The sequence below is a fragment of the Simochromis diagramma genome, unplaced genomic scaffold (genome assembly GCF_900408965.1).
Source record: "Simochromis diagramma unplaced genomic scaffold, fSimDia1.1 OVJJ01000367.1, whole genome shotgun sequence".
Lineage (NCBI taxonomy): Eukaryota > Metazoa > Chordata > Actinopteri > Cichliformes > Cichlidae > Simochromis > Simochromis diagramma.
Window position 1 is genome coordinate 1,286,766 of NW_024387288.1, and position 70,870 is coordinate 1,357,635.

At 44.8% G+C, this 70,870-nt stretch overlaps 5 protein-coding genes across 8 annotated transcripts in view; 3 read left to right on the forward strand and 2 right to left on the reverse strand.

The window, feature by feature from the left end:
* Nucleotides 1–7,624: 7,624 nt before the first annotated feature.
* eci2 (enoyl-CoA delta isomerase 2) lies at nt 7,625–15,798 on the reverse strand. Its single transcript, XM_040003881.1, has 12 exons — nt 15,614–15,798; nt 13,024–13,082; nt 12,630–12,733; nt 11,537–11,635; nt 11,138–11,329; nt 10,988–11,057; nt 10,519–10,621; nt 10,132–10,252; nt 9,147–9,236; nt 8,641–8,784; nt 7,947–8,194; nt 7,625–7,895 (listed from the first exon to the last, which is right to left on the reverse strand). The coding sequence occupies exons 1-11, from the start codon at nt 15,667–15,669 to the stop codon at nt 8,039–8,041; spliced, it is 1,194 nt and encodes a 397-aa protein (XP_039859815.1). The 5' UTR covers nt 15,670–15,798; the 3' UTR covers nt 7,625–7,895; nt 7,947–8,038.
* A 7,009-nt stretch (nt 15,799–22,807) lies between these two features.
* LOC120716336 (gamma-crystallin N-B) lies at nt 22,808–26,062 on the forward strand. Its single transcript, XM_040003836.1, has 5 exons — nt 22,808–22,828; nt 23,449–23,540; nt 24,492–24,648; nt 24,959–25,104; nt 25,761–26,062. The coding sequence occupies exons 1-5, from the start codon at nt 22,808–22,810 to the stop codon at nt 25,894–25,896; spliced, it is 552 nt and encodes a 183-aa protein (XP_039859770.1). The 3' UTR covers nt 25,897–26,062.
* A 2,936-nt stretch (nt 26,063–28,998) lies between these two features.
* Nucleotides 28,999–41,342, reverse strand: LOC120716346 (NEDD8 ultimate buster 1-like). Of its 2 annotated transcripts, none has more exons than XM_040003862.1 (15): nt 41,042–41,342; nt 40,557–40,677; nt 36,397–36,564; nt 36,196–36,260; nt 33,232–33,296; nt 32,991–33,158; nt 32,752–32,840; nt 32,567–32,673; nt 32,049–32,235; nt 31,431–31,538; nt 31,196–31,348; nt 30,968–31,114; nt 30,807–30,887; nt 29,967–30,162; nt 28,999–29,437 (listed from the first exon to the last, which is right to left on the reverse strand). In XM_040003862.1, exons 2-15 carry the CDS (start codon nt 40,671–40,673, stop codon nt 29,298–29,300), a joined length of 1,791 nt encoding a protein of 596 aa, XP_039859796.1. In that variant the 5' UTR covers nt 40,674–40,677; nt 41,042–41,342; the 3' UTR covers nt 28,999–29,297. The 2 variants fall into 2 exon arrangements, with proteins under 2 accessions (XP_039859796.1, XP_039859797.1); XM_040003863.1 differs by lacking the exon at nt 41,042–41,342 and adding an exon at nt 40,776–41,033.
* Nucleotides 41,343–56,944: 15,602 nt separating this feature from the next.
* LOC120716363 lies at nt 56,945–60,476 on the forward strand. Its single transcript, XM_040003897.1, has 3 exons — nt 56,945–57,405; nt 58,309–58,581; nt 59,238–60,476. Exons 1-3 carry the CDS (start codon nt 57,298–57,300, stop codon nt 59,550–59,552), a joined length of 696 nt encoding a protein of 231 aa, XP_039859831.1. The 5' UTR covers nt 56,945–57,297; the 3' UTR covers nt 59,553–60,476.
* A 433-nt stretch (nt 60,477–60,909) lies between these two features.
* Nucleotides 60,910–70,870, forward strand: part of LOC120716365 — an 11,121-nt gene continuing 1,160 nt past the window's right edge. The window contains exons 1-6 of one of the 3 annotated variants that reach the window (XM_040003899.1): nt 60,910–61,024; nt 65,637–65,772; nt 66,535–66,666; nt 67,045–67,176; nt 67,555–67,686; nt 70,626–70,870. The exon at nt 70,626–70,870 is cut by the window's right edge and continues 1,160 nt beyond it. In XM_040003899.1, the coding sequence (XP_039859833.1) occupies nt 65,663–65,772; nt 66,535–66,666; nt 67,045–67,176; nt 67,555–67,686; nt 70,626–70,761 (642 nt within the window). In that variant the 5' untranslated portion in view covers nt 60,910–61,024; nt 65,637–65,662 and the 3' untranslated portion in view covers nt 70,762–70,870. Of the gene's footprint in view, nt 61,025–63,814; nt 63,830–64,623; nt 65,773–66,534; nt 66,667–67,044; nt 67,177–67,554; nt 67,687–70,625 lie in introns of those variants that run through there. The other 2 variants (XM_040003900.1, XM_040003901.1) reach the window with 2 other exon arrangements.

The window sequence follows — 70,870 nt, forward strand, 5'->3', positions numbered from 1 at the left end:
CAGCCTGATGCTATCCTGGAGAAAGGTCAGCAGGTCAGGAGATGACATCTATTTCCATCAGCTCACGCTGCAGAGCTGCATGAATATTTAGATTTCCACACGGAGCAGATGTGATTAAATCCTGCTGATTAGACTTTCAGGCCAACTTGGAAATGTCATGTGAGGACAGGTGTGAGGCGGCGCTGTCACGTCCTCCCCCTCCCATCCGCACGAGTCCCCAGCTGATCTCTGAGGAAATTTTCATTCCAGCGGCTCGGCGCAGTCATCTGAATGTAAATGCTGAGCTGATTGCAGAGCGCGGCGAGGATCTCCAGCGGGAGGAGGCTCTCTGATGCGAGAACGCAGCCGGCGTGTCCTCGGCGAGGTCGCCAAAAACCTGTCTGACACCGAGACCCCAATCAGGTCTGCGAGGGAGGACGACGTGACGGGAATAATCAGGTGCTCCCGTCACAGACTCACAGAGAGCTGGATCACTGGAACACTCACAGACATGATGGGGACAGATTCATGAACCAATCACACGCCTCCAAACACGCCCGTGTTAGAAACTGCACGAACAGTTCGTTTGTTATCAATGTTTGTTTTTCTTTCTCTATCGACGTGTTTGAGGCTCTCCTGGTAAAACCATGAGCGGAGACGCTCAGCTGGGAGCAGATACAGGAGACCCCGACTCCTCCTGAGGTTTCAGGTCCCCGAGCTGCTGAGTCCACGTTAACCGGGACACACTGCTTCCTGTCCTTTGGTGGACGGGTTCCTGAACTCCTCGTGGACGTGTTTATTATTATTTTTTATTATTTGATTGTAGTTTACTGTCGTTATTGTTTATCAGTGAAGCTCATGTCTGTTTAAACCTTTGAGAAGAAAACCTTTGATTTATTAGTTTTATGCCTCGTGACAACCTCGCCTCTCATTTTGTTTTCTTCCCTCCACCAAAACCATCTCTGCTTTCCCAGCTCGTTACCCCTCCCCCACCCTTTCTCTCGCTCTTCATCAATGGCTCTGTGTTATCTCCTCCTCTTCCTCCTCTCTGCCCTGACTTGATGCTCGGAGGTCACATCAGGTAAATCCAGCTCTGTCTTCGTTCTTCAGCTGTGAAGTTTAATCCTCTGCTCCATTAAACTCAACCTAGAAATGCATCGATCTGATTGGTTCAGTGAGCGAGCTCATGCTATAGACTCTGTGTGAGTCTCCGTGGATCAAACTCCCACCATCCTGTGGATGTGGACAGATTCATAGTTAGGTCAGCACAGCAGAGGAGAAGTCGCCTCAAAGCATCACAAAGTCTCACAGAGAGCAGCCGAGCACCTTCACTCTGCTGATGCTGAGGTCAAAGGTCAGGGAGATCAGCTGCCTTCTGCAACTGTTTAACTTCATCTTCACATTTCTCTTACAGACTGGCCGTGTTGTAGTGTAACAGTTGGTAACAGACGGCGCTCAGGAGACCACGGCGCTTTTTATTTGTCTGTTACTGCACAGCTACAGCACACGCCTGCCCTCTGCTGGTGGAGGAGTCAACAGCACCCCAGCACTACAATATATTACACCATCCATCATCCATCCATCATCCATCCATCATCTATCCATCCATCCATCATCCATCCATCCAGCCATCATCCATCCATCCATCCATCATCTATCCATCATCTATCCATCATCCATCCATCCATCATCCATCCATCATCTATCCATCCATCCATCATCCATCCATCACATCTCCATCATCCATCATCCATCCCATCTCCATCCATCACTCATCCAGCCATCATCTACCATCCATCCCATCCAGCCATCCAGCCATCTCCATCCATCCACCCATCATCTTCCAGCATCATCATCATCATCCTCCAGCCATCCATCCATCATCTATCCATCATATCATCCATCCATCCATCATCCAGCCATCCAGCCATCATCTATCCATCCATCCATCCATCCATCATCCATCCATCCATCCAGCCATCATCCATCCATCCATCCATCATCCATCCATCCATCCATCCACCCATCATCCATCCATCCATCCATCATCATCCATCCAGCCATCATCCATCCATCCATCATCCATCCATCATCGATCCATCCATCCATCATCCATCCATCCATCCATCCATCATCCATCCATCCATCCATCCATCCATCCATCATCCATCAATCAATCCATCGATCCATCCATCATCCATCCATCCATCCATCATCCATCCATCCATCTATCCATCCATCCATCATCCATCCATCCAGCCATCATCCATCCATCCATCATCTATCCATCTATCCATCCATCATCCATCCATCAAGCCATCATCTATCCATCATCTATCCATCATCTATCCATCCATCCCATCATCCATCATCCATCCATCCATCATCCATCCATCATCTATCCATCCAGCCATCATCCATCCATCCATCATCCATCCATCCATCCATCATCTATCCATCATCTATCCATCATCTATCCATCCATCATCCATCCATCCATCATCCATCCATCCATCCATCATCCATCCATCATCCATCCATCCAGCCATCATCCATCCATCCATCCATCATCTATCCATCATCCATCCATCCATCCATCCATCCATCATCTATCCATCATCTATCCATCCATCCATCATCCATCCATCCAGCCATCATCCATCCATCCATCATCCATCCATCATCCATCATCCATCATCATCATCATCCATCCATCATCATCCATCATCCATCCATCCATCCATCCATCCATCCATCCATCCATCCATCATCCATCCATCATCCATCATCCACTCACAAACAACATTTTGGTATTTTGTCTAACTAAGGCTTGTTACATCAGACTGAAAAGTCTGCTTTCATGCTCTTTAACTATCAGTGCTGACTGAGCTCAGCTGGTTTCATCACTTCTGTCATTGTCATTGAAGAACGTGGGTTCAGTCGACCTTCAGAGGTCGTCGTTTGTTTCAGAGCTGGTTTTGGAGAAAGTGTGAACAGTTTATGACGTTTGTCAGAATGATTCTTTTATTTATTCCATGACTATGAAACCAGAAACGCCACACTGGTGTTACCTGGTTAGAGTTGGTGTCACAGATAACTGACTGAAGGCAGGCGGAGAATCACAACAAGCTCATCCTGAAGCTGGAGCTCCTGACCTCCACCGAGTCCTAGGATCTAGGAGCACATCTGGATCATGAGAACATCTCCCAGTTTTCTCAGTGGACTGTGCCAGATGTTCAGTTTGTTCCTCTCACAGCAGTGAAGAGTTCTCCCAAAATAATTCCTGGATGCAGATCAACTCCAATCACATTGGGTGAAGCCTCAGCTCTGCGAGTGTTTTCACCGATCACACGACCTCCTTCATGGAGGCAATGAACGTAACAGCGACGCAGCACGGTGCCTTTTAGTTTCATTTATGAACAAGGTAAAAGCACATCTTCTTCACCTCCTCTCTCTCTGACAGATGGCAGGTCAGTGGGACACGTCACAGCGACTAATTGATGATTGGTCCCTTCTGGGAGCGCCAGCTTATGTGATTGGCTCCTCACAGCTCACCAGAGTCTCTGTGTTTCCCTGAACACTGAATACACATCCATCCATCTCTACCTTTTATCCAGGTAAAGGTCACAGGGGGCAGCAGTCTAAGCTCCGCCTCCCTGATCCTCCCTCTCGACTCCAATGTGTCATCCAGCAGATGTGGGCTGATCACATGATCTAACAGGACACACTCTGCCCTGTGATTGGCCCAGAAAGCCCGTGACCTTACAGCCTCTGTGACATCATCACTGTGCTTCTTGGTGTCTGTTTTCAGCCCTCTGTGCTCGTGTATGAGCAGTTTTAGTCTTTGTGGCTGTTTTGTGTGTTTTTAGCCATGTTGCCTCTGTGTGTACTCCTCCACCTGTCCTCCACCTGTTGTTGAGCTTTTAGATTTTTTCTCTGATGTTTCAGAGATTTCTGCAGGACACGATTCTCTCTGAGATTTAGTGTCTGTGTTTGCTGCTCCAGAAATGTGACTTCACTGATCCACCGAGTGAAACGTGGAGGAGGACGACTGTGGGTGAATGTGAGCTGAGTGGGAGACAAGCCGAGGGAAACCTGACCGGGTGGAGCTGCAGCCGGAGAACAAGAAGGGAAACACAAGGCGAGGAATGGAGGAGACGAGGAAGGGAGGAGATGAGCGGATGCTGAGAGTGCAGACTGGCAGCTGGTTTTCCACCCGTCTTGTATTTCATGTGGAGGAAGTGTCCAAACCCTCAGCAGGCCACACACCGGCCGCTCCACGAGCACCAACCTGTCTGCAGGAAGATTTAAAGGATCTGAGGTGCACATGATCAGATCCTGGTGGAGTAAATGTTCCCAAACTGTGATCTCACTCCAGCGTCCTCCCAGAATGAAAATGCTGTTGTGCAGGATTACATTACTTCCTGGATTCAATCAGCAGTTTGAGAAGCTCATTAAATCGAGTTTGACCAACTTTAGTTTAATAAATCTGACAAAAGATTAAAAGTTAACATCTTTCCTGTGTTTTTACTCTCACTGACTTTAACCTGCAGGCTCCAGCACTTCATTGATGAAGACCTCAGTGACCGCTCTGCTTCTTTAGCTAAGGGTTAGCCACCTCCCTCAGCACGAGGCCTTTAACACACCGTGGACGCTCTGTTACCACAGTGACCTCACAGCAGCCGTGTTATTGGTCACATGACGTCATTAAAAGGCTCCACCAGCACAAACACGTGCAGAGGTCCAGTTCAGGTGAAGCTAGCAGACAGCTAGCAGCTACAGCACACCTGTGTCACCATCCACCTGTCACTCACAGAGGCCACGCCCCTAATAAAGCTAACTTTAAGCCTGGATATGATTTAATGTTGGACACAGGTTTATCTTCATGCTTTATCGGACAGATATCTGCTGAGTGTGACGTCTGTAACATTTCAGAACAAATAACGGACCAAAAACAATCAAAGTAAAACCATGTGAGGGATTTTTATTGCTTCTGTTAGAAACGAACAGCTCTGCGAGATTTCTGCACATTTTCATCCTCTGAGGCTCCGACAGTCCGATGATGATGTCTTCTTCTCCTGCATGCGTCACTGAGGGAAATCAATCACACCTGTGCAGCACCTGTGCAGCACTCTCATCGTCCCTCACATTATTATGTAAATGGACTCGACACAGTGAAAGTGATTCTGCAGAGAAGCTGCACATGTGGACGTGGTTTCCTCCTCCTGTCCCGGTGCCATTGTTAAACTGCGACAACAACAGAATTTAAGCCACAGCTCAGAGAGATGGACCCCGCTTCCTGCTCAGGCTTCAGAGCAGAGCGGGGTTAAACGTGCGCCCAGATGTTCCAGATGCTCCACTTTTACTTTCACACAATCTGAAAGCCGAGCTCACCGACGACGTCACAGCTGCTGCTGCCCACACAAGCACACTGCACTGTGGGCGCTGAGGTCACAGCTCGTGACCACAGTCTGCTAGGGACCGTCATCCAACCACCATCCATTTACCTGACTGCTCCATCAAACATCCGCCCGTCTGTCCATCCAGCCTCTGCTCACAGACCTGCTCCAGACTCACCTCCGTGTGCCGCTCAAACCCGTGTCCACACTCTACACTCTGTAACTCTCATGTACACAATCACACACTTTAGTTTGCAGCAGGTTTATTGATTTGTAGGCGCACACATTTAGTTTACTTATGTATTTGTGACTGATCCTTGTTTCTTTTATGAGCCTGACATTTGTTATTTTTTAAATATAACTTCTTGGGTTAAGGAAAACCCTTTTCTTCTAATAATTCCTGTGACTCGTCCTGCTGTTCAGCTCCATCGAGGTGTCCCAGAGCCAGTGAGGGATCTAATCTTCACAGCAGAACATTCATGAAACACTCAGATCCTGAACATTGACTCTTTTTGATGTGGAGGAGCAGCAGCTCTGCTCTGAGCTTCTCCTGAATGACCGTCGCCCTCTGTAGTGGAGAGCCCAGAGTCGGGCAGCCTACAAGAACAAAGAACCACAGCATGTTGTCCAGGCTGAGGATACTGGGGCTCTGCTCTGGAGATAGGTGATGTGGTTTGGTTGGAGGTCTGACCTCAGTCACAGTGACTCATGTGGGTCTGGGATCCTGGCGACCACAGAAGGGGCCGTAGGGGTCCAGAGGTTTGTGGGGGGGCGGGTCAAGGGGAACGATTCGGTCCAATCTCAAAGACTTGATGCTTTCACCGAGCAGCTCCATGAAGGAGACGGATCACTCCTGTGCTATCTGCTGAAGCGTGACAGAGTGGGAGGACTTCCTGTCAGGTCACCGAGTGTACGACCTGTCCTCTGCTGTGGGATGAAGTCGCACCATTATCCAGTGAAGCGGCCCGTAAACATCACAGCTGAGGAACAATCAGACTTCCTGTTTGCTCCTCAGCATGAATCGGTGAAGCTGCAGGATCACCTGCTGCCCTCACAGCTGCTTCATGTGCAGGTGAGTGCTGCCACCTGCTGGACCGTCTCACCACCAAACAGCACAGAACCTTTCAAATCTCTCATTTCTAACAGCGTCTCATCTAAAACCAGCCCGATTCTGTCTGATGTTTAACTCCTGCTGCTTCTCATCAGCTGATGCAGTGTCCAGTGTATTACGTACAGCTGCTAAACTCTTCATTAAACTCACAGTCCAGCTGTTCTGACATTTACAGTAAATTATGTAGAATAGAATCAGAGTCAATGGGCGGGGCTTAACCCACATTTTAGCCGTCACTGACAGGATGGCGGTGCAGACAGGAAATGACCGTTCGTCTTCAGCATCCTGCCTCCATTTGGTCCGAACCACAGGAGCGTGTCATGGGTCAAAGTCTGGGCTCATGTTTCTCATTTATGAATATCTGTACGAGTCTGGCTTCAGACAGCGCCCTCTGTTGGCAGTTAGAAGCACAGGGTCAGTGGGGGCTGGACTTCATCTAAAATGATGAAGACTCGTCCTGAACGAGTGAAAGCTGGAGGATCCTGTTAGTCTGGTCTGTTGGAGTTCAGGTTTCCAGGCCTGGAGTCCTGCGTTAATATAAAACCTCTGGCAGAACAGCTGGATGAACTCCGGTGTACACAGGTGTTCATAGACAGCTACACCTTTCTTACCTCAAAGCACACCGTGTGCTGCACAACATTCAATATTTACTGTTATTTACATTTATTTAGGTTATTGCAGTGGTGGTGTGTTATTGTGGTGCTCTTGTTTTTCTCTCAACAAGTAACCAAGGAAATTTCTTTTCTTTTTTTTAGTGTCCTCTCTCACCGTCCGTCTTCCTGTCTTTCTTCCCCTCCCTCTTTTTTCTCCCTGTCCTATCCCCCACTCACGTCTGTCCCATCTGTGATAACTTGAAATGAAATTAAATAAATAAATGAATAATAAAGGTCAATCAAATGGACCAATACGACAAGGCCGTGATGAAGTAAATCCGTTGGGCGTCTTTGTTGACCTTCACAGATCAACTCTGACGGCTAAAGAACCAAACAGGCAAAAACAAAGACGTTTGATTTAAAGAATAAAGGGTAGAGAAAATTATAACTGTCAGACAGATTTGATATTTTCGTAGATTATAAAGTGTCCTTTCTAAACACCCACAAACACAGACTGAATATTTACAGAGAAGACGACCTCATCGAGTGATTATGAATTTATTGGACAAACAGACGTCGGAGAACGCTGAGCAGCAGTTAGAGTGTTTAAGGCACTTTACCAGCAGTGAGCACACTGAAAGCATCACGGTGTGAAAACTGAAGCTCAGACTCACACTGACTCCTAAAGCATCAGCTGAGGACAGAAGCTCTGTGAGCTTTAAGCCTGCGTTTCATTCACTGAGACCTGCTGCCACAGCCTCAGAGCCTCTGCACCTCCCTACCCCGCCCACCAGGTGGCGCTCACACTACAGAGAACCACCTGTGAACTGTTTTCTGTCTGTGGCGCCTCAACCTGAGCTGTGATTGGTCACGAAACATCCTACAGTCTGCTCTAAGTCACTCTACAACATTTACAATTAATAACCATCATCTTCATCATGCACGCCTCCTCTTCCTCAGAGCTTGGCCTTGGCCTGGAAGAAGCTCATGACGGCGTTGAAACACTCGTCTGACGTCCAGCGCTCCATCAGGCGCTCCACCTCGGCGTCGTTCACGGCGTGCAGGCGCTCCTTCTCCACCGAGCGGATCAGCTGTTTGGACAGAGCCAGAGACTGAAAGAGGGGCGGAGACAGAGAGGTCAGAGGTCAGATTAAGCTGATTCGGGGCCTGGACTCGTTTCCCTGCAGACACAGCCGTCAGCATCACTCTGAAGTCCTTCATACACAGAGACCAGTTTCACCTCAGAGCTAACAGGACAGTAAGTATTCAGTTCAGTTTTATTTATATAGCGCCAAATCACAACAAAAGTCGCCTCAAGGCGCTTCATAGGTACAGAGAAAAGCCCAACAATCATATGACCCCCTATGAGCAGCACTTTGGCGACAGTGGGAAGGAAAAACTCCCTTTTAACAGGAAGAAACCTCCAGCAGAACCAGGCTCAGGGAGGGGCGGGGCCATCTGCTGTGATTGGTTGGGGTGAGAGAAGAAGACAGGATAAAGACATGCTGTGGGAGACTGTAAAGCAGTAGAGTACTCGAGTAAGTCTGTGTGTGATTACGTTGCGGGGCAGCTTGGCGTAGGCCTTCAGCCGAGTCCAGACCTCCGACTGGAAGCTGCTGTCGGGGAAAACCTCGGTGACCAGGCCGAGCTCACAGGCCTGAACCGCCGTCAGCTTCTTGTTGAACAGCAGCATCTCGCTGGCCTGAAGACAGGAGACAGTCAGAGAGCTCATGTCCTCTATGTCCAACCAGCAGATACTCACGCCACATCAGTGTTACCATGGTTACAGTCATGTTTACTAACTGTGATGGTTTTAGGTCCGATGGTTTAAATGCTGTAAAATGTAACTAAAAATGAGGCAGCTTGAAATCAAAGAGATGAACTCAGTGTTTTCCTTTCATGTCATCCACAGAGGAACACTGTCACTGTACGACCTCACACACACACACACACACACACACACACACAAAAACGTCAGTCCTAACAGCTGCCTGCAGTGTGCACAGGTTACCAGCAGGGGGCAGCGTTCATATGAGCACTGCCTCTGTGACAGTGTGTGTGTACCTTAGCAGCACCCATGAGTTTAGGGAAGGTGTAGGAGGAGCATCCCTCGGCGCTCTGACCCAGCTGACTGAACGGAGTGTGGAAGGTGGCCTGAGACACAGAGGCACAGCGTCACCACCTGGAGCAGGTCGCTGTCACGTGACCTGAAAAGGTGTCTTTCATGGAAACTGGACGTTAAATTGTTCATTAACAATAACAATGAAGCTCTGCATCAACACCCAGCATCAGATAAATGAGGATAACACAGGTCTCTTATTTTTACTCACTGAAACCAGGAAAAACATTAAATAAAAGGTTTTCTCGTAACTCTTTTTAGTTTAATTACGTGTCGTTTCCCTTTTAAACTGAGATCTGCTGTCCTATACCCGAGTCAAGACACATATCAATCACATCCTGATGCACGCTCGACCGTCTCCAAAAGTTGATTCTGTTCATCTGGACGTGTTCAGTGGGAGAAACGTTTCGTCATCATCCAGGCGACGTCTTCAGTCTCAGCTGACTGCAGGTTTGCAGCCCACTGAAGGAACAATGGGCTGGGAGGTCAGTTCACTGATCATGGAAGCCTACATCCACATGAACAGACTCCAGAGAAATACAGACAGGAAATGGGACCAATTGTGGGAGTCAGTAGGAGGGGGGAGGGCACGGTCAGATGATCGTGTCTCACAACAGTTATGCATAGTTAGTGTAAGAAAATGGCTGTTGTGCATTTCTAATGTAAACTCGTGTTTCAGCAGAAACCCTGTAGGTGATGGAGGGAGATGGTGTTTGCAGCACTGATAATCATGCTGCGCTGCAGCGCAGTCAGAACAAACACGCACAGCAGGTCCAGCTGTGACCACAGAGGCAAGATCATCACCCAGGTGAGGAAACACACCTGAGTCTGCACTCAAACATCCTGAGCCTACGAGTCACAAAGGTTTCATCATCATCATCATCATGTGACGTCTTCTCTGTGTGTTTGTGTGTGTGTGTGTGCGCGCACCCTCTCTGTGGCGTAGACCAGGTCAAAGAGGCCCAGCACAGTGACAGACACGCCCACAGCCGGTCCGTTCACCACGGCAACCAGCGGCTTGGGGAAGTCTATGTAAGCGTTCACGTACTTCCTGCAGAGAGACAGAGGAGAACTCAGGGTTTCAGGTTTGGCACCAGATAAAACATCCTGACTGTGCGAGGCGGGAATGATTCAGGCTGATCTCTCCTTCAGGGCAGTTTGAGGTTCAGAGGTCAACAAGGAGACGACCTCACATGATGCAGATGACGGCGTGCATGCAGAGCCACTGTGATCCACGCTATACTTAAGGACATGAATACTTTGGTACTTTTACTCGAGTACAGTGGGTTTCCTGCTGCTTCCATCATGAACACTCACCTGAGCAGATCTGCACCCCGTCTGGCCATCTCCTCCACCCCGTTCTCCGGGATCTTGGTGAAGTTGGTGAGGTCGTTTCCACTGCAGTAGAAATCGCCGGCGCCTGAAACGTGAGAACGAAGAGAACACGCGTTCACTTCAACACGAGCCTGAAGGTTTCAGTCGGAGTTTAGTGCCAGCGAGGACGGACGCCGCGTTTCCTCAGACTCATTCTCACCACGAACAGCAACAATCATTCATGATGTTCAGTAACATCTGCAGGCCTGATGATGAGCCAGAGACGTTCACACAGCAGCACAACTTTATTCATTTGACTCTTCTTCCTGTCAGTGGTTTGTTCTGGAAGCTCACAGGACCTGACACACAGCCCTGTGTGTGTGTGTGTGTGTGTGTGTGTGTGTGTGTGTGTGTGTGTGTGTGTGTGTGTGTGTGTGTGTGTGTGTGTGTGCGCGTGCGTGCGTGCGCACACCTGTAACGACGGTGATGACAGAGTCGTCCGTGGCCGCCTGCTCCAGAGCGGCGATGATCTCGTTGTACATCTGACAGGAAACACAGATGTAAGAAAAGCAGGCGTACATGTTTTTGTTTCAGAGTAGCTTCGGTCTGAAGCGTGGCTGACCTCGGTCGTGATGGCGTTCTTCTTGGCCGGTCGGTTCAGTTTGATGGTGGTGATGTCATCCTCCTTGGTGACCAACAGCGTCTCGTAGGTCGCACCGCTCCCAGCTGGCTGTGCGCTCACCTGGGCGGAGCTTCCAGTCTCTGCCTCCACCAGGGAGCCAATCAGGTCGCAGTACTTCTGTCGGGCTTCATCCTAACAGATTCAAACCAAAGAGGAAAGAACACAGCAGAGCGGCCTGTTAGCATCAAGAAGCTAAAGGAGGAGCAGATCTGTGAGCTCCGAGCGCAGCGACGCTCTTTCAGGAAAGAGCGTTAACCTGAAGTCCCGAGAGAATAAAAGACTTCCTACGGACAGCTGAGCAACGACCCTTCATCATTTATCTCCCTGCTGTGTTTGTACCTGTGAGATGGAGCCCAGAGACTTCCACGCGTCCCACTTGGCCTTGTTGACAAAGTCCAGCATGCCGGGTTTGGGAGCGTTGCAGGGACCCTGGGTGGCCTGAGCGAGGAGGAAAAGGAGGAAGAGGAGCAGGTGAACTTATACTGAAGTCCTTCATGAACCCACACACCGGGACTTTTACACCGGGGCAGAGTTTTGAGCATCTCTGTCATATGTGTCGAGCTCGGCTTCATGTTAGCACTCCGACGAGACGAAGCAGCTGTTAGCGGCACACGCACGACTCCAGCCAATGACAGGAGATCAGCACGCTCCCACATCTGAACGCTGAGCACAGTTTTACTCACGTCTCAAACCGGGACGACAGACTGCTGAAGAAGGAGCAGAAGCAGCTGCTGACCCCACAGCTGACCCCACAGCTGGCCTCTCAGCTGACCCCACAGCTGGCCCCACAGCTGACGTAAGAATCTGGCAGGTGGCAGCAGTGAAGCTCAGTAACAAGATGGAGCGACTTATATTTTCCTTCACTTCCAAATCTAATCAGTCCCACAGTAACACCAATTAAATTAGTTTTTTTACACTGAGGTTACTGAAAATTAGACTCAGTTTTATGAAGTTTTCATAAGTATCATTTTTTTAAGCCAATACTTTTTTTTTAAAGGAGGACATGATTTTTTTTTTTTTTAAAAAGGTTTGACAAATCTGGATTAACCAATTAAAAACCTGCTTTGAAAAGCTCCACGTGAGAAATTTCCAGAACACCAAATGTCTGAATGTGGAACATCTAGAACGTGTGGAACATCTAGAACGCGTGGAACATCTAGAACGTGTGGAACAGCTAGAACGTGTGGAACATCTAGAACGTGTGGAACAGCTAGAATGTGTGGAACGTCTAGAACGTGTGGAACGTCTAGAACGTGTGGAACATGTGGAACATCTAGAACGTCTGAAACATCTAGAACGTGTGGAACATCTAGAACGTGTGGAACATCTAGAACGTGTGGAACATCTAGAACGTGTGGAACATGTGGAACATCTAGAACGTCTGAAACATCTAGAACGTGTGGAACATCTAGAACGTGTGGGGAACTGGCACCTGTTTGAAGAGAGCGTAGATCTTCAGTTTGACCTCGTTGCCCGGGTCGTCCTTCAGCGTCGACAGTTTGCTCTTCGCCTGCTCAAACTGCTCCACCGTCACACCTGAAAACACGCAATGACATCATCACCAAGAGTCCCCGATCGTCATCGTCATCGTCATCATCATCATCATCAGTACATGTGCTGTTTGAGCTCCTCAGAGAACTTACTGTGAGATTCTAAAATCCCAGCAGAAATAAACATGATACAAACCTGTTCTGGGCTCTGTCCTCTCCGTCCCCATAATAACACCTGTTTATAACTCACTGTGCTTTGAAGGCTCTCCTGCTGCTGTGAACATCATGGATGATGATGATGATGATGATGATGATGATGATGATGATGATACTCACCCATCATGGGAGACGCTGTGGTGTGAAACTTCAGGCTGGGAATGTTGGATCGGACTGAGCTGGAAACAGAAGCACACACAGTGTTTACAGAGCCAATCATGACTAACCTGACTCACACTTTCACTACAGCTTCACCCAAACAGGCGCAGCTCAGTGATGAAGACTATTGCTGTGGCTTCTTCGTCATTTAAGAGCAGAACCTCCATCTTCAGTGTGAATATGAGCTATAACATGCTAGCCCACCTGTCTGCTCACCTGTGACTAGGGTTGCCAACCGTCCCTTAAAAAACGGAATCGTCCCGTATTTAGAAACAAAAGTACTCGTCCCGTATTGAGCTAATAAGGGACGCACTTTGTCCCGTAATACAGTGAGAATCAAAAGTAGTCTACAAATGTTTATGGAATTAACGCTTTGTTTGAAAACATAATTCCCGCCCCTCTCCTGCTTTGTGACCAATGAGCTGACAGCACACTTATGACAATTCGAGTATGACAATTCAGATTACCGCTCATCTCATTGGTCGAGGAAAGGTCGCTTACGGAGAAAATACCGGAAGACAACAGATGACCACAACAAGAAGCATGGCCAACAGGGAAACAAACGCCGACACTGCGGTGCAAGTCTCGGACGACAGTACACCTAAAGCTGGGCAGGCACTGTGCGATTTTTTCAGTCACGTTATTCAGCTCCTGCTCAAACTGCACGATTGACTCACAGGGGTTAGAAGTTCGTAGGTCACGATGCAGGTCTCACACTATACGGCCCGATGCTCTGGTGCGACCTGAGTGCTCACACTGTGCGTCCATAGCATGAAGGTTATAACAGAAAATCTGTCGCTCGCTCTCCCTCTCTGTCTTTCACTCACACACACACACCACCACCATCAACGTTGCTAAATTGCTAATGAAAAACATGATCAGGAAGCTGTGATTGAGCAGCAGTGTAGATCCAACTATTTTCACGGTTGTTGTGGTCGTGATAATTTTGTGAGGCCACATCGAAAAGGCTCGGATGAGCTTTCCAAAGTTCTAAAGTTGTGCCTCCATCGCTTGTGTCCAGATCACACGCTGCACAGCCGTGCTGCTCCATCTTTTTCACCGACGTTTACGTGTTTGCGCGTGAGCAGTGTGAGCGGCGACACGTCACGAGCGATTGATGATCGGGAGCTGGTCGTGAGGTGTTAATCGCTTCTCGTTACCCCACGTATACTACACGACGCACGATGAAGGCCAAAATCGGGCCGATCACCAAATCGGTCGCACGACTCAAAAATCGTCTCAAAATGGGCCAAAAAAAAAAAAATCACACAGTGTGAGCCCAGCATTAGAGCAGCAATGTTTGTTCCCCTCAGAGAAAGAAAAAAAAGGCTGCAAAAGTACAGGGAGGAATGGGAAAAGGAAAACACCTGGCTGGAAAAGTGCACGATAACACCTATAAAGCGCACTGCACTGTGTGCCGGCGCACTTTTTCCATAGGCATGCTTCTAATGGTGGGCACATGAAGAATATGAGGGGCGTGACAGCTCGGGGAACCCTTAACCAATTTCTTGTCCACCAGGCCACGGCAGAAGCAGATATGGTATGTAAACACTGGTTTGTTGTTTAAACCCTCTGGTTAAGGTTAATATGGGCATGTGCAGTGAATATCAGCGCTATGTGGCCAGAAGTGTGATAATATAATTTATTTTGTGTAATAAACAACTGCAAGGATAGATGATTACAACAAATAGATGACTAATACATAAAAGTAATACATATTTTAATAATGATGATGAGTTATGATGTGTAATCATGGGAACAAGTGGGTTTACAAACAGGAGCAGCTGATTAGCATTAGAAAAGCTGAAATAATACCTCAGCTGAAGCCAATTGTACTAAATGCACTATATGTGCACAGTTACAAGAATATTTTTGTTCTATTGTTTTCTATTAATTTATATAATTTTAAGTTAAGCAGGACAGAGTTCTTTTAAAGAAAGATTTACTTATATTCTCAAAAGTTAAGCATGACAGGCTTCTGTTTAAGAAAGAGACCTGTTTTACTGTGTTAATGTTGTCATTTTGAGCTAAAAATAAGTGGCTAAATGATCATTTGTTTCCCATATGGTCATATCACAAAGAATATGCAAAAAAAAAAAAGAGCTACCACACCGGGAAGGGTGAAGACAACTGGGTCGCCCGGCCCTGGCCACGAGGTGTCCCTTATTTATCTTTCAGGGAGTTGGCAACCCTACCTGTGACCCGCTCACTGAATGAACAGAGGATGAAGCTGAGCCTCATCTTCAGGTCATGTCTGAATGTGGAGCAAAGGTCGTGGCTAGCTGCAGCCATGCTAGCTGCAGCTAGCTGCTTATTTAACAGCTGATATTTCGCCGCTTTGAGCGCGAGCAGCGCACCTGTCAGCTTCAGCCCGTCTCTGTGTGACACCTGAGTCTGACAGGTGTCGTTAGCTGTCAGGTAACCACAGACCCCCGACACTCAGTGCTAACAGCCATGCTATCTGTTAGCTTCCTCCAGACTTTTCTAACTACAGTTAGCATCTAAACTTCTGATTCCGCCTCAAACACCCCGCGGGCCTCCCCGGTCATACCTTGTTAATGTGACACGGCGCCAGACAGCGGAGCACCTCAGGGCGACGCCGGCCATTAAAGCGCAGATCCGGGGGTCCAAGGTTCGGGAGGACGGGCTAAGGCGGTGAAGGGTTAACTAGCGTCGCCACAGTGGAGCTAATCAGCGGCTAACATGTTTACATCGCTGCTCCCGCCCACGGCGTCATCTCCTGCTCTCCCATTGGTTAAAGAGAACTGCTGCATGTCTTCCTCTCTCTCTGTTTCCTGTCAGTCCTGACTGTATCTATGGAATAAAGCCAAAAAATAAATAAAGTCAGCTTCAACACAGACTGAGCTCACGTGATTTGATTTGATTAGTAACAGAAACTAATAAAATGGACAGACTGTATATAAAAGATGGCTGTAGCGCAGTTGTGGAGCCTCTTGCTGCCGCCATGTTGCTTTCTGTGTCCAGAAGTGACCATATTTAAGAGGCTATCAGCTGATGTCAGCATCACACAGACACAGGTACCTTCTCATTGAGTAACACCCAATCAAAGTCCTCAAATTTCACTGTGCACAAAACCTGAAGCTCCACATTGTTGGATGCTCTGTTACCACAGTAACCTCACAGCAGCCATGTTATTGGTCACATGATGTCATTAAACGCTCCAACAGCCCAAACACGGTCCAGAGGTGCAGTTCAGGTGAAGCTAGCAGACAGCTAGCAGCTACAACCACCTGTGTCACCATCCACCTCTCAGTCAAAGAGGCCACGCCCCTAATAATGCAAACTTTAATCCTTAATACGATTTAAACAGGTGAGTTATAAACAGGTGTTATGAATGCAGATATTATCTCTGGACATCAAACAGTCTGTGAGCATGATTTTTTAACCTTTATTGGAAGAAATGATCAAATCCAAGTCAAACAGACCAGAATTGTAACAATTTACATTATAAAGATGGTGAAGCAAGTCATTGACTTCAAAGGGAGAAAATAAAGTATCTGGGGTTCAATAATAGGGAACATAGACCTTTTGACAGAGGCAGGAACATTAGAATAACAAGTACTTTGTGGGTTTACAGCATAGTACAGCAGTTTTTCTTATTCACATTTGAAATAAGCTTAAGTGACTTAAAATATTGACAAAATGGTAAATGGCCTGTATTTATACAGCGCTTTATTAGTCCCTAAGGACCCCAAAGCGCTTTACATATCCAGTCATCCACACATTCGTGATGGCAGCTACAATGTAGCCACAGCCACCCTGGGGCACACTGACAGAGGCGAGGCTGCCGGACACTGGCGCCACCGGGCCCTCTGACCACCACCAGTAGGCAACGGGTGAAGTGTCTTGCCCAAGGACACAACGACCGAGACTGTCCAAGCCGGGGCTCGAACCGGCAACCTTCCAATTACAAGGCGAACTCCCAACTCTTGAGCCACGATCGCCCCCGTAAAAAAGTAATTGAAGAAGACGGTAAACAGAGGAGAGGCATCTTCCACTTACATGAATGAATAAAACACTTACACAGCACTATTACAAAACTGACAACATCTGAGATTTCAGAGTCCAGGTTGTCCATAAAGTAAAGAACATCCTTACATGTGAAGGCAGGTATATTGGAAATTCTGAGTGAAAGCCAGCAGAGTATTTCAAACCAAAAAGCATCAACGTACTGACATTTGAAAAATAGATGCTCTAGTGTTTCTGGATGAGAAGAACAGAAAAGAGTCGGACTCGAACTTAAACCTTGGAGCTCTCCAACTGGATAAACGTCAGATATGATTCTGAAGTGTTTCTTTCATTTTAGGCACAGGTGGCTATTTTAGGTAAGAAAATGACTTTTCTTTCAACGTGTTATCAAGGTGATGTCTGACATTGACATTATAGTTACAGAATACAGTTTGCTTACAGGTATTAGAGATTAACTTATTACTAAATTGTCCTTTATTGAGGTGTTATTGTCAGTGAAGGTGAGCTTGTTCTTGTTAGTGAATACTTTAAAGTGTTTACGGTGGTGTGGGTATCGCTTTACAAACCTTATAATTATTAAATGAAACGTCTATTTTATGTTTATCAATAAATTCTTCGTAAGATAGCAAGTTTCTGTTTTTATCAAGCAGATCAAAAACAAACACACACCGCTATCATACCAGTCTGATTTAAATAAGGACTCTTATTGATGACTATGACCCTGTTATTCCACAGCACAGAATTGTGGGTGAAAATTAGTTTCCCAACATTCAAAGCTTGCTTATAGAAACTAGACAACTTAAGAGGAATCTCAGATACAGTGGGGCAAAAAAGTATTTAGTCAGCCACCGATTGTGCAAGTTCCCCCACTTAAAATGATGACAGAGGTCAGTAATTTGCACCAGAGGTACACTTCAACTGTGAGAGACAGAATGTGAAAAAAAAATCCATGAATCCACATGGTAGGATTTGTAAAGAATTTATTCGTAAATTAGGGTGGAAAATAAGTATTTGGTCACCTCAAACAAGGAAAATCTCTGGCTCTCACAGACCTGTAACGTCTTCTGTAAGAAGCTTTTCTGTCCCCCACTCGTTACCTGTATGAATGGCACCTGTTTGAACTCATCATCTGTATAAAAGACACCTGTCCACAGCCTCAAACAGTCAGACTCCAAACTCCGCCATGGCCAAGACCAAAGAGCTTTCGAAGGACACCAGGAAAAGTATTGTAGACCTGCACCAGACTGGGAAGAGTGAATCTACAATAGGCAAGCAGCTTGGTGTGAAAAAATCAACTGTGGGAGCAATCATCAGAAAATGGAAGACATACAAGACCACTGATAATCTCCCTCGATCTGGGGCTCCACGCAAGATCTCATTCCGTGGGGTCAAAATGATCATGAGAACGGTGAGCAAAGATCCCAGAACCACACGGGGGGACCTGGTGAATGACCTGCAGAGAGCTGGGACCAAAGTAACAAAGGTCACCATCAGTAACACACTACAACGGCAGGGAATCAAATCCCGCAGTGCCAGACGTGTTCCGCTGCTGAAGCCAGTGCATGTCCAGGCCCGTCTGAAGTTTGCCAGAGAGCACATGGATGATACAGCAGAGGATTGGGAGAATGTCATGTGGTCAGATGAAACCAAAGTAGAACTTTTTGGTATAAACTCAACTCGTCGTGTTTGGAGGAAGAAGAATACTGAGTTGCATCCCAAGAACACCATACCTACTGTGAAGCATGGGGGTGGAAACATCATGCTATGGGGCTGTTTTTTCTGCCAAGGGGACAGGACGACTGATCCGTGTTAAGGACAGAATGAATGGGGCCATGTATCGTGAGATTTTGAGCCAAAACCTCCTTCCATCAGTGAGAACTTTGAAGATAAAACTAGGCTGGGTCTTCCAACATGACAATGATCCAAAACACACCGCCCGGGCAACAAAGGAGTGGCTCCGAAAGAAGCATTTGAAAGTCCTGGAGTGGCCTAGCCAGTCTCCAGACCTCAACCCCATAGAAAATCTGTGGCGGGAGTTGAAAGTCCGTGTTGCTCAGCGACAGCCCCAAAACATCACTGCTCTCGAGAAGATCTGCATGGAGGAATGGGCCAAAATACCAGCTACTGTGTGTGCAAACCTGGTAAAGACCTATAGTAAACGTTTGACCTCTGTTATTGCCAACAAAGGTTATGTTACAAAGTATTGAGTTGTATTTTTGTTATTGACCAAATACTTATTTTCCACCCTGATTCACAAATAAATTCTTTACAAATCCTACCATGTGGATGCATGGATTTTTTTTTTCACATTCTGTCTCTCACAGTTGAAGTGTACCTCTGGTGCAAATTACTGACCTCTGTCATCATTTTAGGTGGGGGAACTTGCACAATCGGTGGCTGACTAAATACTTTTTTGCCCCACTGTATTTCAAAATCACATCTGAGCAGAAAATCTACCCTCGAGCTTATTAAAGAGTTTGTTTGGATTATGGCACCACATAGACTGAGGGAAATGCAGTCGTTCATCCATCTGAGCCTGAATGCAGCAATAATGGATTCAAAGTCTAAAGCTTTCATAGTCTTTAACTGTGATTTGTGTATATAATGTGTTTTATTCTTCCAGATAAAGCTGAATAAAATAGAATTGGACAGTTTAATCATTTTGGGAGATGTAAAAATTGAATAACAGGGATATGTGAGTCTTGAAAGTCCTTCTGCTTTAGACAGTAAGATACGACCTAATATGGATAAATCACGTGTTAGCCAGTGATTAAATATTTTTTTTAACTACATTTAATCTAGAAGTTATGTTATTATTCTCTCCATCATTAATATTCTTACTGATTATTAAACCAAGGTACTTTACCTCCTCTCTTACTGGAATATTGTTAGCAGTACTTTGATTACAGCTGTGCAGCTAAGATTTCACATTTTCTAAGGTTTAGTGTTAAGACGGATGCTTTGAAACTGAAAGGATTTTATTAATTGCAGTAGAGACCATATTTATATTCCTTAGAAATAAGGCAGTGTCGTCAGCACATTGACTAATTTTAAATTCTTTATCAAGAATGTTGATTCCTTCCAGATCTGGAGAGAGTTTGATATAAATGGCATTTCTGCTGCAACAACAAACAATAACGGGCTAATAGAGCATCCCCGCTGAATGCCACGATTAATTTTAAAACTATTAGAAAACCCTTGATTGAGAGCAGTTCTACTTGTTATATCTCTGTACAACATTTTCACTACACTGACAGATCTGGGACCCAAACCCACAGCCTCCAGAGCTTTAAATAACAAATTATGCCCCAAAGAATCAAAAGCTTTAAAGAAAACAGGAAATAAAATAAAAAGGCTATCATGAGGAATATTTTTATAAAGGACTGTGTCTCATCTATTATTTGAGTTATTCCTATTTTTAATCTGTTGGCATAGAGATGAGCTAACAATTCATAATCACAGCATAGAAGTGTGATACGTCTGCAGTTATCTAAAAGGACCGAGTCCTTGTTTGGTTTAGGAAGTAAAGAAATGATTCCTCGTTTCACAGTTGGAGAGAGCATCTGATCATTAACACATTCATTGAATACCTCTAATAACAAATCTTTAATGTCACTCCAGAAATATCTGTAAAATTCAATCGTGGCTCCACTCGCCATCTGGGAAACAGCAGCATCCAAATCTGTGAACATGATTATTTAAACACGTCTCTGCGGCTGACTCACTGCTGCCTCTGCTGGACATCAGGGGGACTGCAGCTGCTGCCTGTAAACCCCGTCGAGCAGAGCACGATCACAAGTCTGTGACTGTGGAGTCTGAGTGCAGTGAACTCATCATTGTGTTCAGGAAACCAGCCTGAGACCATCTGAACTCTGACACGGAGCTTTGGCAGCCTGAGCCCAGGAGGCTGTCCTGACAAACAGCTGACTGCGATCATGTGACCACAGTCAGAGCTGCAGGTGGTTAATGTGCTTTCATTCTGCCTGTGTTCAGCCTGATCCTCAGAAAACCTGCAAACACACCTCAGAGAAACGTTTATAAATAATATTTAATGTTGCTTCAGGTTGAAGGTTTCAGCTCAGAGAACAGAACAAAGCTTTGATTTGGTTCTTCCTGTCTCGTCTCAGCTTGGTGCAGTGTTTCCATCAGCTGAGAACACCTGACAGGTACGTCCTCTGACTGTCCACCTGTGTGCTGACAGGACACATACATCAACTGTAACCACACAGGTGAGGACGCGGCGGGAAACCTACCAGCAATAAAAACAGGAAGCACAAGAGCAGTTACCAAAATAAAACAGGAAGCGGACACACAGGAGACACGAGGAGGATAAAAACAGAAAAAGAACCACACAGGAAGTAGAAACCCAAACTGTGGTGGTAAAAGTCACCTGTTCACCTGCCGAGAGTAGCTTTACCTCAGCCTGAGGTTCACTGCTGCTGCTGTTGGTGCTCAGAGAGATGAAGACGTCACATCAAAGCAGGACTGAAGCTCAGCTCCTGGAAAAGTTTAAATAGTCAAAGAAAGACTGAACGAAACCTAACAGCTGCATCAGTGCAGGCAGTGTCAGTGACGCAGTATTAGTACTTTTACTGCAGTAGAGGATGGCAGTACTTCCCTGACCGCAGCCTGTTTGTGTAGAAACGTGACGTGTGCAAGATCATTGAGCTGCAAAGCTGCGGCCAAGCACTTTCTATTCACACACACACACACACTCACACACACACACACACACACACACACACACACACACACACACCCACAACACACACACACACACACACACTCACACACACACACACTCACCACACACACACACACACACACTCACACACACACACCACACACTCACACACACACACACACACACTCACAACACACACACACACACACACACTCACCACACACACACACACACTCACACACACTCACACACACACACACTCACACACCACACACCTCACACACACTCACACACACACACACACTCACACACACACACACACACACTCACACACACACACACTCTCACACACACTCACACACACACACTCTCACACACACACACACACACACACTCCACACACACACACACACACACACACACTCACACACACTCACACACACTCACACACACAAACACACTCTCACACACACACCACACACACACACACACACACTCACACACACACACACACACACACACACACACACTCTCACACACACACTCACACACACACACACACACAACACACACACACCACACTACACACACACACTCAAACACACTCACACACAACACACACAAACACACTCACACACACTACACACACACACACACACACTCACACACAACACACACACACACACACACAACTCACACATCACACACTCACACACACACACAACACACACTCAAACACACACACACTCACACACCACACACACACACACACTCACACACACTCAACAACACACCACACACTCTACACAACACACACTCACACACACACCAACACACACCACACACACACAAACACACACAGCAGAATCAGCAGACAGGTCTTGGATGAACTGAAAGCGTCGAGGCAGCAGAACATTTGAAGCCGACTCTTTTGTCCGGGGGCCTCGGCCCTCGGCCCGCCGCGCCCCTCGCTCGCCCCCCTGCCGTATAAATTTGGGGTGTCCAAACTTTTTCTCTGTTACACTGTGTGTGTGGTTGCGGGCCAGGTTGGACGACATCCAGCGGGACAAAATGTCACAGTACTCTGGAAAGGTGAGTGAGACCGACGAGGATCGCTTTGAGCTCTGTTTCAGTCTGAGCTCTGAAGCTGAAGATCAGGCTGCTTAAAATAGTCAATTTTTGAATGGAGTTTGGTGTGAAGCTCCTCACAGCAGCAGGACATTTAGTTTTTAAAGACAAGAACAGAAAAAATAAATCATCACTTTGAGTTTCACTTCACATTCATGTGAAACATTAAAATGAAAGTTTCTGCTTTTGTTAAAACTTCACTGTTTGCTGTTGATGATGTCACTTTAATAAAGCAGCTGGAGTCATATTTAAGACCAAACAGACGTCGCTGCACGCTCGATCGTCCTCTAAGCCCAGGCTCAGGTTTCAGAGCAGCACCTTCAGGGTACCCAAGTAAAAATACTCAGTTACTTTCCAGCCTAGATTCAGAAATGTCATTCATTGTTATTTATTCGTGTTATTCCATGTTAGAGACATCAAAGACTAACAACCTGGTGAAGGATGGAGATGATTCACATGACAGAGTCATGATAAATTCAGACCTGTGAGACTGGAGGCTTCAGATTACAGCAGGAACTTCGTCCTGTCACTCATTTTTAAATAAAGTTTCATTGAATGAAAGCACGTGACCGTTTGTCCTGCAGATTACTTTTTATGAGGGGAAGTGCTTCACCGGCAGGAAGCTGGAGGTCAGAGGTGACTGTGATAACTTCCAGGACCGCGGCTTCATGAACAGGTAACTTCCTGTTTTCAGGTGTTTGCTTTCTCTTTTTTTCTTTACTGAAGACGTTTGAACCTGAACTGAGTCAGAGCAGATCTTCAGTCGCACCTTCAGTTTCTCTGAGCTCAGAAACCAGAGTCTGACTGATCAGCTGATCAGAGGAAACGTAACAGCTGGTTTTATGTAATACCGCTCTGAGCCACGAGGGGGCGCAGCCTGTCAGTGTAACTAAGCAGGTCATGAAGTCATGACAAGTACAACAAATGTCAGAAACTGAGAGAACTGCAGCGCACATCTGGAAACACATGTGTTGAATCGCTGCCCCCTGGTGGTCACATTTATATTCAAACCGTGTGGACGAAACTGTTTCTGCTTTCAGCTTCTGAAATTCAGGCGAGAGCTGATATTTCTGACGAGCCTCTGAATACTGATACGAGGTCAGCTTGTGTTTCAGTTACTCTTAAGAGTTTTTCTAATGACATCAATGAAAACACAGAAGAACAGAAGCTTTGTGATTTCTGGCCGTACAGGAAGTCTAAACGTTTCCTTTTTAGTGACAAATAGACACACATATCAAAAATCTGACGTTCTGCAAACTCAAAGATGTGAATTTGATGACCAACAGTTTTCACTAGCAGCACAAACTCAGACTGAAGTCCGTCCACACAGAAACCATATTCAGCACTTTTTTTCTGACCTTATCAAGCATTCAGTCGCTCTTCATCAGAGGAGAGCACGAGGCCGACATCATCATCATCATGGTCAGGATAAACTGGAGTTCTTGGTGTAAGTGCTTCCTGTTTCCTTCAGCTGATCATCACCTGAGCTCCATGACTGCGTCTGAGCAGATGATCGTGCTGGGACGGAGGATGAAAAAGTTCTGACCAGTTAAACCTGCTGATGGTTTCAACATGTGACTGAGCACCTCTGCAGGGTAACATCTGGAGCCTGTCTTTGTCTCTTCAGGGTGAACTCGATCCGTGTGGAGAGCGGAGCCTGGATCTGCTACGACCACCCTGACTTCAAGGGCCAGCAGTACATCCTGGAGCACGGCGAGTACCCAGAATTCCAGAGGTGGAACTCCCACAACGACCACATGGGATCCTGCAAACCCATCCGCATGGTGAGCACCTCTGACGGGGTCGTGATTGTTTAAAGAGCACAGATGAGGTGATCTGACAGATCTGAGATTTTACTGCTGTCAGGAAACACAATTTCATCTTCTTTTTAATTCACACTTTTAAAAATGTCAGAGTTTGTTTTTCATGTGTTAGTGAAAGACTGACTCTGTGAGTCTTTTCCACTGAGGGGAAACCATCTTTTCTCGCTTTGGGGTGAAGCACCTTCATCCTGAAGCTACAGCTGCTCCGTCCGGTCTGTGATATAGGTTTTGTTGTTGGATTCTGACCTAATCGTGTCCGTCTGTCCGGCAGCACGGCGAGCACTACCGCATCGAGCTGTTCGAGGGCTGTAACTTCTCCGGTCAGTGCGTGGACATCTGCGACGACTGCCCCTTCCTGCAGAGCCGCGGCTTCTCCAAGAACTGCATCAACTCTGTGAAGGTCTACGGAGACGGAGCGTGAGTTTCTCCTTTACCAGAAACCTTAACGCTGATGTTCCTGCTCCCCAGGGGATAAACTTTGGTGACTTTTAACCTGAGATTAGTATTAGGACAATATTCCTAACATGCTAACAGGAAATATTTATCATTCACATTCAAAGTAAAGGTCGGTTGTTGACATATTCCTGCTCTGCAGAGGATGAACTCTGTAGACTTTATTGCTGCTGGCAGCTTAGACTGTGGGGCTCATTATTTATTATCCCCAGATGATGAAATGTGACACAGTAATGTTCTTGTTCTTGGAAGTTTTGGCTGATGATTGATTTGATTGATTGAGTTCAAACTTTAGCTTTCAGGATTTTTCACATTCATGTCCCCCTGAGGATGAACCCCACCAGGCTTATCTTATTATTAGACTTCTCACCTGGAGACCAGTAGAACTGTTTTTCATCCTCAGCTTAATTTTTCTATTTAGTGCTAATGTTAGCATGCTAACAACCTAAGGTTGGATGTGTTAGCATGACTTAACATAATAGAAAAAAGTCTAAAGATGTTTTAAGGCGGAATATATTTAAACATCATTCAGAATCCTCCTTAACAAAAGTGTGACAGGTTAATAAAAGCATGTTCCTCACTTTAACCCCGCCTCTCTTCCCTCCTTGCTCCGCCTCCAGCTGGGTGATGTACGAGGAGCCAAACTTCCGTGGCCGCATGTACATTGTTGAGCGTGGAGACTACTGCAGCCATAACGAGTGGCAGGCCCAGAACCCCAACATCCAGTCCATCCGCAGAGTCGTCAACTACTTCTAAACCCCTCTGACCTCTGACCCCCAACCCTGACCAGCCCCCCTCACCTGTGACTGTAATCATGTACGATAAATAAACTCGGACTAAAATAAGAAAGCAGGTTTTTTATCAAACAGTCTGTGTGTGTGTTGATTTGTGTGGCCACACCGACACCATCACACAAACAGGTTTTCATTCTTGCTGTGACAAAAGAAATTATAATCTGGATTAATACAGACAACAGAAAAAATCTGTTTCTGACAGGTGGAGAGTTAATTGAAACTTCTGACAAAGTTTTAAAGATGTATTGTGGTGAATCCCACTGATGATATAAAAGACTCACAAAAATTCATGTATTCATATGATGTACTAAGTGTTAGAGGGTTAGGAGACCTTTAAATATGTCTGTGAAGGTTTGCAGTCATCCAGGTCAGAGTAATCTAAGGAGCTTGGCAGAGAATCCCAGAATTTTAAGCCCTATGGGAGTGTCCCTAAGAGGGTCATGGACCCACTACTGACCCTCTTAGGGACACTCCCATAGGGCTTATAAATCTGGACTCTCTACCAGTTGCTCTTAGAACTGAAGACGTTCTCAGATGAGAGGCCAAAAGTCTTCAAGAAACTTAAAGTCCAGACGCTTTTCTCTCCAAGATCCTTAGACTAGGATTTTTCAACCATCAATCATTTAGATTTAAGGAGTAACAGGACATGTGAAGGAATAATAAGTTGGTCTAATTATGAGCTGCGTGAATGCATCGATCTTTAAAGCACTTTTTGGCTCTAGGTTATATTCCTGGAGAATTTACATCAAGTTAGTACTCAGAGGCCCCTCCATGAATCGCTACCTCATCGTGGTGGAAGGTTTGTGTGTCCCAGGGATCCTGTGTTGTTTGCACTCTGGTAGGGTCTCCTGTGGCAAATCAGTCCTTGGTGAGGGACCAGACAAGAGTGATTCAAAAATCTCCAATAAGAAGTAGATCCAGATTGTCTGCACTTAGCATCAGTTCAGAGTACCCGGCCTTCCTGAAGTCCTTGGGTGTGGTGCTTGAGGGTGCTCCACCTCGGGACTCGTCTTACTGGGAGACTTCAACACTCGGGCAATGACAGTGTGACCTGGAGGGGCGTGATTTGGAGGAAAGGAGCGTCTGTTCGTTAGTCGAACCTCGGATACAGGAGGAACAATGCAATTTCCATCCTGGTCGTGGAACACTAGACCAGCTCTCTATCCTGTCAAGGATACCTGAGGGAGCCTGGGAAATTGCCCAACCAGTCTGCATGTATTTTGTGGACTTGGAGAAGGCCTTCGACCGTGTCCCTCATGGTGTTCTGTAGGAGGTGCTGCGGGAGTATGGGGAGTCTTTGCTACGGGCTATCTGAACCTTACACAACTGCTGCAAGAGCTTGGTCCACATAGCTGGCAATAAGTCAGACTCGCTCCCGGTGGGTTATGGACCCCACCAAAGCTGCACTTTGTCACTGATTCTGTTCATAATCTTTATGGAGGAGTTTGGCCATCCAGGAGGGGCTCATACAGCGCAGGAATATATTAATCAGTATTAGAGTTACAGTGGTTGCAAAAGTATTCGGCCCCCTTGAACTTTCCCACATTTTGTCACATTACAGCCACAAACATGAATCAATGTTATTGGAATTCCAGGTGAAAGACCAACACAAAGTGGTGCACACGTGAGAAGTGGAACGAAAATCAGACATGATTCCAAACATTTTTTACAAATAAATAACTGCAACATGGGGTGTGCGTAATTATTCAGCCCCCTTTGGTCTGAGTGCAGTCAGTTGCCCATAGACGTTGCCTGATGAGTGCTAATGACTAAATAGAGAGCACCTGTGTGTAATCGAACAAGGCCGAACAAGGAGAGCGCTGATCAGAAATGCAGCCAAGAGGCCCATGGTGACTCTGGACGAGCTGCAGAGATCTACAGCTCAGGTGGGGGAATCTGTCCATAGGACAACTATTAGTCGTGCACTGCACAAAGTTGGCCTTTATGGAAGAGTGGCAAGAAGAAAGCCATTGTTAACAGAAAACCATAAGAAGTCCCATTTGCAGTTTGCCACAAGCCATGTGGGGGACACAGCAAACATGTGGAAGAAGCTGCTCTGGTCAGATGAGACCAAAATGCAAAACGCTATGTGTGGAAAACTAACACTGCACATCACTCTGAACACACCATCCCCACTGAAAAATATGGGGGTGGCAGCATCATGCTCTGGGGGTGCTTCTCTTCAGCAGGGACAGGGAAGCTGGTCAGAGTTGATGGGAAGATGGATGGAGCCAAATACAGGGCAGTCTTGGAAGAAAACCTCTGGGAGTCTGCAAAAGACTTGAGACTGGGGCGGAGGTTCAGCTTCCAGCAGGACAACGACCCTGAACATAAAGCCAGGGCAACAATGGGATGGTTTAAAACAAAACATATCCATGTGTTAGACTGGCCCAGTCAAAGTCCAGATCTAAATCCAATCGAGAATCTGTGGCAAGATCTGAAAACTGTTCACAAACGCTGTCCATCTAATCTGACTGAGCTGGAGCTGTTTTGCAAAGAAGAATGGGCAAAGATTTCAGTCTGTAGATGTGCAAAGCTGGTAGAGACAGACCCTAAAAGACTGGCAGCTGGAACTGCAGCAAGAGGTGGTTCGACAAAATATTGACTCAGGGGCTGAATAATTACGCACACCCCACTTTGCAGTTATTTATTTGTAAAAAATGTTTGGAATCATGTCTGATTTTCGTTCCACTTCTCACGTGTGCACCACTTTGTGTTGGTCTTTCACGTGGAATTCCAATAACATCGATTCATGTTTGTGGCTGTAATGTGACAAAATGTGGGAAAGTTCAAGGGGCCGAATACTTTTGCAAGCCACTGTAGCAGCCTTTCCTGCTCAGACTCAGGTTTGTCTCACAGTTCTTCTGGAAGGTTCTGAGGGTTCGAGCCTGAAGTGCAGAGTGAGACTCAGAGTGAAGACCGAGTCTGTTGATGCACCACCCTAACCCCCATGCTACACCTCCTCCACCACCAATCAGCTTCACTGTTCTTCTCACTGACCTGGTGTTTTTGCTTTTGTGTTTTTGCTTTTGTGTTTTTGTGTTTTCAGACAGACAGACAGAAACACTTTGTGTCGTCTTTATTGGCTCCATCACAACCAAAGAATCAACAGGAAACCGCTCAGACACAAACTGAGACTCTGCTTTGATCCAACATCACCAACAATGATGTCATTGATGATGTCACTGATTAAACTGATACACCTGTGCGGTTTGAGCGGCAGGACTCTGAATTATTGCTGAACAGATGATCGTCACTGTCTCCACATTGGCACGCCGCTCTGAACTCCCCGACTGCAGGACGATCTGTGTGTGCGTGTTTGTTCTACACAGCGACAACACTCGACCCGGCCCGAGCGTGTCACTAGGTGTGGGCGGGCTCACGGTGCAGGTACGCCTTCATGGCAGAGATGAGCTCGCTCTCCTCCTCCAGCGTGAGGTCCAGGTAGTCCTCCTCGTGGGGGGCGATGTCCTCGAGCACCTCGCTCACCAGCTCGCTGTCCTCTGGAGGGTCACACAAGCAGACTTTAGATCATGTGACTTTTCTTTTCTGTTTTTGTCTTTAAGGGTTTTTATTGATTCTATTTTAAACATTTAATCTCCGACTGACAGTCTGTATGAAATCACAACTACACCTCTGAGGTACATTCCTCAGCTCGTCGGGTCACTCAGGCTTTCTATTGGACTATGAGGAGTTTCTAAACCACATGACCGTCCTCACTGAAACCCCATTGGCTGGTTCGTTTAGCATGTTTTCACAGTGACTGATGAGATGAAGATGAACCTGCTCTAAACGAGTTTCACCCTGTGAGCTCTCAGTTTCAGAGAAAAGCAAAGAGACGTCTGTAGAAGTTTCCATGCTCGTCAGACAAAACGAGTCACAGAGACTGAGGAAGACGAAAGGTCTAATCTGGCAGCTCAGATCCTTACAAAGGATGAGATCTGCTGAAATCTGCCTCGTTCAAACATCGACACTTCCTGTTCTGTAACTTTGTTTTGTTTATGCTGGATGAACGAAGGGCGGTTCTGTTACCCGGGGAGCTGGAGGCGGAGCTGGGCTCCTCTGAGGATGGTGTGGAGGAGGAGGAGGATGTGGAGGGCGGGGTCAGCAGCTCCGGGGAGAGGACGCCCTGGCTGTCCAACAGCAGCTGTGTCGCTGATTGGACGTCTCCACCTGTCAGTCTGAGCGCCGCTTCAGCCGAATCCCGCTCGAATCCCAAATACAACAGCTGGAGGGACAGAAAGAGAACAGCTGGAGGAGAGCAGCTGGAAGAGAACAGCTGGAGGAGGGCAGCTGGAGGGGAAACAGCTGGAGGGACAGAAAGAGAACAGCTGGAGGAGAGCAGCTGGAAGAGAACAGCTGGAGGAGAGCAGCTGGAGGAGGGCAGCTGGAGGGGAAACAGCTGGAGGGACAGAAAGAGAACAGCTGGAGGAGAGCAGCTGGAGGAGGGCAGCTGGAGGGGGAACAGCTGGAGGAGAGCAGCTGGAAGAGAACAGCTGGAGGAGAGCAGCTGGAGGAGGGCAGCTGGAGGAGAGCAGCTGGAGGAGACACAGCTGGAGGAGAGCAGCTGGAAGAGAGCAGCTGGAGGGACAGAAAGAGAACAGCTGGAGGAGAACAGCTGGAGGAGAACAGCTGGAGGGACAGAAAGAGAACAGCTGGAGGAGACAGCTGGAGGGACTGGAGGAGACAGCTGGAGGAGAACAGCTGGAAGAGACACGGCTGGAAGAGACACAGCTGAAGAAGACACAGCTAGAGGGACAGAAAGAGAACAGCTGGAGGAGAACAGAGAGAAGCCCCGCCCCCAGCTTTCCTCTGGCTCGTCTTGTCACTGTTCAATAAAGTTTGAATGTTGAACGTGACCTCTGAGCGTACCTGCTCCACCTTCTCTGGGCTGGCTCCGCCCTCTGTGTTGTTATTGGTCGCCTGGGCGTCCTGGCTCGAGTCCAGCAGGATCTGGGGACAGCACAGAGGAGAACATGGAGTCAGTCACGGCTCCACCTGTGAGACCTGTACGAGGAGGCGGGGCCACTGACAGCGTAAGCTCTGTCTACGTTCCCGTCGGCGTGGTGCAGGGCGCGGGCGGCGTCTCTCTGGGAGAACCCCAGCTCCATCAGGGCGGAGATGGCCTCCATCCTCGTCCTCCTCTTCTGTCTCTCCCTCTGCTTCAGCTCCTCCCGCTCCTGATAAATATACGTAAAACTTTATTAAACACTCAAACGGGACGACGACAGGCGGTGAACTCACTTCCTGTCAGGTGTTACCTGTCGGCGGGTGCTGATGTGGATGGCGGCCTCCTGCAGGTCGCCCTGGGAGGCTCTGAGGCCGAGCCGAGCTTCTCTCTCGCTGAAGCCCAGCGCCATCAGCTGAGCCATCTTCTCCGAGTCGGGACGCAGGCGCGCGTACAGAGACTCCACCTGACACACACAGCAGCTCAGTGAGCCACTCACACACAGCTGGATTATTGTGGACTGTCACTCATGCTAAGCTGAGTCTCACCCTGGAGAGCTGCAGCCGCGCCTCAGAGTCGCTTCCTTCGATGTAGGAGAGGAGGCTCTGCAGGAGGTACAGACGCAGGAACAGCACCTCCTCTCTGCCCGTGTTACCCTGGCAACACACACATTAAGTCAATGACAGGCTGAAGGTTACAGATTCACTGCAATAACTTAAGCACAGCTCATCAGCATGTGTTACCATGGTGATACATCCCAGTAAGAAGTAAACAGTGGACATCTGCAGTGAGACGTTTCAGCTGCACATTGTTTACAACATGCTGATAAATTACATTTGTTCATTAAAACTTTATTTACACAGGTCGTCCCACTGAGACTCAATGCGTCACATACATGCTCACTCTCAGCATCGTCTAAGAAGCTGACCAATCAGAGTGCAGTTTGTCTTTACCTCCACTCAGCCTGCTCAAACCTGATTGGTCAATGATTCTCAGACTACAGGAAATGGACTACAAATATGGACTACAAATATGGACTACAAATACAAACCAGAACGTTTATTCCCTCATGTTTGTCACAAACATGAACACGTTCCCTGATGATGGTTTCACACTCAGCATCAACATGCAGTGTGTGTGTGTGTGTGTGTGTGTGTGTGTCTGACCTTGATCATCAGCAGTCTCTCCTGCTGTTCTCCGTAGCAACGCAGGAAACAGTCCTCGGCTCTCTGCAGGCGGCTCCGCCCATCCTCCAGGCAGGACAGCGCCTCCAGAGCGCGGTAACACCACACGATGTCCAGCTGCAGCACGGCGTAGTTATCCACGGAGCTGAGCAGCGCCGAGCCGCACTTACTGCACGCACGCACACACACACACACACACACACACACACACACACACACACACACACACACACACACACACACACACACACAGGACTTTAACCCTCATTAATGACACACAGCACGCTGGATGTGCTGGAAAACCTCCTCACTCTGGAAGTTTATTTTGAAAGGCTGGTGCACGTTGCGCTCACACACAGGGACTTCCTGTCTCATGAACACAGTTTCAGACGTTTACAGTGACGGTGGATGAAGTGTCTCTGATCTCAGGCTGAAGGCTGATAAACTCGTGACTCGCGGTGAGCTGTGACGCGGCTCAGAGCCAATCAGCTCGCTCGTACCTGAACTGCTGGTCGGCCTGCAGCAGGTGACACAGAGCGTTATCGTGCTGCTTCCTCTTCATCAGAGCGCGACCTTTCTCATGGAAGCCCATGGCCAGGATCAGAGCCTGCACACACACACAGAGGTTACACAGCAGCGCCCCCTGGTGTCTGACCTCAGCACTGCGTCCTGTCTCAAACTCCACCTTCTTCTCCGTGGGAGGAATCTTCAGAGGGTTTCCTTTCTGGTCGGCGATCTCCAGGAACGGTGTGGTGTCTGGGTCCTCGCTGCCGTCTGATGGAGAGGAGCAGACATTTAAAAACAAACAGCTGTGCCCCTCCCACTGCCACGCCCACATGGTCACCTGTTAGCCTGGGACACCACCCTGCTGTGGTCACCTGTGGGCTGAACAAAGGTGTGTTGGAGGCGTGGTTGTTTCCTCACCTCTCTCTGACAGGATCTGGAAGCCTTTCTGGGTCCTCTGGACGCTCTCCTCCTGGCTCCTCCTCTCCTCCTCCTCCTCCGTCAGCTGCTGCTTCAGCTCGCCGTCGCTCACCCTCAGCACCATCACCTTGCTGTGGTTCTTCACGCCCTGCTCGTCCAGACGCCGCTCTGCACACACACACACACGCTCACGCTCTGCTCTGACAGATCACATGACTACTGCAGCTGTGAGGTCACTGACCTGCAGACAGAGTCCTCCCACTCAGGATCAGCTTGATGCTCCTGAGGCCGTGCTCCTCAGCGACCCTGCACACACACACACACACACACACACACACACACACACACACACACACACACACACACTTTACTAGAGTATTGAATGGAGAACTGGTTCTTCTGCTTCCCAGTATTCCAGCTGCTTGGAATCATTTGTCCGCCTGCCTGTTGATCCCACTTCTTGTCCTCACACTACGATCAGCTGATTCCAGCTTGGATGTCAGAGGAGGAAAATAGTGACCATGTGTGTCCAAATGCATTTTTTATTGCACAAAAGAAGAAGATGAATGTAAATGTAAATAAGTGAAACGTGCATCCAGGACAGAAACACAGTGCTGCTAACACAACCTCACTTCTTTACATCTGCACTGACAGCATGCTAACGCTAAGCTAGCCCAGAGTGAAAGCTGAGCGTGTGCAGACTCCACCCCTCGGCCCAGCAGCCAGAGCCTGAACTTCAACAGGTAACAAACTGATGAGCAGCCAGGCTGCAGCCTTGTTCCTGTTTCTACAGTAGAATCACCGTGGCAACCATTTTTTGTGTGTCTTCATCTTTGATTTGTGTGGTCGTCTTTGTGCTATGTTGGAGGTGTGTGTCCTCGTTACAGATGTGTTGGTGCCTCAGGTTTACAGGGAGTGCAGAATTATTAGGCAAATGAGTATTTTGTCTACATCATCCTCTTCATGCATGTTGTCTCACTCCAAGCTGTATAGGCTCGAAAGCCTACTACCAATTAAGCATATTAGGTGATGTGCATCTCTGTAATGAGAAGGGGTGTGGTCTAATGACATCAACACCCTATATCAGCTGTGCATAATTATTAGGCAACATCCTTTCCTTTGGCAAAATGGGTCAAAAGAAGGACTTGACAGGCTCAGAAAAGTCAAAAATAGTGAGATATCTTGCAGAGGGATGCAGCAGTCTCAAAATTGCAAAGCTTCTGAAGCGTGATCATCGAACAATCAAGCGTTTCATTCAAAATAGTCAACAGGGTCGCAAGAAGCGTGTGGAAAAACCAAGGCGCAAAATAACTGCCCATGAACTGAGAAAAGTCAAGCGTGCAGCTGCCAAGATGCCACTTGCCACCAGTTTGGCCATATTTCAGAGCTGCAACATCACTGGAGTGCCCAAAAGCACAAGGTGTGCAATACTCAGAGACATGGCCAAGGTAAGAAAGGCTGAAAGACGACCACCACTGAACAAGACACACAAGCTGAAACGTCAAGACTGGGCCAAGAAATATCTCAAGACTGGTTTTTCTAAGGTTTTATGGACTGATGAAATGAGAGTGAGTCTTGATGGGCCAGATGGATGGGCCCGTGGCTGGATTGGTAAAGGGCAGAGAGCTCCAGTCCGACTCAGACGCCAGCAAGGTGGAGGTGGAGTACTGGTTTGGGCTGGTATCATCAAAGATGAGCTTGTGGGGCCTTTTCGGGTTGAGGATGGAGTCAAGCTCAACTCCCAGTCCTACTGCCAGTTTCTGGAAGACACCTTCTTCAAGCAGTGGTACAGGAAGAAGTCTGCATCCTTCAAGAAAAACATGATTTCCATGCAGGACAATGCTCCATCACACGCGTCCAAGTACTCCACAGCGTGGCTGGCAAGAAAGGGTATAAAAGAAGAAAAACTAATGACATGGCCTCCTTGTTCACCTGATCTGAACCCCATTGAGAACCTGTGGTCCATCATCAAATGTGAGATTTACAAGGAGGGAAAACAGTACACCTCTCTGAACAGTGTCTGGGAGGCTGTGGTTGCTGCTGCACGCAATGTTGATGGTGAACAGATCAAAACACTGACAGAATCCATGGATGGCAGGCTTTTGAGTGTCCTTGCAAAGAAAGGTGGCTATATTGGTCGCTGATTTGTTTTTGTTTTGTTTTTGAATGTCAGAAATGTATATTTGTGAATGTGGAGATGTTATATTGGTTTCACTGGTAAAAATAAATAATTGAAATGGGTATATATTTGTTTTTTGTTAAGTTGCCTAATAATTATGCACAGTAATAGTCACCTGCACACACAGATATCCCCCTAAAATAGCTAAAACTAAAAACTAACTAAAAACTACTTCCAAAAACATTCAGCTTTGATATTAATGAGTTTTTTGGGTTCATTGAGAACATGGTTGTTGTTCAATAATAAAATTATTCCTCAAAAATACAACTTGCCTAATAATTCTGCACTCCCTGTATATGTTTAAACAGTGATTATGAGACAGTGAGCTGCAGCTGTTTTACAGAGTAACATGAAAGTAATGCAACGAGTAGTGTAACTAGTTAGTTTTTCCCAGGAGTATTTAAGTACTGCATTACTTTTACACCACGTTCCAAATTATTAATAAAATTGTATTTAAGTGTCATAAAGATTAAATATGTTGTTTTTCAATCAAACTCATGGATGGCATTGAGTCTCAGAGCTGTTTGGATCACTGACATCAGCCTCAGACACATGTGATCATTCGTTTTCTACTAAAGAAGCATGCGCCACATTATTAAGCACACCACCATTTACAAGCAACACGGGAAAGAAAAAGGATCTCTCTGGTGAAGAGTGTGAAACAGTTGAATGCCTTGGACACATAATGAAAACCTTTCACGTAAACGTAAGCGCGATCGTCGTGCTGCTCAGAGATCACACTCACAAAACTCTCCAGGTCCATGGATGCTATCAAATGAGGGGTCCTGTGTTTTTATGGAACCTGTTAATGTTTTTGATTGAAATAGTTTTGATTTCAGTAAATTTGATCTTCTAATGGTGCAAATTCAACAAATGATCACTTTCAGTTCTTTACAACCAATGAAATGTTTGGAAGCTCTGTTGGCCTTTTAAGTTTGTTAGTTTAGAAAAACACGGTTTTCATTGGGAGGTTTGTTCAGTAACATTTGAACTACTACACACTCGGCCTGTGATGTAATCGAGTACCTGTCCACCACCTGCTGCGCCGACACGTCCAGCCTCGTCTCCAGGTACGTCCTGACCTTTGGATCCTGGAAGCAAACACTGAGGTCATTCTCCTCCGTCACAGGAGACCAAAGCATTGTGGGTCGGTGTGTGTCATGTGATGAGTGTGTGGTGTGAGGTACACCGTCAGGTAGCTTCCTCTGTCCTCGCCGCCTTCGTTACCTTCTTGGCGTCTCGCGGCAGCAGCAGCTCCAGCGTCGCCACGCTCGTCTCCCTGAACGTTTGGTTTCCTCTGCCTCGCTTCACCGCCTGAGCTCGGATCGACTCCAGAGCGTCCCCTACCTCCGACACGGGCAGGCGCAGCAGGGGGGCGTAGCGCTCCGCCAGCTCCTGATGGAAGAAGAACAGCACTGAGCGCGCTCAGAACAGAATCCAACGGCTGAACTTTGCTGTGAGGCTGAGACAAAAACCTCACTGATGCTTGAATCTCGGTGAAACAGAATCAGTCAGTCCTCATCCAGGGGCGATTTTAGCCCATTTTTGGGGGCGCTTCCCCCAAACCCGCCTGGGTGCTTCAGCAGCCCCAAAGATTTCTGTTTTTGACAATATTTGCTGTTTGTGTGACACACTACTAAAAATATAAAAACTATACAGTATTTAATTGAGAACATTTAACAACAAAAGTATAGATAGCCCCTCCCCCTGCTCTGGCTCTAGCGCCGCTGCTGCCAGAGCGATGGTGGCTGAGACGCAGCAGAGCAGAGGTGGAAGTGCCTAGCTTAAAACAGGGCATGTTAGCTGCATTTAACCTTCAGTTACCCATATGGAAAAGATATATATAAATCTTATAAAGTTTGTATCTGTCTTGTGTGAAACTTGTATGAAAAGCATATAAGAGTGAAAACAGATATAAGATCCCTTGAAAAATTATATAATGAAACTTGTATGTTTTGGATACTTACTAAAACAATGTATGAAAGTAATGAGAAAGTGGCCACTTTCATGAGTAAATCATGTAAGCCTTATATGATTTACTCATGAAAGTGGCCACTTTCATGACTAATCACATATAAGTTTTTACTATTTCTTTTCCATATGGGTACTCTTTATATAGTTAGGTAGGAGTCAGACCCTGTTTCTTTTTAGCTGAAAAACGTTACACCAGGTAACCTGCAGGGTTGAAAACGTGTTTTCTGTCTATGTCTGTGAAGGTTCTCAGTCATCCAGGTCATCGTAGTCAAAGGAGCTTGGAAAGAAAAGCGTCTGGACTTCTTTGAGTTGCTTGAAGACGTTTCACCTCTCATCCAAGAAGCTTCTTCAGTTCTAAGGTCAAATGGTGGAGAGTCCCAGATTTAAACCTAGTGGGAGTTTCCCCCCACAGAGGGACAAAAGGACCCCTGATGATCCTCTAATCGCCTGAGCCAAGGTGTGAAACTGGGTGTGGGTCCAATCAGCCAGGGTTTCGGGTGAGCTAATTGTGAAACCTGGCCCCACCTTATCATGCGAATTCCTGAGGTCAGATGGCCCAGGATGTGAGTGGGCGTTAAGGCGTCTGGGAAGGATCTCAAAACTGGATTATAGATGGCAGAGAGTTGGTGTCGTAAACCCCGCCTCTGTTCAAAGATGGTCTCTCACAGTGGACATAGATGGCTTCTTTCACTCCTCTTTCAAACCATCTGTCCTCTCTGTCCAAAATGTGAACATTGGCATCCTCAAAGAGTGTCCTTTATCCTTAAGATGCAGATGGACAGCTGAGTCTTGTCCTGTAGAGGTGGCTCTTCTATGTTGTGCCATGCGCTTGTGAAGTGGCTGTTTGGTCTCTCCGATGTAGAGGTCTGGGCATTCCTCGCTGCACTGTACAGCATACACCACATTGTTAGGTCTGTGTCTGAGCGTGTTGCTGGGTCTGAAATGCACCGGGATGTCATGCTTGGAGAAAACTCTCCTGAGTTTGTGATTAGAGGATCATCAGGGGTCCTTTTGTCCCTCTGTGGGGGGAAACTCCCACTAGGTTTATATCTGGGACTCTCCACCATTTGACCTTAGAACTGAAGAAGCTTCTCGGATGAGAGGTGAAACGTCTTCAAGCAACTTAAAGAAGTCCAGACGCTTTTCTTTGAAAGCTCCTTTGTTTCCCGATGATGTTTGCGGCCTACAATCCGTCCTGCTCTGTAGTAAAATCAGCAATATTTGACCGTCCTATTGCTCCCATTGAAATGTATACAGACTATTTAAAATCTAAAACTTAACATTGTCCGTAGCTGCTGCTGTTACCACTGTCCTGTTTGAAATGTAATGAGAGAAACTGGTTATTTTGTAATATGTGCATGTGTCCAAGGTACTAACTAGCTGACTGACTGGATGCCCATTAACCTCATAACTCCTGGTGCGCGTGTGTGTGTGTGTGTGTGTGTGCGTGCGTGTGTGTGTGTGTGTGCGTGTGTGTGTGTGTGTGTGTGTGTGTGCGTGTGTGTGCGTGTGTGTGTGTGTGTGTGTGCGTGTGTGTGTGTGCGTGTGTGTGTGTGTGTGTGTGCGTGCGTGTGTGTGTGCGTGTGTGTGTGCGTGTGTGTGTGCGTGTGTGTGTGTGTGTGCAGAGAAACAGCCAGGTTCATATAAGATCAAATGATCCGTTAATCAAGAATAATGTTGGATCAGTGTTTCAATATTTTTATCCTTTATTAGATGTTCATGTCGTTTGGTTATTTGCCTTTTGGTTCAAAGTACACTGAGAGAGAACTTTTTATTAGTGATCTTAATAGAATTTCTTTTTTAAATATAACTGAATACAATCTATTTGTGTATGATTGTCAGTCCAAAGAGGGAGAGAGGAAAGAGGGAACATGAGGAGAAAGTACAAGGTCAGGAAGAAGCAGGTAAGCAAACAGACAGGGAGCAGTGACAGGCACAACAGAAACTGTGAAACTGACAAAGAGAAAAAACCTGATTTTACTCACAGTCTGGAAGTTGTGTCCTCCCTATATTAAAGCTGCTAAACAGAATCTGCTAAACAAACTGGGTTGTCAGCCCAGCACTGCATTACCATACTGAGCTTCAGTCAGAGGAAGTCACAGCTGCCAAAGACTTTTTGAAGCTCGAGAGTGAGGCTGGTGCCATCCCAGATATGTTAACATTGTACAGTCTTCTGGATAATCAGATCTTCCCCACACTGAAAACTGCTATTCAGGTTGCCCTAACAAACCCAGTTAGCAGCTGTAGCTGTGAGAGGTCTTTTAGTGTCTTGAGTCAGCTCCATACCTGGCTGAGAAGGACCATGGGTCAAAGCCGACTCCAGCACCTGGCTGTGATGTCAGTCGAGAAAGATGCTTGAGAGACTTGACCACCAAAATGTGACAGATTTACCAACCTCAAGCTGAGGCGACATAGGATAAAAGATCTGCAGAGCCATGTTAGTATCTGCAGTAAAGATATTTTCATACGTTGTACCAGAGCCAAAGGTGTCTCAGTTTTTCTATTTTTTAATAATATTTTGTACATTTCAAGGACTCTTCTATTTTTGGAGTGTATTTTTTATGTGTCTGTATTATATTAAACAAACACTTTAAAAGTGAAAATGCACTCAGTTTACTTTTTACTCACTGTGAGCATCATTCATTATTCTCCCAGTAATTAAGGTCAGGATATGTATTTCTATTCCAGTCCATTCTTCTTTAGCAGCATTTAAATAAACTTTATCAGATTTGATGGTTTTGTTACAGACTTTTCAAAAACGTGTTTTTCTTTCACAAATGTGGGATTAAATTGTTAAAATGTACAAAACAGTGATGTCATGTTTTGAGACGAGGACCCAGGCACAGAGAGACTTGATGAATTTAAGAATCTTATGATTTAATGAAGAAATTTGCAGACTTGCACAGAGATGGTAAAACTATGATGACTGATAATAGAGACGAGGACAGGGAGGAACAGGTTTAAATGCACCAAGGACACAGTCAGAGAGAACTCGGGACAAGTGGAGACATTTAAGGATGCAGGGACTGACAGAGACGGGGGAGACGTCTCATTGTGACGAGTAAAGTGTATCTTGTATCAGCTCTCTGGGTGCTCAGCACCACAAAGCTCTGATCCTAGAAGCGCCCTGCTCTCATGTCTCCTCATGTGTTTCCTCTATAATCTGTTTCACTGGGTCAGTAAGTTGTTTAACTGAGGTTTCCTGTGACAGGAAAGAAAAACTGAACTCTTTAATGATGGTTTCATTTTGTTGTTTTAGCAGATTTATTATTTTATTGGATTCATGTGAATGATTAATTTGTTAAACAGCGTCACAAAGTAACCTTCATAGACCTGGCTGAACGTTATATCCTCATACTTTGATCTCAGTAGGAAGGTGTGTGTGGCCACGCCTCCTCAGGCGGGTCACCCACCTGCATGTGCTGCTGGCCCGGCTGCTGGCCCTGCTCGGTGTACGGCGGGTTCCACAGCTGGATCTTCTCCTGCTTCAGGAGGTTCTTCAGCTTGGCCTCCAAGTTCTGCTCCGCCATCGTTCTGAGAGGATACAAGATAAAAACTGTGACGTCAGCATCTCAGGTCCACGAAGACCTTTTTAAACCCCTGGACCAGGTCAGAGGACAGCAGCTGCTCACATCTGGAAGCGTTTCAGTGAAGCTCCGCCCCCTGATGGTGGCCAGCGATCACTACAGGAAGTGCAGCTGTAATAATCTGTTTCCTGACTTTGAGTTAAAGCTGAGGTTAGTCATCATAAATCACTCAGTCCTGTCACACAGAGCTCCAGCTGCATGAAGGGAAATGTAGGATCCACACAGCAGCCTCCTTGTATAAAGTCCAGAGGTCAAACTAAAGTTCAGAGGTCAAACTACAGTTCAGAGGTCTCGGTGACTTCAGCACAAACCTGTGGTGTGTCTTCAGCTGCTCCAAACTCTGCTCCCGGCGGATTTACGACACAACAGCCTCAAACACGACACTTAATCAGAGAAATGACGCCACCGGGCTGACATCAGCAGCTAACAGCTGCAGGTGAGCACAGCTGCTCTGACAGGTAGCTCACTGTCACAGGACCCGACGGCGACCAGCAGCTCGGTCCGAGAGCCGGTAAAACTCCGGTAAAGCTCCGGTAAAGCTCCGCGGCGGCAGCTGTCTGCTGTTGTTTACGCGAATCGGGCTTTTCTGGGAAGGAGGCGAGCGCTCACTCTGCGCATGCTCCAGGATCAGCTGATCGCACCAACGACGTCTGCCGAACACAGGCCGACGCTCCAGGGCCACGTCACAGCAGACACGAGTCTTCACGAATATAGACGATCTTTGATCCTGCCGTACGGCTGCCCACGAGGGTCAAAACGAACAAATGCAACCTTAATGACACAAAGGGAAATGTATTAAAAGTGTAAATACTAGTAAGTGCAGCAAAATATATTTTGTTTGAAATGTATTGAAAATAAAATAAATAAGCAAATGATAAAAAAGAAAACCAGAAAATATAACAGTGAGTGATGCAACATGTTAGAAAAGGCAAAATAACAATTCAAAATAAAGTAAGACAACCCAGCAGGATCAAATTCAATCATAAATAATAAAAAACAATTTAAAAAAGTATAAGAACACTAACAGAGCCAAATCCAAAATCTGTGGTTATACATTTATTCCAAACACAATCTCTGTGTTTGTTCTTTCTACTTGTTTTCTACATCCTATCAACAACAACGTCATACTACCACAAACCATTATAAACTATGTTCCCTTTTGTAGATAACAGTGATGTTATGTTTGCCTGCCTTTGCTGCAGTTACGGAGGTTTCCAGCAGAGGTCGCTGGTGTTCTCACTGGGCTATGTGTGCTTCCTGTTACCTGTGTACGAACGTTTAAGTTGTAGTGATGGGATTTCCGGCTCTTTCAGCTCCGAACCGGCTCTTCAGGTTGTTTTGTTGCTTTAATTAATTTATTATTAACAATAATATAAAATTATGGACAAAAGGAATTAATAAAGTAAAAAAAAAGTGGTTTTATTTATATATAAAATAATTTAATTGCCGCAGCAATTAAAACAACAAACGGCTGCGCGCACTCGGAGTGCACCAGTGAAGACAATGCATTCATCATCACAGAGCATGCCGTGAGGAACACCTTCAGGAGGGTGAACACCAGGAAGGCAGCAGGACCAGATGCAATCCCTGGCCGGGTCCTGAGAGCCTGCGCTGACCAGCTAGCACCGGTGTTCACGGAGATCTTCAACCTCTCCCTGGCCCAAGCTGTGGTTCCCACGTGCTTCAAACAGTCCATTATTGTCCCTGTTCCAAAGAAACAACAGCCCGCTTGCCACAATGACTACCGTCCAGTAGCACTGACTTCAATTGTGATGAAGTGTTTTGAAAGACTGATGAGAGATCACATCACTTCTTCACTTCCTGCCACCATCGACTCACTTCAGTTTGCTTACCGGACTAATCGCTCCACAGACGATGCCATATCTCACCTGCTCCACACATCCCTGAGTCACCTGGACACTGGCAGAGGGAATTATGTTAGGATGCTGCACTGTAAGAAGTCATCTATAGAATTTACCCAATAAATCTGAGGTAACACATGCACAGAAACTCTACAAGGTTGTTTCTGTGCATGTACGTTATCAAAAATATGGATACATAGAACAGAACACTAACACCAACATTAAATCTGTGCTTGCTGTCAGCAGAAAAAATACAGCTCCATCAAGCTATGTCTGGACAAAAGATTCTCTTGGAACAAGAAGGGAAATGAGTGTGCATTGCACAAGCTTATTTTTGAGGCCGTGGACCTTTTTCAGTAGTTTGGCCCCGTCAAGTTCCAAAAAATGTTTTTGATAAGTATCAAATGTGTTCTTCAGCTCCTTCGGATATTCGAGGTTGAGGGCATATATCAGTCCCATCAGCAGTACACATGCCTTTGTTCGGCTTCCACATCCCTCCATCACTTGGTTTCCCTCAATCACAACGGACACATCTGATGGATCCTCCTCAGCCATGATGTGGTGGATCACGATCACCTTCATCATATTGTCTGTGTAATCGTCACATTCCTACGTGTTAAAAAGAAAGAAACAAAAAGGATGCACATGTTTTATTTTATTTAAGATGCTTTTTCAATATATTTCAGTTGATCTAAAGAGGGGAGTGGACACGATGGATAGAGAAGGGGAGAACAGGGGATAGGAGAGGACAGGAGAGAAGAACATTAGGATCCCTTGAGTTAATAAGTGAACTGTTATCAATATGACAAACCTGGCAGTCATGAAAAATATCTTCTTGTCTTTCCCCGAGGTAGCTAATGAGGCAGCAGATAAGGAGATTCCTTTTCTTCTCAATGCTCTGTGTCTGTAGGGAGATACAATTTAGTGAAAAGACTAAGTCGAGTGATTTACTTACATTAAGACTGAATTAAAAACAAAAACATGGCTGATGCCTCTCTCCAGCTTTCAATAGGTGAGAGGCTGGGTACACCCTGGACAGTCAATCACAAGGCAACACAGAGACACAGGATAAACAACCATGCACGCACACACTCAAACCTAAGGACAATTTGGAGAGACCAATTAACCTAACAGCCATGCTTTCTGACTGTGGGAGGAAGCTGGAGTACCCGGGGGAACCCACACATGCACAGGGAGAACATGCAAACTCCGTGCATAAAGACCCTGGGCCGGGATTTGAACCCAGGACCTTCTTGCTACCCACTGCAGCCCTCCATAATTACATATTTGTGAAAAAAGTCAAATAACATACGTCATTCAAAGTGTCCAGCAGAGGTCTCATCTTGGAACCAGCGGCTCCTCCTTTGGCAGGCATAAGCTGCAAAAGACCTGGTGTGTACTCATCAAGTTTCAGCATGAATGTCTCCACCAACGAAACTGGTGACGCGTCTGAACTCTTCGATGATCTAAGAAGGGGACAAAAAAAAAAAGAAATTTTAAATGACAGACCAGATCTCATATTTATAACATGAATTTTTTTTATGTATTTGTTTTCCTCCTGAAAAATCTCCCTATAGCTGGAGTTCATGATGCTGCTGTGTCCCAGTGTTTTCACGCAGTGCGATCATCTGAGCGGATAATGAAGCAGATACGTGAGCAAAGCTGTATCTGCATGACAGAACAAGCGACTAAAGTAGTTTGCAAAGACTGTGATTCAAATTCATGGGCTTCATCCTCCTGGGGACGCATTTGTAGACCGATTACGCCACAGCGACGCTCCAAAGGCTGTCCAAATTCGTGGACTCCTCCAAATGTAGCCGACAAATGCGTCCTCCTTTTCCTCGAATTTTAAGGATGGGTCGGGTGTGTCCTTCGTGGCCCACCATATCCCAGAATTCATAGCGCGGCCCAGCCAATTCCAGTTTCCGGCAATGGCGGCCGCTACTAAGTTTTGAAATTACTCTTTCTGGGTCACAAAATAAACTTTTAACATATTTTCAGGCGAGAATGTGGGTGTGTAAACTGCAACTATCTGCTCCGTTTATCGAGACATCGCATATTTGCAAAAGTGCTTCAACGTTTTCGGAGATGTCTGTTACCCACCAGCTCGATAGCTAGCTGGGAGCTCGAGGGTTACTAGAGCTGCCGAGAACGGCACAATCCCGGCACATTATTTTCAGATCACCGCGGCCTTTCGCTGCTCTGGTTAAACATAGGTTTACATCCGGCCTACTCGACCTTCTGAGGACCCGGCCCACATAGCCCGCGAAAGCCGGGTCCTCAGAAGGATTCAACCCATGAATTTGGACACAACCTCAGTGTTCCGATTACCAGTCCGGGACTGGTCATGCATGCTGACTGATAAAAAGTGCACCATGAACACATTTCATTGTAACTTACCGGCAGATGTCGAGACGGTTAACAGACAGCAGCAGATTCAAAGTTTTATTTCAAGTAATGGTGCATTACACAGACTTAAGCAATACAAGTGAAGTGTAATAGCTCGTTACTTCAAAAATTACCATTTGCATACGCTATTATTAGGGGTGCAACGATACACAAAATTCATGGTTCGGTTCGGTTCGATACTTTGGTGTCACGGTTCGATATTTTTTCGATACAAAAAAAATGTTCATGCCTTTTTAATTTGTCATTTATTAAAATTATAAATATATATTTTAACTCAAAAGTACAGTTTTTAAATTAAACCTTAACCCTTGTGCGTGTTTTTTATTTTGACAGCGAATGCGCACCTGCGGACCACTTATGTGCACCCCTGGTTATATAGCTCATCATATCGCAGCCACAGAAATTATTTTGTCCATGAAACCATAAAGCTGCACTTTCTTTTTGCCTTATAGTCTGATTTGTCATAATTTTTCCGTTTTGTGGTAAGCTTTTCTTTGGCTGTCACTTCTTCACCCTGACCTGTCTTATTTGGCTCAGCAGAACTAAAATATATATCCTGCTGCTTTTACACACGGACTCACATAAGCTCAGCGATTCTCTGCATCCTTTTACATGTTTAAGCTGCGGGAGATTTCACTTGTCATGTTTGCATAGTAAGCCAACGATTGATAAGACGATGTCAGAGGAATTGGTGCACAAATTATCATCACTCACCAATCAGTGCTGTCGCTCTCTATACACAGTTCGCGCGATTGCAAAGTGAAAGCAAAAAACAAGCGCAAATTCAAACGCGATTTCAATATGTCACATATTGACAGTGGCTCACCGATGCCAATGACATAATTACCCAGCTACATTTCTGAAAGAATGCAAAAGCATTGACATATATTTTTCCTTCCTACGATAGCCCGACGGGCAGGGCAGAGATAGATTTTGGTAGCCCGACTGGAAAAATCGCTAGCCCCAGGACGTCGGGCTAGCGATATTGCGAGCCCTGTATCTGATCAAGAAATCACTCATCTTTGGAAAAGAGAGTTTATTACAGAGAAATGTCTCTTTCCAAAATAAAAGCTATACTATACGCTTCTTCTGGGCTATATTCTCAGCAGCATATTAAACATATCAGGTCCCCATAAGGAGAATAATGTGCTAACGGCTGTCTAAATGACTCGGGTAAAGTTTGTAGCATGCATGCTTGTCGTTTTTGTCTGCTTCCACTTGTCTTTGCACTAGGATGATGTAAATGTGCAGTCATATTCGTTGTGTTCCCACTAGTGCTTTCAGGTTAATCTCGTTGAAATGACCTTAACGCCACAACACGGCAAATCTCCGTTAACGAGCTACCCCTGATCGCCCGAGCATGGGGCTAGACGGCCAACACGTTAACGAGCTAACTGCGCTAACACACTAGTTCCCACCCATGTAATTGAGCATTGCATGGCACATCCAACATACTGTTTTACTTTTGTCCATGACGCGCTTACCTTCAGGGTCATACTTCACATGAAGACCAAAATAATTCCAAACGCCAGATCTGAATAAGGGTGGGGGAGGTCCATGTTGCAAGGAGAGCTTAACTTCTGTCTCGCTAGCTTGCCCTGCGCTCTTCCTTCTGATGATGCTGTCTGTGTTGAGCGCTCAGTGGATCTGCGCTCGACAGTGCAGCCTAGGCGGAGTAGTCGAACGCAGATTCACTGAGCGCTCAACACAGACAGCATCGTCAGAAGGAAAGTTGATAAAATAAATTACAAATGTTGTATTGTTCGATACATATGCGTACCGAACCGAAAGCACTGTATCAAACGGTTCAATATCGATACGAATATCGTTGCACCCCTAGCTATTATATATTATTCACCGTGTGTAAATAGCTCACCTTCACTTCTGTGGTTCGATCGGGTTTGTTGGAAGTCGGAAAAACATGATTTACATGATTTGCATAGATTATATATACCTCTCTCCAAAATAGCTTTTATCAGTGTGTTCGTGGACTACACCTGGACACTGGCAGAGGGAATTATGTTAGGATGCTGTTCGTGGACTACAGTTCAGCATTCAACACAATAATTCCCTCGAAGCTTTTCACCAAGTTGACGGATCTAGGACTCAGCTCATCAATGTGTCAGTGGATCCTCAACTTCCTCACAGACAGACCCCAATCAGTGAGGGTGGGAAAACAAGTCTCCCCCTCCATCTCACTCAGCACTGGAGTGCCTCAGGGCTCTGTTTTAAGCCCCCTGCTGTACTCACTGTACACTTATAACTGTGTAGCCACATCAGACACCACCTCCATTGTCAAGTTTGCTGACGACACTGCTGTTGTGGGCCTGATCTCTGACAACATCGAGACGGCCTACCTGGAGATTAGGAACCTGGAGACCTGGTGCCAGGAGAATAACCTCCTCCTAAACATCAGCAAGACTAAGGAGCTGATCGTGGACTTCACTACAAAGCAGGCGAGGAATTACAAACCCCTCATCATCAGTGGCACGCCAGTGGAGAGAGTGGACAGTTTCCGATACCTGGGTGTCCACATCACTCAGGACCTGTCATGGTCCTGTCACATCAACACCCTGGTTAAGAAAGCCCGTCAGCGTCTCTTCTTCCTCAGAAGACTTAGAGAGTTCCATCTGCCACTGAAGGTGCTCAAGAACTTCTACTCCTGCACCATCAAGAGCGTCCTGACGGCAAACATCTGCACCTGGTTTGGGAACAGCACCAAGCAGGACAGACGAGATCTGCAAAGAGTGGTGCGCTCGGCCGAACGCATCATTCAATCAGAGCTCCCTGACCTGCTGTCCATCTACACCAAGCGGTGCAAGACCAAAGCTAGGAAGATTATGATGGACCTCTCCCATCCCAACAATGGACTCTTCTCACTGTTGAGGTCTGGGAAGCGCTTCCGCTCCCTTAAGGCCAAAACAGAGAGAATGAGGAGGAGCTTCTTCCCCCAGGCTATTCAGGGCCTGAACCAGGTGTAGGACTGGACTCTCCCAAACACGTCACTATAAGACTGGACTCTCACACACGTCACCACACGCACCACCACACATTTCCTATAATTTATAATCTTTATAATCTCTTTCTGCTATTTGCACATTTTTTACTGTAAATTTCTAAGTTAATTTGTAAATTTTGTAGTAACCTGTAAATTGTAAATACTGTAAAACTTTTTTCTGTCATTTAATGGTCGGGCATTGCACAGCTACAAGCATTTCACCCCCATGTCATACTGTGTATGGTTGTGTGTGTGTGACAAATAAAATTTAAATTTGAATTTTATATGTTTATATATAAATATATACGGTGGCCCCTAGAGACAAAGCACGTACAAACTCCAAAACACATTTCTAGCGTTAACTGAACTTCAAAACAGAGCTACCTAGATCACTTAAATTACACAATTGAAAGCATATGTGTGTTGTTTGTGTATTAGTGTGTGAATGGGTGTGTGAATGGGTGGATGACTGGATGTGTAAAGTGCTATACAAATACAGGCCATTTACCATTTACCATATTTATACACAAGCACTCATATATATTCAAATAATTCAAAAAAATGTTCATTTACCTGTTACTACCACACACCAAATCCGGTCGTTGGTACTTGCTGGCTTGTGTAGCCACTAGGTAACAAAAGCTCAACACTGCCCCCTAGCATCCTGGAGCACTTCTGTTGTGTTTTGTATGTGCTTTGTCTGTAGGGGCCACCGTAAATATACTTTTATTTATTCAATCCACATAAAATGTAATAAATCATACAATACAAAAACCAACTAGTCACAGTTCAACTTTTAACTATTTAAATTTTCAGCTTTTTCCTTTTACAAATTTAAAGTGAAACAACACAAAACACTGCAAACCACAACACAATTAAATATAAATTAAAATATGAAAACAAAAAGAAGATGCATATTCTCTGTCATATAGGCCTGCATGAATAAACTGTCTGAATCCTTTATCATCTGCAACTGAAAATAGTTGTGGATGATTACTATACCTTTCTAATGTGACCTAGTTGTCCCTGGCTCTCTTTCTCTCTCTCTCCCTCCCGCTCTGTTCCTGTGCTACTGAGTGTAACTACCGCCCCTCCCCCCTCTGCCTAGCAAAGCACAAGGCTCGCGTGCGGAGTGAAGCGGGAAAAAGTGCGAGAGAGAGTGAGAGAAAAAAAAAACACGGCTCGCAATAAGGAGCCGGCTCGCGTCGTTCACTTCGAAGATCCGGCTCTAAGAGCCATTTCGTTCGCGACCGACACATCACTAATTCCCATGATGCATTGAGTTTTTTCTTTCCAGTCACCTTTCTCACTCACTATGTTAATAGACCTCTCTGCATTGAATCATACGTGTTATTAATCTCTGTCTCTCTTCCACAGCATGTCTTTATCCTGTCTTCCTTCTCTCACCCCAACCAATCACAGCAGATGGCCCCACCCCTCCCTGAGCCTGGTTCTGCTGGAGGTTTCTTCCTGTTAAAAGGGAGTTTTTTATTCCCACTGTTGCCAAAGTGCTTGCTCATAGGGGGTCATATGACTGTTGGGTTTTTCTCTGTATCTATTATTGTAGGATCTACTGTACAATATAAAGCGCCTTGAGGCGACTGCTGTTGTGATTTGGTGCTGTGTAAATAAAATGGAAATGAACTGAATTAACTTCTCTCATACAATCAAAAACGCAGTGTAGCGACGGTAAGACATCCTCAGTCAGATGAAAGTAAATTTGAATATCATCTGCGTAACAATGGCAGGAAATTTTATATTTTTCAAAGATGCGACCTAGAGGTAAAAAATACAAAGAGGACAACATAGGGCCTAACACAGACCCCTGGGGCACACCACAGGAAAAGGGGGCAACAGAGGAAGAGTAACTTCCCATCGTAACAGCGAAGGACCTTTCAGAAAGGTACGATTTAAACCAACTAAGAGCAGTACCCTTAATGCCTACCATGTGTTCTAGCCTCATCAAAAGGATGAGGTCTCAAACGCTGAGGACAAATCCAAAAAAACTAAAACTGCTGAGCGCTCTGAATCAGCGATTACAAGGAGGTCATTGAAAACTCTCAACAATGTTGTTTCTGTACCGTATGATGTGATTTGAACCCAGACTGGAATTTATCAGTGATGTTATTCACATCTAGAAAGGCCTGTAGTTGCAAAAGGACTATTTTCTCTACAATTTTAGCCAAGAAAGGAAGTTTGGAAATCGGCCTATAGTTTGCAGGGTCATTTTGGACAAGGCTACTTTTTTTAAGAAGAGCTTGTACTACCGCATGTTTAAAAGTGGTTGGGACACCACCCAAAAGCAATGATAAGTTCATTAAGGATAGGATGCTAGGCCCAATTACATTAAAACCCTCCTTGATGATGCGAGATGGGAGGATGTCATGTACAGAGTTTGAATTTTTTAGATGCTCAATTATCCCCTTCAGGGCAGAGAGTGACACCGGTTCAAACCGCTGGAAGGATGAGGTGCATCCCGAAGCAGAAACTTGATTAAACACAGGAGAAAGTGGAACTGTAAGTATAATAGAGTGAATTGATGCCCCCCAGTGGTAAAATACAGAAGTGCCTGTTACAGGGCTAGTTCTTGGTTGACCAATATATAACAAAAAGGGTAGCTTGTGCACCGCTAAGAAAACAACAAGTTAGTGTGTGATGTCCTGCTGTTCAATAAAGCACCTATCCACGTCCTCCTGATCTTTTCAAAGAGCCTAATCCAGAATATCACAACTGGCGACAAGGATTCTAAAGATTTCCACAGTGTGACAGAGTCTGTTCCAAGCTGTGTTCACATGTAAAGAAAAAGACAAACCAAGACGTTTTCTTCACGGCTGCAGCGGAACAGCTTTTGGTGAGCTAACATGGCGATGCATGTGGGTCGTGTTGACGAGTATAATGAATTGAAGGAAGATTTTGAGTCATATTTGGAGCGGTTGGAGCAATGGATGTTGGCAAATGATGTTTCCGATAAGAAGAAAGTGTGCACGTTTCTCTCTGTGATCGGAGCAGATACATACAGGCTGCTAAAGAATCTTGTGTCTCCGAGGGTACCGAGTACCATGGGATATGCAGCGCTGACTGCAGCGTTAAGTGTGCATTATAAGCCGACTCCAGTGGTGATAGCTGAGCGTTTTCGCTTTCAGAAACGTAACCAGAAAGAAGGGGAGGCAGTTTCTGACTATGTTGTCGCCCTGAGGCAGTTGTCAGCCACATGTGATTTTGGACAATATTTGGATGAGGGATCGTTTTGTTAGTGGGCTGCGTTCTGATGCTGTGCAGCGCAAGCCACTATCGGAAAAAGATCTTACATTTCCACGTGCATGTGAGATTGCCATATCCATGGAACTCGCTTCGAAAAATACGATGGAGTTCTCAGGACGCCAGGACCCTCACCACGTAAATGCCTTGACAAATGCTCCAAATTTTTCCAACAAAGGATGGAAAGGACAGAACAGGCAAGAGGGCAATAACAAACCAAAGAACTGGAAGGGACCTAAAAAAGACACAGGAGTGAAGCAACCATGTTATCGTTGTGGTGGAAAGCATTCAGCACGTGAGTGCAAATTTAAGAGTGAAAAGTGTCATGTTTGTGCAAAAATAGGACACATTGCACGTGCTTGCAGGAATAAAAAATTCAGTCAGCAAACTCAGTATTTGGAAACTGAGGATGAATGCTCAAGTAGGAATGATGAAGCTGAACTTTTTGGAGTTTATTCAATGTACTCCATCACCTCCAGTGAGAAGGGATACACAGTGGATGTTGCACTTGGAAGCAAGAACACCACCATGCTGCTGGATACAGGATCAGCAGTGTCGGTAGTATCAGACAAGTATTATCAGATGCATCTCACTCATTTCCCTATAAAACTAGCCAGTGGGCTAAAGCTCAAGTCCTACTCAGGCCAACACATTGCTGTGCGTGGATATATTATGTTACCAGTACAGTATGGGACTCAAAACATCACCCTAGCACTGATCGTTGTTCAGGGAGACAGACCAGCTCTGATTGGACGAAACTGGTTAAAGAAACTACAGATGAACTGGAAACAGATTTTCACAGTACACAAGGTACTGGTGCAGAAAGAAGCAAAGCCAGGAGTACTAGAAGTGATTCAGCGCCATCAGGCAGTGTTTTCGGATGACCAAGGCTGCATAAAGGGATTTAAAGCTAGAATCCACACTAAACCAAACACTGCACCAATTTTCTGTAAAGCTCGCCCAGTTCCTTCTGCACTAAAAGAAGCTGTGGAAAAGGAGCTGGACAGATTGGAAAAGGTGAAGGTTATTTCAAAGGTTGAGAAAAGTGAGTGGGCATCCCCTATTGTTACTGTGCCAAAAGCAGACAAAACAATTAGGATATGTGGTGACTACAAAGTCAGTGTCAACCAGTGTGTTGAAGAGGAAAGATATCCACTTCCTAATACGGAAGATTTGTTTGCTACTTTAGCTGGAGGAACATCCTTCAGTAAACTTGACCTTTCTCATGCCTATCAGCAGCTATAGTTAGATGAAGAATCAGAGAAGTATCTGGTCATCAACACACACAAAGGTCTCTATAAGTACAATCGCCTCAGCTATGGTGTTTCCAGTGCTCCGGCTCTTTTCCAGTCTGTGATGGATCAAATCCTTCAGGGGATGGAGCATGTCACCTGCTTTTTGGATGACATCCTCATCACTGCTTCATCTGAAAAGGAGCATTTGAAGAGGTTGGAGGAAGTACTCACACGTCTGGAGAAGCATGGTGTCAGAGTGAAGCTTTCCAAGTGCCACTTTCTTCAGAGCAGTGTGGAGTACCTGGGACATCGTATTGACAGGGATGGACTGCATCCTTTAGAGGAAAAGGTAGCAGCCATAGCAAATGCACCAGAACCAACAAACGTCACTGAACTGAAGTCCTTTCTTGGTCTTCTAAATTACTACAGTCGATTTTTGGAAAATCCATCCACCATTCTTCAGCCTTTGCATAACCTGTTGAGAAAAGATGCTAAATGGATTTGGACCATGGAATGTGCAAAAGCATTCAGGGATGCAAAAAGTCTACTACTGCAGAACAAAGTGTTGGTGCACTACAGAACAAATCTGCCATTGAAGTTAGCCTGCGATGCATCACCGTATGGATTGGGCGCAGTCATCTCTCATGTTATGGCAAATGGAGAGGAAAGGCCTGTGGCTTTCGCATCAAGAACATTAACTGAAGCTGAGCGAAAGTATGCCCAGATAGAAAAAGAGGCCCTTGCCATAATTTTTGGAGTAAAGAAATTCCATAAATATCTGTATGGAAGGAAATTCACCCTCATAACAGATCATAAGCCACTGCTGGCTATACTAGGGCCAAAGTCAGCTGTCCCAACACTCGCTGCACTAAGAATGCAACGCTGGGCTCTTATTCTAATGGCATACAACTATGACATTGAATATAGAAGATCAGCTGAACATGCCAATGCAGATGCATTGTCACGTCTACCTCGGAATACGCCAGACAACATTGCAGAGGAGGGAAGTATCTTCTATTTCTCACATGTGGAAGAGCTACCAATAGTAGCTAAAGACATTGAGAGAGCAACCATGAAGGATCCAATCCTCAGCAAGGTCTGGAGCTACACCATGAATGGGTGGCCAAGTTATATGCAAGACGAATCACTTAAGCCTTACTTTACACGCAGACACGAGCAGTCAGCAGAACAAGGATGTGTTCTTTGGGGACAACGGGTCATGATTCCACCGGTTTACCAACAGAAAGTGCTGGAAGACCTGCATCATGAACATCCAGGTATCTGTCGTATGAAAGCACTCGCTCGCAGTTACCTGTGGTGGCCAGGCTGTGATGGTGATATACAAGAACTGGTTCAAAGCTGCTCAGTCTGTCAGGCTGTACAGAAGTCACCACCCGTTGCACCACTCCATCCGTGGAAGTGGCCTGAGAGAGTTTGGCAACGGATTCACATTGACTTCGCTGAAAAAGGCAAGCAGTACTTTTTAGTTGTCATTGACAGTCATTCAAAATGGTTGGAAGTGTTCCCTATGCCATCCATTACCTCACACAACACCATTGAGGTTTTGAGAGGGTTATTTGCTTCATATGGACTTCCAGAAGAGCTTGTTTCAGATAATGGACCTCAACTTGTGTCAAAGGAATTCAATCAGTTTTTGGAGTTAAATGGGATCAGACACACAGCTGTTCCTGCCTATCATCCTGCATCAAGCGGGGCAGCAGAGAGGTCAGTACAAATCCTGAAACGATCCCTGATGAAAAATGTGCTGGAAGCAGATGGTAAGGCCACATTGCCAGTCAGTCATCGTTTGGCAAACTTCCTTATCATGTATCGCAGTACACCGCACACTGTGACGGGTCGTACACCAGCAGAGTTGTTCCTGAAACGTCAGATCCGGACTCGCTTCAGCCTGCTTCAGCCTGAACTGAGCAGACACATTGAACAGAAACAGTCTGAGCAGAAGCGACACCATGATTACAAAACCCAACCTGTTCGTGTTTTTTCGGAGGGAGACGCTGTGCGTATCCGAAACTTCGGGGGGGGGGGAACAAAATGGACTCAGGGAACAGTTCTGAAGAAAATGGGAAGTGTTACTTACCTGATACAAGAGGGACAGAGAACACGCACAATACATGTGGACCACCTGTTACCATGGAGACAGACTGTGGAGAAACCCCCAGTTATATTTTCACCGGTTCCAGAGGGACGACCAGAAGTGATTATGGACGGTGTTGTTCCAGAGATACTACCAAGTCCACCTGGGATTTTAACATCACACCCCTTACCTCCTGAACCACCTAAACAGACAACCGATGAACCACCAGTATCCACCCCAGAAACCACCCAAAGCCCATCTGTGGAACGCAGATACCCAGAGAGATGCAGAGTTCCCCCAAAGAGACTGAATCTTTGAAAATGTAGAGTTATGTTTTAGTTATTTACTGCCAGTTATTTTAGAAGTGAACAGTTTAATAATAAAAGTAATGGCTACATTTGTTCATTGTTCGTAAGGGCCTAAACCAACTATCTAAGAAGAGAGATTTTCTTTTAAATAAAACATCCTTGTTATTCCAGATATAATAACTGTGTGGACTAAAGTTATGCTTGTAAATAAGAGTCTGTGCTAAAAAAGCTTGACGATGAAAAGCAGAGATTTTTAAAGGGATTTTATCAATATCAAAATTACAAGTAAGGAAAAATTCAGTGCCACCTAACTTAGAAAACATGAACACAGGTATAGTATTCCAAATGGAAGTAGGATTAGTAATTAGATTCTTCAACCAATTTATTTTGAATGTGTTATTTAACGTGTTAAAATCCAACATATTAAGTCCTCCATTGACATAGGAGTTCATAAGAACTGTTTTTTTAATGTAGTGTGTCCTATTTTTCCAGATAAAGTTGAAAAGTAACTTATCAACCTCTTTTATAAGTTTTTTTATCAAGATGCAATGCCAATACAGCGTATGTAAGACGAGAGATGCCTTCTGCTTTAGTTATTAATACTCTGCCTTTTAACGACAAATCTCTTAAGAGCCACTGATTCCGCCTTTCATAGTCATGTGCGAAATACGGCTGTATAAATGTCTCGCAGCCCCTTGGCGCGCGCACTCACAACAATGGCTGAGCGTAATTGTGCGGACGTATTTTACCTCCACAAACAGCTGAGACGTGGTTTGCGATCCATGTGGCAAAAAAGTGAGGTGTTGTGGCCATACTTGCCAACCTTGAGACCTCAGAATTAGGAAGACATTCAAAAGGGCTGTTGGGGGGGGTGATAAATACATTTTACAGTGTTTATTTATCGGAGAAAATATGTTAAATGTCACCGTTATTATTGGCCGGCCCGGAAACAGCGGGGGTGTCCAAATTCAGAGGCTGCTTCCACCTGAGGACCCGGCCTTCGTCGTCTAAAGAAAGCCGTCACATATACGTCACGAGCTCCCTCGGTGGAGTGAAACTCTGCCGTCTGCTCCTTGCTATCTAAAATATAACAGGGCGCTGGCGTAAACTCTCAACCGTCTCACACTTTGTTTAATTTGTTTTTTGTTTAACGTTTATTCAGCTGTGTGGGAGGGATTAATAAAGTTTAATTTAATCTAATAACTTTAATTTCAGCCAAACCGATTTACTCATGAACAAATAAAACACTGAAAAAGCCAAACAATAGCATTTTTAAGTTCTCAATGACTTATCATGTTTAACCCGAGTAGCGAAAGACAAGGGGGTTTGAAAACGATGTGTCGATCGGCTCAGATATTTAAAGTTTACACAGCTACATTCTGAAAACCTGAAACCTGAAAATATGTTAAAAGTTTTTTTGCGACCCAGAAAGAGAAATAAGAGTAATATTAAAACTAAGTCGCTGCCGCCATTGTTGGAAACTGGAATTGGCTGGGCCGCGCTATGAATTCTGCATATGGTTTTTCAATTTTGTTGCCTGGGTGGAAAATCGGGAGAAATTCGGGATTCTCCCAGAAAAATCAGGAGGGTTGGCATGTATGGTTGTGGCAACATCATTAACCTTGTCAAACACCTCAGAGTAAATCATATCACAGAATATGACGAGCATATGTTGAGACGAACTGAAGAGGAAGACAGGGACAGGTGACGTCTCTCACGGAGTCCTTTAGAGCTGCAGGCAGGCAACGTGTTCAAATAGTGCACAACTTCAGTTTTTTTTTTATTTCTATATGATGAACTCTACATTATTAAGTGATAAGAACACGAAATCTGTCCTGTAATCATTATGACGCTACAATTTGAGATACAATAAATAAAATGAGTTTTTGTACAAAGTATCGGTATCGGATCAGTATCGTCGATACCACCCTGAATATTACTTGGTATCGGATCGGAAAGGAAATCAGTGGTATCGCACATCACTAACAAAAAGTCTATAAATGTTAATGGATTTAACGCTTTGTTTGAAAACATAATTCCCAGCCCCTCTGCTGCTCTGTGACCAATGAGCTGACAGCACACTTAGCACGAGTATAACAATTCAGATTCAATTCAATTCAGAAAGGTCGCGTGCGGAGAAGATACCGGAAGACAACAGATGACCAGCATGGCCAACAGGGAGACAAACACCGACACTGCGGCACAAGTCTAGGACGACAGTACACCTTTGACCAACAGTGCTTGTTCCCCTCCTAGAAAGAAAAAAAAGGCTGCAAAAATACAGGGAGGAATGGGAAAATGAAAACACCTGGCTGGCAAAAGTGCGCGATAACACGTATAAAGCGCACCGCACTGTGTGCCAGCGCACTTTTTCCATTTGCCATGGTGGACTGACAGACGTTATGCAGCATGCTTCTACTGGTGGGCACATGATGAATATGAGGGGCGTGAAAGAAAGAGGAACCCTTGACCAATTTGTTGTCCACCAGGCCACGGCAGAAGCAGATATGGTATGTAAACATTGTTGTTGTTTTTTTAAACCCTCTGGTTAAGGTTAATATGGGCATGTGCAGTGAATATCAGCGCTATGTGGCCAGAAGTGTGATAATATAGGCAAGGCAAGGCAAGGCAAATTTATTTGTATAGCACAATTCAACAACAAGGTGATTCAAAGTGCTTTACAGAGACATTAGAAACAAAAATAAATAAAAAGCATGATTTAAAATTGATTAAAACAAGCAAACAAACAAACTAACTAAACACACACATTTCACACCTGTTCGCGCGATCTGAACCCTTATCGTAAGGGGAGCTACCAGTCCTTCTGTGGACGAGCTACTTTCTATTTTAAAATATAAAATATAATATAAAATGTTATATTTAAAAAATTTCTAATATAATTTGTTTTGTGTAATAAACAACTGCAAGGATAGATGATTACAACGAATAGATGACTAATACATAAAAGTAATACATAGATGAATAATGATGATGAATTAAGATGCGTAATCATGGGAACAAGCGGGTTTACAAACGGGAGCAGCTGATTAGCATTAGAAAAGCTGAAATAATACCTCAACTGAAGCCACAAAGCCCGAATAAGTTGACACAGAAGAGACTTCAGTTTCAAGGCAAGGCAGAGATCCTTCCTTCCCACAGTGATTGTGGTCTTCAACAACTCTTTGAAGACTTGATTAGTCTGAGCTGCAACAACACCTAATTTCCCTTTGGGATTAATAAAGTATTACTGAATTGAATATATATAAAGAATACACATTATATTGAAAACATACATATATATGACCATACCCATTTCTTACAAGTTGCATGTGTAATTTATACTTTAAAGTCAGTTGATAAACTACACAAACTACACAGATATACTGTAATATATATATATTTCTATTTTATAGGTGACTGCTGCAGAGGTGACCCATGTCTACCACACTGTAAAGCACGGTTTAAGTTATAACTCGGGTGACTGTGCACTCAAACTGACTGTACGAACGCTGAATGACTCCAGTATTGCCAAAAATATGTCCTTTGGGAGGACGAAAGCTGAAGCAGTTGTCACAGATGTCCTGTCTCCAAAGGCAATAGAAGAGGTGATCAAAAAATTGAAAAGTGGTGCAACTCCACTCCCATTCTCTCTTCACACTGATGCTTCAAATAAGGGAAATCGGAAGATGTTTCCCTTGGCCTTGCAGTTTTTTACACCAGAGGCTGGAGTTGTCAACAAGATATTGGATTTTGTTGAAAATCCAGATGAGTCTGCAGAGGGAATAGTAAAAATAATACAAAGCTCTCTTGAAAACGTGGGGCTATTCTTAGATCAGGTTTCTGCATTCAGTGCTGACAATGCAAATTATGGCATCCACAACTCAGTCTTCACATAATTGAAAGAGACCAACAGTGAGATCCTTCGTGGCAACTGCCATGCACATATTGTTCATAACACTGTGAAAAAAGCCCTGGACAAGCTCTCAGTTGATGTAGAAAATATTGTCCTGAAGATATACAGCTTCCTTTCCCCCTCTGCCAAAAGGAGAGAGTCCCTGAAAGAGTCCTGTGAATTTTGTGACATTGAATTCCATGATATCCTGCGCCATGTTGTGACGAGATGGCTGTCACTCAACCCTGCAATCACCCGCCTGCTGCTGGGACCCACTGAAGTCATCTCATCAGCATTGGTGAGGAATGTCCAAGGCGCCTGAAGGAATTGCTGAAGTTGACAGAAGATGCTGCTGGAGTTGAGGGAGAGGCAGACATTGTGGAAGTCTACCTCCTCTTCTGTAATAATGTCATGTGTCTGTTTGAAGAAGTGGTGAAAAAACTGGAGAAGAATGTAACCACGTTTGTTGACCTCTATTCCATCATGGAGTGTTTCCTGAAAAGACTTTTTCAGAGAAGAGATGATGGGTTCTACGGGTACCTAACAAGACAAAAGCTCCAGCGTCTCTCGCCATCTGATGCTGATGGTGCCAGGCAGGAGTTTACAGCCTTCCTAGACACTGCCATCAGTTATGTCCGGAAGCGGTTTGACTTTTCAGAAGAAAACTGGCTTTTCCACCTGCAGCCCGTCTCTCTAGCATCTGGGAAGATTTCCTTTGATGACATGGAGAAGATCATTGAACGGCTTCACCTGGCTGGCAGGTAAAAAGAAAACATTTGCCAGTGAAATGATAAACCATGTTTTAATAGTATTGATGGTTAAAAATAAACAAATACAATTGATAGATAACATATATAAATAAAACCATAATCATTAACTTTGTTTGGAGTGTATATACACACGCATGCAATCTTTTATACACTATTTTACAAATTCAAGGAGTTCATATACTTAATATAATGATGGATAATTACATAATAAATAAACTATACTTATTGTATTGTTTAAATGCTATACAACGTTATAAACATATACAATACATTTTTTCCATTTATTTACCACTGTAAATGTTCTATGTACCACTTAGGATTTATGTCAACTTCTCATCTCTATTGGCAGGTTAAACATCTCTATGGATGAGCTTTATGAAGAGTGTGTCACTGCAACCAGCCTTCTGAAGCACCTCACCAAAGAACATCAGGAGAAGGAAAAGTGGCAGTCCAAGAGAACAGCAGAGAAGTGGATGGAAATTCTTCAGGCAGCTGACCTCCCCAATATGCAGGCTGTTGTATCCTTTGTACTCAGGATCCCATCTTCCACTGGGTTTGAGGAGAGGATTTTCTCTCTTATGAAGAATAAGTGGACTGATGTGCGGAACAAATGTTCTACTGAATTAATTAGAAGTGAGCTCATTGTCAGTCTAAATTATATGTCTTGCTCAGAGTTTTACTCTGCAGTACTGAACGACAAACAACTCCTAACTGCATCAAGAGCTCAAAAAAAATACAAATGGAAAAAGTAGTCTGTTTCCACATAATGTAGCATTGAGCTTGAGTTCATGAGTTTGTTGGGTTTTTTTTACTTCAACTTTCAGCTACAGTCAAGGCCTTTGAGGCACAAATGTTGTGTTTGCAGGTGTTCCACAGACTTTTTTTGCACTTTTCTAATTGCACTAAATGTGCACTGTTACAAGAATGTTTTTCTTTCTATTGTTTTCTATTAATTTATATAATTTTAGGTTAAGCAGGACAGAGTTCTTTGTGTTAATTTTGTCATTTTGCACAAAAAGTGAAGCGTACCAGTCTTTTGTTTAGGAAAGAGACCTATTTTATTGTGTTAATGTTGTCATTTTGCGTTAAAAATAAATGGATAAATGATCATTTGTTTCCCATGTGTTCATATCACAAAGAATATGCATCTACTTAAATCAACTTCAAGTCAAATGGTTAAAAAAAAAATTTCACACAGAAAAAAAGAGCTAAAAAAAATTCACCACACAGGGAAGGGTGAAGACAATTGGGTTGCCCGGCCCTGGCCATGAGGTGTCCCTTATTTATTTTTCAGGGAGTTGGCAACCCTACAGGGGGTTAATAAAGTATACACAAAAAACAAGATAAAAACTTTAAGTCTTAAGTTAAAAACTACAAGTCCCAGCATCCTCTGTGTTTATGGAGGAGCAGTGAAAGTGTTGATCCTCCGTTCAGAGCAGCAGGAGGAAGAAGGTTGAGCTGAGGCAGGTGAGTGTTAACGTGAATATGTTTCTTCTTATGACATGAAATAATTCCACGCTGTTCGTGTCTGTGGGTGAAACGTGAGGCCGGTCGGCTCCTCTCAGCACTTTCCGTCCACTCCGTTGATTTCCTGTAAGTAGAGAGGAAGCGAAGCGAAGTGCGCAGTTTAGCTGAGCCTCCGTTTAGTGTGAGAGAGCAGGAGGAGAGTGAGAGCTGTGCTGAGGCAGCTGAGTGTAAACACCGCTCTGACATTACTGTGTCTCTGTGGCGGGAACAACAGGCTCCGTCAGTGGAGGCAAAAATAATCAGACTTTGGTTTTTCAAAGGAAACAACTTTATGTGGGAAGAGGCCGCGCGCTCATTGGATAACAACTTTTCAATCTCAAGTTATTAGCCAATGAACGTGCAGATTCACAGAAAGACCCGCCCATACCACGGCATTTATAAAACCTAAAATGGCGACAATGGAAAAGTCTCAGGCGGTTTCTTAATATGCGTACTTGCGTTCTCGCGGACTTGTGATACGTCATCACTCACAGACCAAAACCTGTTCCAATTCAAAATACTCATCAAGCCGTGAACGCTAAAAAGAGTCTCCGTCAGAGGAGTTCAGGCTGACTTTATGAAAGTGCGACGTTTGAGCCACTTCCTGTTCTCAGTCCCGGCGTCCTGATCACCGAGGTTTCTGTTGCTCTGATATCGATGATATCGGTAAACAGGCTGTAGCAGAAACATCAGGTCTGATCCGAAAATCCCTTAAGAAACAAACTTTAAGAGTTTTATGTCCGTGTGATGCCGCACGCTGATTGGATAATCACCTGTCGGTCTCAGGGTATTAGCCAATGAGCGCGCAGGTTTACAGAAAGACCCGCCCCTATCACGGCATTATTAAAAACTAAAATGGCGACAGAAACTCCGTCAGTGGAGTTCAGGCTGACTTTATGAAAGTGCGACGTTTGAGCCATTTCCTGTTCTCAGTCCCGGCGTCCTGATCACCGAGGTTTCTGTTTCTCTGATATCTGATATTGATAATATCGGTAAACAGGCTGTAGCAGAAACATCAGGTCTGATCTGAAACAAACCTTAAAGAGTTTTATGTCCATGTGAGGCCGCACGCTGATTGGATAACCACCTGTCAGTCTCAGGGTATTAGCCAATGAGTGCGCAGATCCACAGTAAGACCTTATCACGTCATTCTACGTCATTCTTTTAAACTAAAACATCGACAGTAAAACTGTAACGTGTCCTGTGATCTATAAACACTCTGTGATGAATAATCTGAAGTCATTTTGAGCCTGACAGTAGTTTCCTGTCACAGAGCAGAAGCTGCAGGCAGTTTTTGGCACCTTTATATTTAATTTATTCCAAAATAAATCAATAAAGGTAGAAAAGAACTCAGTGACATTAAAATCTATTTTAAAGACAGATGTGACCAAGTGCAACAAATACAAGATGACATGTTTACAGATATTTGAAGTATTGATCATATGTAGGACACAGAGCAATATAAATCCTCAACCCATTAAAACAGGAGGGAAGGATTTATATAAACATAATTATGTTAAATTAGATGAGGAAATAAAGAGTGATTTGGATAGGTGGGCTACCCTTCCGTTAGACATTGGTTCTCTAATAAAGACCATAAAAGTAAGCGTCCTACCCCGACTTCTCTGCCTCTTTCAGTCACGACCCATTGACATACCTGAAAAACAAATCAGTTTAGGGGACAACATCATATCCAAGTTTATATGGAATGGCCACAGACCGAGAATCAAATTTGAAACACTACAGATGAGAAAGGATAAGGAGGGTTTGGCACTCCCAGACCTCGAGGTATACTTTCATGCTGCACAAATCAGGTACAACATGTGTTGGTGTGACAATGATTATGAAGCCAAGTGGAAGAATCTAGAAAAATCAGTACAAGGAAGAAAAATTCAAAGTCTTACAGGAGACAGAGAAGAAGCAATGAGAGTCATTAAACAGCTGAACTCAGTCACTCAGTTTACGCTAAAAATATTGTTTAATCTGGTACGAAATACAAACTGGAAAAAGAGCTCGGACTGCTTCAATGGATAGTTTATGATAAGGGTTTTACCCCTGCTTCTGTGGACCAAAGATTTAAACAGTGGATTCCTACTGGATTAACACTAACTAAAGATGGGAATTTTATGAACTTCCAGGAGATTAAACAAAAATCTGATCTAAGGAATCAAGATCACTACAGATATTTGCAGATTAGGGACTTTTTTAATAAAGAAGTAAAAATAGTGTAAATCTGGATAAAAATTCAATAATCAAAACCATAACTGAAGCCTACAGTGCAAAAAAATTAGAATAATCTCTACAGTTTACGAGCATATATGGAGGCAGGAGGGCGTACAACAACGTGTGTGAAAGTGCAGAGAGAGTTGGGAGGGAACATCTGACGAGGAACGGTCACACACCTGGAAAACACAGCAGTCAACAACATCATCACGTGCCTGGAGACTGCACTGCTGGAAAAATGTAATTATATTTTTAATAACACCCAAAATTAGGAACAAACACACTTCATTACCAGAACAAGGACTCAGGAAGATCAGTACCATCAAAAGAAATGGACTGAGTACATAAACCCGACAGGATAAAGACCAACACACTGATAATGAGAAATGATCAAACTGTAGACAAAAAACAAGATAAAAACTTTAAGTCTTAAGTTAAAAACTACAAGTCCCAGCATGCTCTGTGTTTATGGAGGAGCAGTGAAAGTGAAAGTGTTGATCCTCCGTTCAGAGCAGCAGGAGGAAGAAGGTTGAGCTGAGGCAGGTGAGTGTTAACGTGAATATGTTTCTTCTTATGACATGAAATAATTCCACGCTGTTCGTGTCTGTGGGTGAAACGTGAGGCCGGTCGGCTCCTCTCAGCACTTTCCGTCCACTCCGTTGATTTCCTGTAAGTAGAGAGGAAGCGAAGCGAAGTGCGCAGTTTAGCTGAGCCTCCGTTTAGTGTGAGAGAGCAGGAGGAGAGTGAGAGCTGTGCTGAGGCAGCTGAGTGTAAACACCGCTCTGACATTACTGTGTCTCTGTGGCGGGAACAACAGGCTCCGTCAGTGGAGGCAAAAATAATCAGACTTTGGTTTTTCAAAGGAAACAACTTTATGTGGGAAGAGGCCGCGCGCTCATTGGATAACAACTTTTCAATCTCAAGTTATTAGCCAATGAACGTGCAGATTCACAGAAAGACCCGCCCATACCACGGCATTTATAAAACCTAAAATGGCGACAGTGGAAAAGTCTCAGGCGGTTTCTTAATATGCGTACTTGCGTTCTCGCGGACTTGTGATACGTCATCACTCACAGACCAAAACCTGTTCCAATTCAAAATACTCATCAAGCCGTGAACGCTAAAAAGAGTCTCCGTCAGAGGAGTTCAGGCTGACTTTATGAAAGTGCGACGTTTGAGCCACTTCCTGTTCTCAGTCCCGGCGTCCTGATCACCGAGGTTTCTGTTGCTCTGATATCGATGATATCGGTAAACAGGCTGTAGCAGAAACATCAGGTCTGATCCGAAAATCCCTTAAGAAACAAACTTTAAGAGTTTTATGTCCGTGTGATGCCGCACGCTGATTGGATAATCACCTGTCGGTCTCAGGGTATTAGCCAATGAGCGCGCAGGTTTACAGAAAGACACGCCCCTATCACGGCATTTTTAAAACTAAAATGGCGACAGAAACTCCGTCAGTGGAGTTCAGGCTGACTTTATGAAAGTGCGACGTTTGAGCCATTTCCTGTTCTCAGTCCCGGCGTCCTGATCACCGAGGTTTCTGTTTCTCTGATATCTGATATTGATAATATCGGTAAACAGGCTGTAGCAGAAACATCAGGTCTGATCTGAAACAAACCTTAAAGAGTTTTATGTCCGTGTGAGGCCGCACGCTGATTGGATAACCACCTGTCAGTCTCAGGGTATTAGCCAATGAGTGCGCAGATCCACAGTAAGACCTTATCACGTCATTCTACGTCATTCTTTTAAACTAAAACATCGACAGTAAAACTGTAACGTGTCCTGTGATCTATAAACACTCTGTGATGAATAATCTGAAGTCATTTTGAGCCTGACAGTAGTTTCCTGTCACAGAGCAGAAGCTGCAGGCAGTTTTTGGCACCTTTATATTTAATTTATTCCAAAATAAATCAATAAAGGTAGAAAAGAACTCAGTGACATTAAAATCTATTTTAAAGACAGATGTGACCAAGTGCAACAAATACAAGATGACATGTTTACAGATATTTGAAGTATTGATCATATGTAGAACACAGAGCAGGTCCAATAACAGAGTCATCCTGCTCACAAACAGCACTTTGGTTTCATGAGCTCACTTCCTGCAGTGACCCTCAGCTTCTCTCCAAAGGAGCCGTAACATGTGGGCTCCTCACCATGATGATTCCAAACACACTGAGTTCCTTCATCCACCTGATCATAATAATACTGTGATGGTATTGGTGTTTTTAAAGACTTTGAGCCTCTAAAATAACTGGTTTGGACTTTAGGGCCAAAGCTCCAACATTAGAAAGCCGTCAGTGTGATGCTTCCAGTACAACAGCACCTCTGAGTGTGTGTGTTTACCTCTCAGACTAACTCCACCCTGACATCAAGAAGATGGAGGAAGAGGACGGAGCAGCATCTGCAGCATCCAGCTGTGTGTCTGTGAGGAGTGACGGGGTTACACAAACACCTCCACCTTACAGTCATAGACCTGCAGCAATAATGTAAGAACACTCCTAACTTTATTAGTCATTTCAACACAACCATGACAGAATCATTGATCTGTGATTGGTTCAAACTGATCTGAGATTGATTTTTATTGACTTGTTTTCTTGCTGAGATCTGAACTCTGTCAGTTTAAGTGAAGTCAGTGCAGCAGAATCAGAGAGAAGAGCTGAGAACAAACTGAGTTCATTCAGAGACAGAAAGACTGGCTGATGATTGGCTGACCTGTCAGCGTTATGAGGCAGACACAATATCACAGAGGGATCAGCTGATCATATGGCTGTCAGAGAGAACTGATCAGTTATTGATGTTTGTGTTTGCAGGGGTCAGAGGTCTGTCTGTCTCATCATGGTCACTAAATGCACAGTAATGGCAGGTTTGTAATAAGGCAGATCGCGCTAACATAATATGCACTGTTAGGTGATTATTTACCTGCCGCATTAACGGGTGAGGACGTGCAAACGTTACCGCTGCTGCTGGGTTGAGATTCACGAGTCCGGAGCGGAATTAAAAACGCGACATTCATTTAAGGTCATCACGTGTTTTGTGAGCAAATGCTTTTGCATGTTCGTAGTGTTTCCTCCCTTAAATGAAATATCTACTTTGCAAGTATTGCAAGTTGCCCTGTTGTCATCCGTTCTCGTAAAGTATAACCAAACTTTTCACTTCCAAGGAATTGAAACAGTGGGAACCGGTTCTCAACAAGAACCAGGTTTCGATACCCATCCCTAAATGTAACATATATGTGTTTGTGTTTGCAGAGGTCAGAGGTCACAGTCTCCAGTATCCAGCTGTGTGTCTGTGAGGAGTGACGTGTCCAAAGACAGACCTCCAGGCTTCAGTGATGAACCTGCACCAACAATGTTCTTCAGTCATGGAGCTCAGCTGACCATGTAAGAGATCTGCTGACTCTCAGAGTTCAAAGGTTGTTGCATAATATGCATAATATCATTCCATTCAGTTGTTTGAAAAGGAGCAGGCAGAAGTATATCCTCATTTAGCCCTACGCCCACAAGTTGACGTCTTAATCCTTTCCTCATCATTCGATCTAAATTTGAACAAAAACTTATACAATGCCTTCAACTTAGAACATAACATGACAAAAATATTTTCTCATATTCAACTAAAACTATATTTAAATTTACTAATTTGCAACACAAAATAAACATCACTTTGATTACATACAGCAGTTGGGATTCAAACTCTGAATCTCAATATTTTAGAGTTTTAGGGACTGATGTGTTATGAATGTAACATATGTGTGTTTTCAGAGGTCAGAGGTCACAGTCTCCAGTATCCAGCTGTGTGTCTGTGAGGAGTGACGTGTCCAAAGACAGACCTCCAGGCTTCAGTGATGAACCTGCACCAACAATGTTCTTCAGTCATGGAGCTCAGCTGACCATGTAAGAGATCTGCTGACTCTCAGAGTTCAAAGGTTGTTGCATAATATGCAGAATATCATTCCATTCAGTTGTTTGAAAAGGAGCAGGCAGAAGTATATCCTCATTTAGCCCTACGCCCACAAGTTGACGTCTTAATCCTTTCCTCATCATTCGATCTAAATTTGAACAAAAACTTATACAATGCCTTCAACTTAGAACATAACATGACAAAAATATTTTCTCATATTCAACTAAAACTATATTTAAATTTACTAATTTGCAACACAAAATAAACATCACTTTGATTACATACAGCAGTTGGGATTCAAACTCTGAATCTCAATATTTTAGAGTTTTAGGGACTGATGTGTTATGAATGTAACATATGTGTGTTTTCAGAGGTCAGAGGTCACAGTCTCCAGTATCCAGCTGTGTGTCTGTGAGGAGTGACGTGTCCAAAGACAGACCTCCAGGCTTCAGTGATGAACCTGCACCAACAATGTTCTTCAGTCATGGAGCTCAGCTGACCATGTAAGAGATCTGCTGACTCATTTATGGGTGTTTGAAATTTTGTGAGCACTTTATTATGATTTTTAAAAAAATATATATTTCTGCATAAATGTGATGTAAAACATAAATGACACAAAGATGACCCAGTTACACAAACAAGAGAAGAAAATTCTAATTGGTTATTAGTTTTCTTAGAAAACTTAGGGACTCTTAGGCTCTCTTCTCCTGGCCGCCGTCCAGCACGCATTGCATGCGACACCTACGGCGCCTCCTGTGGGTGGTGGGCCTGCAGGAGGGTGGGCCAATGTCGGGCCCCAATGAACTAAGGGCTGGCCACCAGACGCCTGCACTCGAGCACCTTCCCTGGGCTTGGCTTCAAGGGGATCCTGGTAACCCAATCTGGGCAGGGTGAACAAAATAAACGTTTAACATATTTTCAGGCGAGAATGTAGCTGTGTAAACCTCAAATATCTGCTCAGTTTATCAAGACACCGCATATTTTCAAAAGCGCTCCGACGTTTTCGGAGACATCTGTTACCCACTAGGTCAATAGCTAGCCGGGGGCAAGGCTCACTAGAGCCGTGAGAACACCGGACTCCCGGCAAATCGTTTTCAAACCCACCGCCGTCTTTCGCTACTCAGGTTAAACATGATATATGAGTCACTTAGATAACTTAACAATGTTATTGTTTGGCTTTTTTCAGTGTTTTATTTATTCTTGAGTAAATCGGTTTGGCTGAGATTAAAGTTATAGTTTACACACAGCTGAATAAACGTCAATCAGACAGCTGATTATCAGAAGTGTGAGACGCTCGAGAATTTACTCCAGTGTCCTGTTATATTTTAGATAGCAAGGAGTTTATTAAACTTCACCGAAACAATCTGCAAACTTCATTAAAATTTAATAAACTCTCATCTTATCTTTATGTTTAGTTAGCACATACCTTACACACTTAAGCTGTAAGCTAATGATAGTTATATAAGAGCAGATGCTGCTGGTGCAATATGATGTACGTGTTGCGTCCAATGGATGATGATCTGATTAGTCGACTATCAAAATAATTGTTTGTGGCAGCCCTATTGTGCGTTGAAGGACATGTCCTGGTCAAAAATGACTCCAAGGTTCCTCACAGAGTTACTGGAGCCCAAGGTAATGCCATCCAGAGTAAGAATCTGGTTAGATACCATATTTCTAAGATTTTCAGGGCCGAGTACAATAACCTCAGTTTGATCTGAATTAAGAAGCAGAAAGTTAGCGGCCATCCAGGTCTTTATGTCTTTAAGACATTCCTGCAGTTTAACTCATTGGTGTGTGTTATCTGGCTTCATGGACAGATAGAGCTGGGTGTCATCTGCATAGCAGTGTAAATGTATGCTATGTCTTCTAATGATGCTGCCTAAGGGAAGCATGTATAATGTAAACAGAATTGGTCCTAGCACTGAACCCTGTGGAACTCCATACCATATAACATCATGATAAGCAATGATGCCACTAAGCATATTGGAAAATCTCTGTTTTAAGCAGTCTTGATGCATGCTCAATTATCCAGGTAAGTAAATCTCCAAAAGTTGATTCTGTTCATCTGGACTGCAGGTTTCCCCAGTCTTTATAAGATTGGGGAAACCTGCAGTCAGCTGAGACTGAAGAAGTCACTGGGATGAGTGATGAAACGTTTCTCCCACAAAACGCTACGTCCAGATGAACAGAATCAACTTTTGGAGATCTGTTTTAAGCAGCTAATTAATCTGACCCTCATTACCAGCTCCATGACCATAAATATTTCTCTTGCTCTTTCCTGCTACACACACAGTGTAGAGAGTCACCTAAACAGCTGTTTGTACCATATGGGGTTGGTGGTTGTGAAAATCACACATATGGTCCACACACGAGCCTTGGGGTTATGTCCCAACAATTTCGGATTTAAGTTTCTTTCTATACAAAAAAAAGAGATAATGTATAGAAGTACTTTTGGAGGGATTTGTTGTTGTTGTATAAATAACGACTTTATTTCTTTGGACCTGACCAAAGTGTTTTTTTTAGTTCACTTGTGTCCTTCTGCAACATTGACTAACGCTAATAATACATATATTTTTAGTGGGATCATTCTTTAAAAAATGAACCAAGTCTGAGAAAAGTTTCCACCTAAACGATCGTATGTCATTGAAGCCAAACGTTTTGCTTCTTGGTTGGCTCTCGGCAGAGGCAGCTGCATCTTTCTCCTCTCCCCATCTTACCGTCCTGTTTGGCTCCTCCTGTCTTTTGTCTAGTCTTGTCTAACACTCAGAGACTCTCCATCTCGTTCTCTAAAAACCAGGGAATTATGGATTTAATCAACTGGTCTGTAAACACAACTGACACCCTGTTCTCGACAAGAAGGGCTCTCAGCTGGGAAATTGTTGACTTTTGGTTAAAATCGAGTGAAAGGGCACTCTCTCTTGAGTTGGATACAGGACAGACACACACACATGCACACATAAACATATACTCAGACACCGATATGTAGTTACCCCCGTCCTCCAAACACCTTCGATGCTTACTGTGTGTCTGTGAGGAGTGAAGTGTCCAAAGACAGACCTCCAGGCTTCAGTCATGAACCTGCAGCAACAATGTTCTTCAATCATGGAGCTCAGCTGAGCATGTAAGAGATCTGCTGACTGAAAGTTCAAAGGTTATTTATATACATGTATGTCATGCCAGTGACATCATAAATGATTTGTAATGGTGGTCCATGTACGATAATGTTAGTTTTGGCACAATCCCAGGTAATGATTTTTGTCTGTGTTGCTGTGAACGTCTCTGCAGCTGCTGGTCACCTTGAAATTCTGTACTCTGACATAACTATCACTGACAGAAGCCATCACATTATGTAGTGTGTGTGTTTACAGCTACTTAAAAGATTTTAACCAGAAAATTTATCAGTAATTGATGTGTTATGAATGTAATCTGTTTGTGTTTGCAGGGGTCAGAGGTCACAGTCTCCAGTATCCAGCTGTGTGTCTGTGAGGAGTGACGTGTCCAAAGACAGACCTCCAGGCTTCAGTGATGAACCTGCACCAACAATGTTCTTCAGTCATGGAGCTCAGCTGACCATGTAAGAGATCTGCTGACTCATTTATGGGTGTTTGAAATTTTGTGAGCACTTTATTATGATTTTTAAAAATATATATATTTCTGCATAAATGTGATGTAAAACATAAATGACAC

Bases quoted from the DNA above. Each gene is read 5' to 3' on its own strand.
- LOC120716336 (XM_040003836.1), top strand. From the start codon at position 22,808: ATGTCACAGTACTCTGGAAAG. The intron at 23,541-24,491 runs GTAACTTCCTGT...TTGTCTCTTCAG, and splicing joins GACCGCGGCTTCATGAACAG to GGTGAACTCGATCCGTGTGG. The intron at 25,105-25,760 runs GTGAGTTTCTCC...CTCCGCCTCCAG, and splicing joins AAGGTCTACGGAGACGGAGC to CTGGGTGATGTACGAGGAGC.
- eci2 (XM_040003881.1), bottom strand. From the start codon at position 15,669: ATGGCCGGCGTCGCCCTGAGGTGCTCCGCTGTCTGGCGCCGTGTCACA. The intron at 10,253-10,518 runs GTGAGTGTTCAT...GTCTCTCTGCAG, and splicing joins CGGGGTGCAGATCTGCTCAG to GAAGTACGTGAACGCTTACA. The intron at 8,785-9,146 runs GTACACACACAC...TCCTGTCTTCAG, and splicing joins AACTCATGGGTGCTGCTAAG to GCCAGCGAGATGCTGCTGTT.
- LOC120716363 (XM_040003897.1), top strand. From the start codon at position 57,298: ATGCAGCATGCTTCTACTGGTGGGCACATGATGAATATGAGGGGCGTG. The intron at 57,406-58,308 runs GTATGTAAACAT...TCTATTTTATAG, and splicing joins CCACGGCAGAAGCAGATATG to GTGACTGCTGCAGAGGTGAC. The intron at 58,582-59,237 runs ATGTTTCCCTTG...AAACTGGAGAAG, and splicing joins CAAATAAGGGAAATCGGAAG to AATGTAACCACGTTTGTTGA.
- LOC120716346 (XM_040003862.1), bottom strand. From the start codon at position 40,673: ATGGCGGAGCAGAACTTGGAGGCCAAGCTGAAGAACCTCCTGAAGCAG. The intron at 36,565-40,556 runs GTGGGTGACCCG...TTCTTCCATCAG, and splicing joins CGGGCCAGCAGCACATGCAG to GAGCTGGCGGAGCGCTACGC. The intron at 30,163-30,806 runs GTACGCTCAGAG...CTGTCCCTCCAG, and splicing joins GCCCAGAGAAGGTGGAGCAG to CTGTTGTATTTGGGATTCGA.